This window comes from Thamnophis elegans, chromosome 4, assembly GCF_009769535.1.
Source record: "Thamnophis elegans isolate rThaEle1 chromosome 4, rThaEle1.pri, whole genome shotgun sequence".
Taxonomy (NCBI): domain Eukaryota; kingdom Metazoa; phylum Chordata; class Lepidosauria; order Squamata; family Colubridae; genus Thamnophis; species Thamnophis elegans.
This window is the reverse complement of record NC_045544.1, coordinates 110,630,298-110,702,386: the sequence shown is the minus strand read 5'-3', so window position 1 is coordinate 110,702,386 and position 72,089 is coordinate 110,630,298. Positions and strand designations below refer to the sequence as shown.

Here is a 72,089-nt window from a genome sequence, read left to right as displayed (position 1 = left end):
GTGGTGGCCTTCCAGCTTCAGCGTACCTTGGAGGAAGCTAACTATCTTGACCCCTTCCAGTCCGGCTTCAGGCCCGGTTACAGCACAGAAACTGCTTTGGTCGCATTGACCGATGATCTCTGGAGAGCCAGAGATGGAGGCCATGCGTCCATCCTGGTTCTCCTTGACCTCTCAGTGGCTTTCGATACCATCGACCATGGTATCCTTCTGCGACGACTGCGGGAGGTGGGGGTGGGCGGCACTGTTCTGCAGTGGTTCTCCTCCTACCTCTTGGACAGGTCGCAGTCGGTGTTGGTGGGGGGGCAGAGATCGTCCCCGAGGCCCCTAACTTATGGGGTGCCGCAGGGCTCGGTCTTATCCCCCCTACTATTCAACATATACATGAAACCGCTGGGCGAGATCATTCGGAGGCACGGGATAAAATACCATCAATACGCGGACGATACACAGTTGTATCTGTCCGCCCCGTGCCAACTCAATGAAGCGGTGGACGTGATGAACCGGGGCCTTGAGGCTGTTAAAGACTGGATGAGAGCTAACAAACTGGTACTCAACCCGGAAAAGACCGAGTGGCTGTTGTGTTTTCCTCCCAACAATTTGGCTAATGTCCCATCAATCAGGCTGGGGGGGCAAAATTTATACCCCTCAGACAGGGTCCACAACTTGGGAGTTCTCCTGGACCCACAGCTGAGTTTTGACCATCACTTGTCAGCCGTGACCAGGGGGGCATTTGCCCAGGTTCGCCTGGTGCGCCAGTTGCGGCCCTACCTGAACCGGGAGGCCCTTACAACAGTCACTCGAGCCCTTGTGATCTCTAGGCTGGAATACTGCAATGTGCTCTACATGGGGCTGCCCTTGAAGAGCATCCGGCGACTTCAGCTAGTCCAGAATGCGGCCACGCGAGTGATCGTGGGTGCACCGCGGTTCGCCCACATAACACCGATCCTCCGTGAGCTGCGCTGGCTACCTGTTGATCTCCGGGTGCACTTCAAGGTCCTACTTACCATCCATAAAGCGCTCCATGGTAGTGGATCTGGCTATTTGAGAGACCGCCTTCTGCCAATTACCTCCCTGCGTCCCATCAGATCGCACAGGGTAGGCCTCCTCCGAATTCCATCCGCCAGTCAGTGCCGACTGGCGACTACGCGGAGGAGAGCCTTCTCAGTTGCAGCTCCGACGCTATGGAACAATCTCCCCGTGGAGATCCGCACCCTCACCACCGTCCAGGCCTTCCGCACGGCCCTCAAGATCTGGCTATCCCGTCAGGCCTGGGGATAGGACTTTACTCTCTCCCCGCCCGAATGCTGAGTGAATGTTGTGCTTTTATTGTTAATTATTTTTTACTCACATTTTCTTTTATGTCTTGTCTTGCACTCCCCTCCCTCATTATTGTAAGCCGCCCTGAGTCCCCTCAGGGAAAAGGGCGGCCTATAAGTGTTCAATAAAACTCTAAAAAAACTCTAAAAAACTCTAAACTAGACATACCCAGTTCCTGCAACTATTCTTCATATGTTTTAGTCTCCAGTCCCGTAATCATCTTTGTTGCTCTTCTCTGCACTCTTTCCAGAGTTTCCACATCTTTTCTGCATCGTGGTGACCAAAACTGAATGCAATATTCCAAGTGTGGCCTTACCAAGGCATTATAAAGTGGTATTAACACTTCACCTGATCTTGATTCTATCCCCCTGTTTATGTAGCCTAGAACCGTGACCCGACAAAAGGGCGAACAACAAAACCGCGCCCGACTAAACCGCATCGCTAAAACCGTGACATCATCAACGCGCCGACAACAGCGCATCGACAACAGCACATCGACAGAAGGGCGATTTACAACAGCGCGTCTGCAGAAGGGCGATTTAAGTTAAGGTAAGGATTAGGTTTAGGGTTAGGTTTAGGTTTAGGTTTAGGGTTAGGGTTAGGGTTAGGGTTAGGGTTAGGGTTAGGGTTAGGGTTAGGGTTAGGGTTAGGGTTAGGGTTAGGCCTACAAATATTAATAAAATCTCTAAAAAAATCTCTAAAAATATATATACATACATACATACATACATACATACATATATATTTAGTGTCACGACCTTTAGAGCATGTTGTGAGTGTTTTAGTCTCTCTCTCTCTCTCTCTCTATCTCCCTCCCTCCCTCCCTCCCTCCCTCCCTCCCTCCCTCTATATATATATATATATATATATATATATATATATATATATATATATATATATAATCTTCATGGGTGTAGGTATACTGATCTTTTCCCGTGTAAGATTGGAATTATCTTGGCAACATTTTGGCAAGTGATACCTCGCTGAAACGTTGCCAAGGAGAACCTTGTGGCTTAGTGGTTAACACATTTGCCTAATATGTAATACAGCCCAGGTTCGAATCCCAGTAAGGGTATGGCTAGCTGATGAGAGCTAAATAGCTTGAAATAGATCTATACTAGTCTTCCTTTATTTATTTATCAGCACAAATACAACATATATATATATATATCCTGGAAACACCAAACCTGAAGTAGTCAGCAGCAGCCTGAAGATGAGGAATGTGACTTCGTCGAAACGTCGCCAAGACATCTCCAATTCTACGCAGGAGAAAACCCGAACAACTAGAGACCTACATATATACACACACACACACACACACACACACACACACACACACACACACACATATGAAGATATACTAGAAGATATGTTAAGAAGGAAATGAAGAGACTTACAAGGTTTCACTGTATATTACATTGTATATTACATTATGGAAGAACGTCGCTCAGATATCTGTGCCCAGATGACACACTGCTTAAGGAAAGATGGAATGTGGATACTTTAAAATTGAAAAATAAAAAAACCGTTACAAGAAAATAAAAAGAAATCCAGACAGACAGCAACCAGACTCAGAAAGTTCATCAGTTGCAAGAGGGTTTGCCTTCTTGCATATCAAGCAATCAGCCAAGGAAGGGACAGGCAATATTTTTGAGTATCACCAGATATGAAAAGTGTGAAATTTAGAGCATGTTGTGAGTGTTTCACAAAATGCTAGGTAGGAGATGCCCATTCACAGAATGTTTCCCCTTTGTAAATGTAGTCACGAGAAACTGGTAAAGTTACTCCCTGCTATGGTTTCCAGTTCTCCAAGTGGTGGTTGCTGATGATGATGGTGATTTAAAACAATGCTCCCTAATCTTCCTTTGGGGAGGTAGGTTGACATACTTCTAAAGAAAGACTTGCCATGTTTCTTTTAAAGGAATGTCTTTGGGGCCCAGAGGTATTTCCCTAAATCAGGATACTAGAAGTTTGGATTTGCAGAACGTCTGCTTCTTATTTAGTCATTCATTCGGTAATTAAGGAACCTTTAAAAAATATAATGCCTAGCAGGGTAAGGAATCTTGCAAGCACCAAGAAAAAGATGCTGCGGGCATTACTGGGTAAGCTAATTGGTTGACAGTTTGAGGGCACCTGACATGCTGATTTGTGGAAATTAAACTGCTTTGGCTAAAGCATTTCTTAAAATCGTACTATCATCTATTTGCTTTGCTGTGGCATTTTCAATCTGTATTTGGGAATGTAACAAAATAATTATACGTTATAAATTTACCAGACATTTGGCAAAAGGAGGGCATTCTCTTTTTTTGTCCTCTGTCCAGCAGGCATAGTCTTAAAATCAAACACTGTCAGTCTTTTCAAGTATCTCTTACTATGCAGCTTTTCTCCATGGTGCAGTTCTTTCCTAATGTGCTAACTGAAAGTTAACAAGCTTCATTCTGTGACCTTAATTAGTTGATTAGAGCCCTCCTGACAAAGCCTTACTCAGTTACACAGAGAAAGCTTTTGCCTCCTAACCGGCTCTAGCACATTCCTGCAATTGAAAAACCAGTCTTTCTGATGCTGGGAAAAGTAATTGTACATTTATATAGACGTCAATACATTCTTCTGCAGGTTTTCCCTGGAACTTTTGTTGTAAGACAGTTAAACAATGTCCCCCTTTCCAGCCCCCACCATTTATCTTTCTTTCTAATTGTTGTTTGCCCTTTCTGATGCCTGGTAGCTTTAAGTCCAAGGGCTACTAGCATTCAAAAGGATAAAATGATAGATTCTGAGACTGATCATTTCATTATAAAGTTTTCAATGTTTCTCTCTTTTAAACATTCACTTATAGATGCAGTACAGGCAGCCCTCCTTAATTGGGTCTGGCAATTCCATTCCTAAGTGATGTGCTCATCAAGAAAAACATCACATGACCATGACAGACTTACAACCTCACTTCTGCTGTCGTTGTTAAGCGAGATATCAGATGACCGGAACTTGTAATTGTACTGCTCCTTCTCCATTGACTCTGTTTACCAGAAGTCGACTGTAAACCATGCAAATAGTGACCTGGTAGTCACAAGGTTTAGGACCTGGCTACCTGAGAGACCACCTCCTGCCATTTACCTCCCAGAGACCAATAAGATCACACAGATTAGGCCTCCTCCGGATTCCATCTGCCAGTCAATGTCGGCTGGTGACTTCCCGGGGGAGGGCCTTCTCTGTAGCTGCTCCAGCCCTATGGAACGATCTCCCCGTGGAGATCCGGACCCTTACTACTCTTCCGGCCTTCCGCAAAGCGATTAAGACCTGGCTGTTCCGGCAGGCCTGGGGCTGTTGAGTTTATCCAGCCCCACTCTAAGCTGTATGTATGTTGTGAAATTTTAATGTTTGTTTTTTAATTTTTATATGTCCCCCCCCCACCCAGTTTTTTTATCTGTAAGCCGCCCAGAGTCTCTAGGGAGTGGGCGGCATACAAATCCTAATAAAACCTAAAACCTAAACAAGGACTGCAATGGTTGAATAATGTGAGGACCAGTCATAAAGTTACTTTTTCAGTGCTGTTATTAAACAGGGCAGTCATTAAGCGAGGACAACCTGTTGTGCATGGAGAAAGTTAAAACTACAATACGTTTTGCTGATAGCTTCCTATGTGAAAGGAAGTTTTGTGTCTAAATAAATAATATTTTGACCCTGACTCTATCTGCCTGCCTATAAAAAGGATTTTATCCTTTAACTTTATTGAATGAATACATTTTTAATGTGGTCTGAACCTGAGTATTATATGTCAGTGTTAGTGGAAGAAACTATTTCTACCTTTAATTTTTTTCCCAATAAAGCATAAAAAGAATTTTGTTGGATGACCCTAAAAGCTTTTTTATACTCTGTTTCCAAGAAATGTGCCCTACTAAGGACCTCAAGCCAAGCATAAAAACCATGCTCATGGTCAGAACCTATTCAGAGCCAGGTTGCCCCTGATTTCAAAGATATAGATACAGATTAACAGAGTTGGAAAGGACTTTGTAGGTCATCTAGTCCAACCCCCTGCCCAAGCAGACCCTACACCATTTTTGATAGATGGCAGTTCAGTCTCTTCTTAAAAGCTTCCAGTGATAAAGCTCCCATAAGGTGTTCCATTGGTTGATTGTTCTCATTGTCAGAAAATTTCTCCTTATTTCCAGGTTGAATCTCTCCTTGATCAGTTTCCATCCATTATTCCTTCTCTGGCCTTTGGGTGCCTTGGAAAATAGCTTCACTCCCTCCGCTCTGTGGCAGCCCCTCAAATGTTGGAACACTGCTGTCATGTCTCCCCTGATCCTTCTCTTCACTAGACTAGCTATGCCCAGTTCCTGCAACCGTTCATCGTATGTTTTAGCCTCCAGTACCCTAATCACCTTGGTTGCTCTTCTCTACACTTTTTCTAGAGTCTCAACATCTTTTTTATAGTATGGTGTCCGAAACTGGGTATAGTATTCTAGGTGTGGTCTTACTAAAGCTTTATAGAGTGGTATTATTATCTCATTTGATCTTGATTGTATCCCTCTATTAATTGGCTTTTTTGGCTGCCGCCGCACACTGCTGACTCATATTTTGGCCTCAAAAGCTTTCTTATTTCATTTTCCAGAAAGATGAGTACTAAGGATCTCAAGCCAAGCATAAAAGCCATGTTCATGTTCAGAGCTATTCAGAGTCAGGTTGCCCCTGATTTAAAAAATCAGTCATAATTAAGGTTAGCATTTCTGAAAATGAAATGTAGACTTGTACCATCACAGTGCATGCAAAACATAGGAGATCCTGAAATGTGCACAATTAAAAAAGCACCCTTTGTTATTTTTGAAAAGGGTAAAGGTTTTGGTACTTTTTTATCATGTATTTTGGACTTCAGGTTTCTGTGATGTGGAATATTTGTAATGATCTTTTAATGACAAGTAATTAAAGCCTGGGTCAATTTATTCTTGTGCCTTCTGTTTTTTAGATTTAATGTTCTACACGATTCCCAAGGTTGATTGATTCAGGGTACATAAATGATGTAAATAAATAAACACACGGCTAAACAGGATATAGAAAATGCAATCTACCTTCCACCTTCTCGTACAAAGCAGAATGAAGGGTAATATTATATGTAAATTATGCGGATACAATTCTTAACTGTCTCTCTATAGAAGCCTGAGATCACCTGAGATTTTAATGGCTTTGTTCCATGTAACATTTTCCAGAGCATCTGTTGATTTTGTTTATAAAATTACCCTAGCGAGCTACTTGGGTATGTACTTAAGCAAGAAGCATTCCTTAATGACTTGAAGGATCTCTTCTTACATAATGAGCTATCTACGCAAAGTTAAAAAGGAAAAGTATCTACTCACCAGGAAACATTCAGAGAAATACACTTATAAAGGGCAGACATTTACAAGGTGCGGTTGCCTCAGTTGTTGATGAGAAGTTCATAATGGAATTTCTTGCTGGCAGATCTCAGTCTGGCATTTCTTACAATGTTCTCTGGCTAAAAAAGGACAAAAAATAGTGGCTGGCATAGTCCCAAGCTCCGTGGCAATAATTTCTTTCGCCACCCTAGAGAAATCTTCCCCCTTAAGGGAGTTGATTAGAATTTCTGAAGTATAACCATGCTCTAAGCCAGTGGTTCCCAAACTTGGCAACTTTAAGACTTGTGGACTTCAACTCCCAGAATTCTTCAGCCAGCAGAGCAGAGCTGGCTGGAGAATTCTGGGAGTTGAAGTCCACAAGTCTTAAAGTTGCCAAGCTTGGGAACCACTGCTCTAAGCCTAAGCATTGCCATACGGAATGCGTTTACATTTTTTATAGATCATATGGGTACCAGTAGCTCTCGGCTTATGACCACAATTGAGCCCAAAATTTCTGTTACTAAGAGAGACATGCATTCTCCCCATTTTACGACCTTTCTTGCCACCATTAAGTGAACCACTGCTGTTGTTAAATTAGTAACTCGGTTGTTAAGTGAATCTGGCTTCCTCATTGACTTTGCGTGTCAGAAGGTTGCAAAAGTTGATCTGAAGTACATTGCAACCATCATAAATATGAGTCAGTTGCCAAGCATCTGAATTTTGATCATGTGACCATAGGGATGCTGCAACAGTCGTAAGTGTGAAACATGATCTAAGTCACTTTCCCCACTGCTGTTGTAACTTTGAACGGTCACCAAAGGAAGTGTTCTCAGTTCAGGATTACTTGTTGTTAGTTGCGAAGTCATGTCTGACCCATCGCGACCCCATGGAAAATGTTCCTCCAGACCTTCCTCTCCTCTACCATCCTCTGGAGTCCATTTAAGCTCATGCCTTCTGCTTCGGTGATTCCATCCAGCCACCTCATTCTCTGTCCCCCCTTTCTTCTTTGCCCTCAATCTTCCCCAGCAATAGGCTCTTCTCCAGTGAGTCCTTCCTTCTCATTAGGTGGCCAAAGTGTTTGAGTTTCATCTTCAGGATCTAGCCTTCTAAAGAGCAGTCAGGGTTGATCTCCTCTAGCACTGACCAGTTTGATCGCCTCACAGGAGTCTTCTCCAGCACCATAGTTCAAAGGCCTCCATTCTTTGGCACTTAGCCTTTCTTATGGTCCAACTTTCACAGCCATACATTGCAACTGGAAAAACCATAGCCTTTTGCTTGCATTGGTCTTAGCTTTTTAGTATGCTGTCTAGATTTGCCATAGCTTTTCTCCCCAGGAGCAAACGTCTTTTAATTTCTTGGCTATAGTCCCCATCTGAAGTGATCTTGGAGCCCAGGAAAATAAAATCTGTTACTACCTCCATTTCTTCTCCATCTATTTTCCAGGGATTGAAAGGGCCAGATGCCATGATTTTAGTTTTCTTAATGTTGAGTTTCAAGCCAACTTTTGCACTCTCCTTCTTAACCCACATCAAGAGGCTCTTTAGTTCCTCTTCACTTTCTGCCATTAGAGGATTACTTATACAATGAGATATTATCCAAAAGGAATGACGTGGATTGCTAAATTCTGTAAAATGTAATATTTTATCTGTATGCTTGCACATGTCATGGATGACAAGAATAGATAGGAGGAATGACATCTAGGTAATCAGGTTATTATTTTTATTTGTTTGTTTGTTTAAATGTATTAGCTGCCCAACCTCAAAAGATCACACACCCAACTCCAAAACTACTCTTTTTCGCTTACAATGAAAAACCAATCTAAAGAAAAAAAAATGCCACTAATCAGAGAGAAAAATACTAAAAGAGAGCAAACCAAAACCAAAAAAGGGCTCCATGACCCATCTGTCCCCAAGGCCTTCAACAATTTCCTGAAGAACATTGGGGCAAGAGGAGACAATATTCCAGAAGGCAGGAATTGCAACAGGTTTGCTATTTGCATTTTCAGCATTCTATTTTTATCATTCATATTGCTCTCTTGTTATTATTGTCTGCTTCCTTTTTGTTTGTTTTCTGGGTCTGTCTTATGTTGGGAATTTTTCCACAGGAAAAGAAAAGCAGGATATAATCCAAGGAAATAAGGCAATGCCTCCCCCCACCCCACCCACCCGCTTGCCTGGGAAAGCACTGATTGATAGATTAAGAATAAGAAGATTTGACCTGGGTTGAGAAAGTTGACTGAGACTTAATCTAGTATTGATTTGATTAAATAAGTGCAAACCCATATTTCAGATATATCTTTCATGAAACACTGAACTCTTTCTTACTTTCCTTGTTTGTTTGCTGAGAAAGAATGACTTTAGTCCAATGCTTCTTAATATGGGATTTAGATTCCCAGAATTCCCCAGCCCCAGCATGGTGTTTTGACTATGCTGTTGATAACAAAACTACAGCTGAGAGGCCATCTATTGGGTGACTTTACAGTTATCAATATTGCTTTAGAGATTAGAGGGGAAAGGAGAAGTATTGTGAAATCTCAAGAGCTGGTTATGGGCCAAGAGATTGTTCTCTCTCTCCTTCACTCTGCAATATTCTGTAAACAAAAGGAGATACCCTATAAAACAAGAGTGGGAGATGGTGTTTTTTTAAAACAAGGATTTTTGTAGCATGGAAAATGCATCTGGATCAAATTTCCCTTTTCCAAAATAATTTTCTGTTTCTTAAAAATACTAATAAAGAAACATATATAACAATGAGGCTGCACATCCCAATCTAGTGACCATATACGTTTTGGGCTACAAGTTACATTACATGATAACTGCCAGTGTTATCTGGGAGAAGATTGATTTAGTGTCTATGTTCAATCATCATTTACCAAGACCAACATCACCTTTACATGGGTCCTGCCTGGGATTACTGGCCCCTTTCCAATGCTGCTATGAGTCACTCTTTTTATATATATGTTTTCATTCACATATTTACTGTGCTTGATCAGGGCATATAACATTGAGTAATAAACACGGCCTTCACTTATATAGAAAATGCCCTCTACAATACAAACCCAATATACCACCTTGGCCCACCATACACCCTCTTTCAACCCCCTCCAACTTTCATTCTTCCTTCTCACACACCCCTCTACGCCTACTTCCCCTCCCCTTCTTTCTAACCCTAACCCTGTCACTCCCTCTAATCCATTCCCTCCCTCCCTTCTCCTCCTCCTCTCTCTCACCCTCTCCACCCTCCTTCTTCTTTCACTCGACTCTTTCCTTCGGTATATTTCTATTATCTTCCAGTATATTCGGTTTGTTCTATTTTCGCACTAACATTGAAAAGCCACAGTATACAAATGCAATCATGGAATTTAACACATATTGTATTTCCCCCCTCCCCCCTCCCCCTAAATCCCCACCTCCCTTCCCTCCCCCCGACTTCCCAAAGACCATACGTGGTATAACTTTTGGACAATCACAGTCTAAAATATCTCTACATTGAACTCAGCTCCTTACTGTTATCCAAATTTTAAACAATTTAAATTGTTACTGATACTAAGCATAAGCTATCTGGAGTTTCTTAGTCCCATATTTACTTTTTATGTAATCAATCCATTTTTTCCAGTCTCGTTTATATCTCTCGTTTGAATGTTCTTTGAGATATGCTGAAATTTTGGCCATTTCGGCTAAGTTCATAACTTTCAAAGTCCATTCTTGAATTGTAGGTAAATCTTTCTTCTTCCAATACTGCGCCACCAAGAGTCTTGCTGCCGTTATTAAGTACAGAACCAAATTAGTCTCTGCTGCTGTAAAGTCAATACATATACCCAGTAAGAACAACTGGGGGGTGAATTTTATCCTTCTTTTGAGGATGTTTTGCAGGATCCACCATATTTTTATCCAAAATGCCTTGACATTACGACATGTCCACCATATATGAAAATATGTAGCATCACAGAAACCACATCTCCAACATTTAGGTTGAACATTTGGATACATAGAGGCAAGCTTTTTAGGATCTAGGTGCCATCTATAAAACATCTTATAAAAATTTTCTCTCAAGTTTTGTGCTTGTGTAAATTTCACATTTCTTACCCAGATTCTTTCCCATGTTTCAAGCATTATTGGTTCCTCGATATTCTGAGCCCATTTTATCATACAATCCTTAATCAGTTCCGTTTCAGAATCCATCTGTATTAGTACATTATATATCCTCTTTATATGCATTGAGCTTTGATCTCTTATTTGTTTAAACAAATTATCCTCAACTTTTACAAAGCCAATTTTTTGATCTGTTTTCCACCTAGCCTGTAGTTGACCATACTGAAACCACGTTTGAACTACCTTCTCTTCTTTAAGTACCTCTAAAGATTTTAGTTGCATCACCCCTCTTTCTGAGATAAGAAGTTGTCTATAGGTGGTTCTATCGTGTTTTTGTTCTACATTCATATTTTCAATTGCATGTCTAGGAATTGCCCACATGGGCACTTTATCATTTAGTTTATGTTGATATTTTTTCCAAACCCGCAATAAAGCATTTCTTAAGATATGATTTTTAAATTTCTTATCCATTTTTTTGTTAAATAACAGGTAAGCATGCCAACCATATAACAAGTCATATCCCTCGATATTCAAAATTCTGTCATTAGTTAGATGAATCCAGTCACTAATTGCAGATAATGCCACTGCATCATAGTATAATTTTAAGTTAGGTAATTTCAATCCTCCTCTTTCACGTGCATCTTGCATTATTTTCATCTTTACCCTCGGCTTCTTTCCTGCCCACACAAATTTGTTAATACCCTTCTGCCATTCTGAAAGATTCACATCTCTTTTAAGTATTGGTAACATTTGAAAAAGAAATAAAAATTTTGGTAAAATGTTCATTTTTACTGCCGCTATTCTACCCAACAAGGACAAATGCAGTTTTTCCCACCTTTTCAACTCCAACTGTATACTATGCCAAAGTGATTCATAATTATGCTTATATAATTTCCCATTTGAGATTAAAATATTAACTCCAAGATATTTAACTTTTTTAACTACCTCACATCTTAGCATCGCCCCCAGTTCTTCCTTCTGTTTGATAGTCATATTTATAGCTAATATTTTGGTTTTTCCTAGATTTATTTTAAATCCCGAGACTTGACCATATTGATTGATCGTGTTCAATAATACCCTACTAGATTCCTGCGGTTGTTCCAATATTATGACCAGATCATCCGCAAATGCACGGACTCTATATTCTTGCTGTCTAATTTTAATCCCTTTTAGACCGCCCAAGCCCCGTATCTTATTCAACAGTATTTCCAAAGTTATAATAAACAATAATGGGGACAGAGGACAGCCCTGTCTTGTACCTTTTTCAATTTGAAAGGAGTCTGTCAGACTTCCATTGACAATGATCTGGGCTGTTTGCTGCTGATATATTGCACCAATTGACCGTAAAAAGCCATCTCCTATCTGCATTTTTTGCAATGTCTTCAGCAGGAATTGCCAATTAACTCGATCAAAGGCTTTCTCCGCATCCAAAAATATGAATGCGGCTGGGATTTGATTGTTCTTTCCCAGGTATTCTAAAGCGTTAATAATTAATCTAACGTTGTTCTTCATCTGTCTGCCCTGTATAAAACCAGTTTGATCGGTATGTATCAATTGTTGAATTACCACCATTAGCCTATTTGCTAATATTTTAGTAAAAATTTTATAATCTACATTGAGTAATGAAATAGGTCTATAGTTTTTTGGTTGGGTAAGGTCTTGGTCTTCTTTGGGTATCAACGATATGAACGCAGTCTTCCACGAGGGGGGCACTTTCCCTCCCGATTGAATTTTATTGAATAGTTCTCTGAGGGGTTCTACCATTTCTAACTGTAAATTTTTATAATAAACAGCTGTTAAACCATCTGTGCCTGGTGCTTTCCCTAACTTTAATTGTTTAATTGCCTGCAAAATTTCCCCAGAGGTTATAGGTTGATTCAGCTTATGCCTATGTTCTTCTCTAACTAGGGGAATTTTCTCTTTATCTAAGTATTTGTCTATATCTACGTCCTTAATTTTATCCCCTTTATACAACTCTGTAAAAAATTCCCGAAATACCTTTTGAATCTCTTCCTGTTGAAACACTTCCTTCCCTCTGTAACACAATTTGGATACATTTCGAGCTTTCCTTTTTTTTCTAATCTGATAAGCCAACGGGTTTATTTGCATTGCAGAAAGTATTATGTTTAGCATATAATAAACTGGTGGCTACCTGGTCAGAGATCAGCATATCAAACTGAGATTTTAATATAGCAATTGTTTCCCTAATCTTTGTATCTCCTGGATTCAATGTTAATTCTGACTCTTTCCCTTTAATTTCCTCTTCCAATTCTTTTCGTTTTTGCCCTTGTTTGTGTCTATGTATTTTGTTTATATTCATTAATACTCCTCTCATATACGCTTTGCTTGCATCCCATACATATTCCATAGATGTACCCTTATTCATATTGAGAACAAAATATTCCGATAGCAATTTTTTACAATCATTAACATACTTTTCATATCTAAATAAGTTTTCATTCAACCTCCAGGACCTTCTTGCCTGGGCTACCCTTCCCAATTCCATCCAGACTGGATTATGATCTGAAAGAACTCTCGCCATAATCTTTGTCTTCTTCACCCTGCAAAGTAAATCATTTGTAATTAGTATAAAATCAATCCTTGAAAGAGATTGATGTCTGTTGGAAAAAAAGGTAAAGTCATATTCTTCTGCATGCCTCTCGCGCCAAGCGTCTCGCAATTCAAAGTCGTCCAGCATGTCAAAAAAGGGTTTGGGTAACTTAGCTCGGAATTTGGTGTTCGGGCGAGATGTCTTCTTATCTCTTTTGGTGTCAATCACGCCATTCCAGTCACCCAATAATATACAAGACTCAAAGTCCCACTGTACTAATTTAGCATGGAGATTTCTATAAAATCCATCTTGTTGTTGGTTAGGAGCATAAATTCCCAAAAGTAACGTCTTTTTCCCTTCTAAGATTAAATCTAATGCAATATATCTTCCGAAGGGATCTGCTTCAATTAGCTCAGCTTTAATGTCTTTTCTTAAATATACTACTATGCCGTTTTTCTTTTCCATGGCTGAGGTCGCAAAATGTTGGCCCAGTTTGGGGTTAAACAAATATTTTTGATCGGTTGATTTGATATGAGTTTCTTGCAAACAAATTATGTCATTCTTAAACTGTTTGAGATAATGAAATATTTTCTTTCTTTTCTGTGGAGAGTTCAGTCCGTTGACATTCCATGTCAAAATCTTAGTTGTCATTTTTGGTTGCCTGAAGCTTTTTTAGAGCCTCCCGCAAGGCCTGTCTCACCTTTGGTTTGGCTCCTCCCACAGCTTCTGAGCTTGTTGCAGTAGCTCCTTGATCAGTGGCCAACGATTGTTGAGATTGTTGCATGGTAGTTTGTTTATCCGTTTGTCTGGTGGTCATACGGTTGGATCTTTTTTCCTTGACTCCTTGCCCCTCCGGGAGAGGGAGATGATACATTTTATCTGATGGTTGTGTGGTTTGCTGTTTATCTTGTTCGTCTCGTGGTTTTTCACCATATCCCGAAGATTCAGGGTATCCCATCTTAAGAATCTTATGATAGAAATCACGAGCTTTCCATACAGAACTGAGACGATATCTTTGTTTGTCTATTGTAACTATAATACCGAATGGGGCATCCCATCTGTACTGTATCTGACGCTTTCTGAGCTCTTCCACCAGAAAAGCATAATCTCTTCTGGCTCTTAGCATTTGAGGTGGTATTTCTTTCAAAACAATCAGATCCTGTCCACCAATTTGAAGCTTAGTATTATAAGACTCCTGTAATATCATATTTCTAGATTCTCTTGTAACAAAGTATATTACCACATCTCGGGGAAGTTGCCTTTGTTTTGCCGCCCACGAGTTAACACGAAAAGTCTTGTCAATCTGCCAATCAAAATTGGATCCCGGTTTTCCCACCAGACGGTCAAAAGCTTCAGAAAACATTTGCTTTAAGTTCTCCTGCTTTTCTTCACACAGCCCCCTCACTCTTAATGCAAGTTCCATCTGCTTATACTGTATCATAATAATTTGTTTTTCAGCATTATCAATTTTTTGTTTCACCACTTCAGTTTTGGATATCAGGTTATTTTTAGCTTCATTGAGAATTTCTAAATTATCTTCCATTCCAGAAATATATTCTGTTATCACATTTACAATTCCCATCATATTATCATTCATTTTAGTGACCCTAGTATCGAATTTGTCATATAGAACTTCCGTCTCATTCCTTATTTCATCTTTGAACTCTCTAAGCATTTCTAGATTCTGTTCTCTGGACTCTCTAAACATTTCTAAGTTCTGTTCTCTGGATTCTTTGAACATTTCCAAGAAAAATTCTTTTGTTAGTACGTCTCCACTAGGGGGCATAGATGGTGGGGGCTGCACCTTTGTGCCTGGTGTGGGAGACGTTTTCGGAAGTAATTTCACAGAGGTTGATTTGGATGCCATTATATTTTGCTTTTAATTATTTATTCTAAATTGCTAATCCACTGTGCTGTTTGGAGAAAAAGAAATTCCTCCCCCCACCCTTTTTTTTTTTTTTTTACAAAGGGTTTTACGGAGGGTTTCAAAAGAGAAAGTCCATTTGGAATGTTTGGAATGTCTCTGTATCAACAACAAAGAGTCTTTGAAGGCTTTAAGGGAGTAGATCTAATTAGATTATAAGAAGTTATTCCTTTAATTCTGTACCAGGAAGCCGGAGATAACAAATGCAGAAGCTGTAAACGCCATTTTGAAGACAATTAAACAAAAGAGATTTTTATAACATTGAAGCTGGTATTTCAGATAGGGAAAAATTTTAAAGTTCACAAGTTTGGTCTTTGCTCGTATTGATTTTCAATAGTCTGTTTTCTAAAGATTGTCCTAAGGGGGAGGGGTTCCTGTCTTGTGCTGTAAATAACAGCTGCGAAGTTCAGGTCGGAGTTGAATGACTCAGCTTTGGGTTGATCCTCTCCCTCCGTCCACAGCCCAAAAAGAAACAAACTGTGAACTTCAAAGAAGATTCTTACCAGCTGAGATTCCTCACTGCTTTTTTCTTGTCTGAAAAAAGAGTTATCTTCTTGATATTGAGTAGATAACGAACCAGATAACGAACCAGAACAGGGAGGGACCTGTTGCCGTCGGCAGCTTAACAGAGCTATGAGTCACTCTTTTATTGTAGACAGCTTGGTGTAGTGATTAAAGGGTTGGCTTAGAAATCAGAAGTCAGTGAGTCCTAGACCTCCCTTAGGCATGAAAATAGACTGGGCTTCTTCCTTCTCTCAGTCCAACTCCCTTAACAGAGTTGTGTAGAAAACAGGAGATGGGTATTCAGTATGTTCACCACCTTGAGTTGAAAGAAATGCATGCATGTATGCATGTATATCAGTGGTGAAATTCAGCTGGTTCTATGCAGTTCGGGCAAACCGGTAGCAGTTCGCATCCCGATTTTGATGCTCCGCGTATGCGCAGAAGATCTTGCACATGCACAGAGGTGGCGCGTGCATTCAAATTTGTGAACCAGTAGTGAAGGTAAGTTGATTTCACCCCTAATGTATATGCATATACAGGTAGTCCCTGACCTACAACTATTTATTTAGCAAGTATTCAAAATTATAACTGCACTGGGGGGGGGGCGGAAAGTGCCTGGAGCCCCACTTGAACACCATTGGCATTGACAAAATCACCATCAGTCAATTACAAAAGGCAGCTTTACTTAGGAACATCTTACATCGTGTGACAGCATGTTTAGCCCCATCAAACAACATCTGCCCATCCCACGTCCTTAGAAAGAACTTGGTGGATGGATAAAAATGCCAAATCCATCTTAAATATCTGGTTGACTGGGTGGCCAGTCACATTACAATATGAAATAAAATATATAAGAAATAAGATTAAAAACAAAATCTGTAGCTCCTCCAAACTGTGCCATGACTCTACCATTTAAAATTTCCCATCATGTCTTAACAAGCGCATTGTGAGAAATACCTGAAACTATTTGAAAAAATGCTAACGCTGCGTAATTCTGCTTGAGACACCTACGAGAACAGAGATGGGTTAGCTATTCAGTAGCTAACGGCTGTGCTTAACATTGAGGGCTGCAAGAATGAAAACAGGCCAGGTCACATCGCAGGCATGTGGCACAGATGGCTGATGGGAGGTATTGGGAATCTTTGCTTTTTATGTCTGATGTGCTAGTTACTGCTATGCTAAAATTCTCATGTTTCCTCTACCACAGATGATGGAGGGAAAAGACATATTTCTCTCTGGGGATCATCTTTGTAACCCCTTGGCTGCCATATCTCAGGAACTCCTGATTTCTCTGCTGCTGGAAGAGGACTATTAGATTTAAAAAAAACTATTTTGAGAAAAAGGAAGCTGAGACCCCATGCAGCAAGTCCACAAGCGATGTTAGAAGGAACAGCTTTTTTTTCCCCCTCTACTGCTTGGCTGCCAATTTTAAGTCAATCAAAACACACACATTTTTCCTATATTCATTTTGTATGCATATAGTGTAGAAATGGTTTATAGAGCATCAGTGAAGACAAAGATTCCTCTTCTGAATCTTCAATTCAAAGTTTATCCAAGGCGAAAGTTATAAAGAAAGATAAGGAAGGTGGAGCAAAAGTACACCAAGAGAAAAGAAGAATGCAGTTTATTTGCTCATACCAATGAGTTTCTACAGGGAAAGAGGTCTTAAGGGACTAAGTCAAATACCTCCCAAATACTGGAATTTTGAGATGTTTGAAGTAGCAGGGAGAGGTACATAAGTATCCTGGGAGGAACTCCAATTGCGGCCGAGTGCCACTTTCTCTACCCTACAAAAGGAAGTAAATACACAGATGCAAAGATTGGGAGCAGAGTGGCTTGCAATGCAATGATATCAAATCTCTCTCTCCACAGGTGTGCATGCGCGCGCGCACACACACACACACACACACACACACGTTTATTCAAAAGAACTAATCAGCCATCACTTGCAGCAAAATTGCTAGCTAGTTTACTTGTTAGAAACCTTAAATGCAATATTTCAAAGGAAGCAACCAGTTTTTAATATGAAATTTCATTTTAAAGTTAATATTGCATACTGTTTGAGTTCTGTTAAAACAATTTTGTTTCATATGCTGCCACTTAATATTATCAGATGGGAAACATGTAAACCCTACAGCATGTCACATAGCCTACAATTATGTTTGGCTGATGTCCTAATGCCATAAACCAAATCTCAGAGTCAAATGTTGTGTAAAGGTAAACCCTCCCCAAAACAGTTCCCAGATAGTGAGATGTGTTTGCCTTTTACACTTAAAAATAACAAAATGTTTCAGTACAAATTTTGGATCAGATACCCTGCTGGTAACTTGCACTATTTATATATTTATTTCCCACCTTTATGATTTTTAGAAATAATTCAATATGGCAAACATATCTCATATACTCCTTCCTCCTCCTATTTTCCCCAAAACAGCAACCTTCCGAAGTGGGTTGGGTTGAGAAAGAGTGATTGGGCCAAGGTCACCCATGCAGCTTTCATGCCTCAGGAGGGTCTGGGATTCAGCCAAACTGCATCTATTCGGGAGAACCGGTTGTTAACTTTCTAAGCAGTTTGGAGAACCGGTTGTTGGAAGAATCTTATTTTGTTTTTTCCACTTTACAGGCTAATCCTGTACGGAAGGCAGGAAGGAAACATTCTGGTGTTGTTTCTAGCCTAATCTTTATTGCCCTACTTACAGAAACTGCCTCTCCAGTTAATCCTTATTACATTGTAACAGCTAAGGGAAAGCACACATTGACCTGAGTGATGTTGAGTTGGCCATGGTCACATGGCCACCAAGCCACACCTACCCAGCTGGTCGTTAGGGCAGAGAACCAGTTGTTAAATTATTTGAATCCCACCACTGAACTAGTTCTCACAGTTTCCTGGTTTCTAGACCAACACCTTAACCGTAAGAGATACTGTATGATGAAATATACTACAGGGATAAGCCATCCATCAATCTTTTTTTTTTAGGTTAATACGATATCTAAGAATGTTTCACATCACCGTACAGATTCTAAGCACAGTTGCATAAAAATAAACAGATGTGTTACTACATATGAATTAATAATCTATTGCTAAAAAATCAAACTTGAAATAAAAAAAATGTCCCCAGTATTTGGTGGTGAATAGTCAGACAATTTGTGTTGAATATTTGCAACAAAGCTATCAATGGGAGAAGGAGAAATTCATTTCATTACAATGAAGTCAAGGCCAAATAGTAGAGCTTCTGCATTTTACGGATAATAGCTGAAAAATTGATGATTGGCTTTTTTTTTCTGCCCAAAGCTTTGTACTGAAACATCTATAAACTCCTTCTCACAGAAATGGATATATGGACAAAAGCTCACAAGCTCACTAAGGAGTACATAAATATAGAAACGTATTCCACTAAATAGTAAATGTGTGCACATTTTAACTATGCTTACTGTGGGGAAATCTAACCTGGTTTTTACTTTTTTTTAGCCTGCAGACAGTCATTGATTTTTAAATTTACTCATACATGCATGGTTTATGGTCCAAAATTGCTATTACCCCCCTCCCTTTAAACTCAGAAACTTTGTCTGGTGGAAAAAGCACTGAAGCTGATGAAATTCACATCCAGTTCTTCACTGTCACATAGCTTATTGAGGGACAATGGAGTGACAGAGTCCATCTCTTATCTGTCCGCCCCGTGCCAACTCAGCAAAGCAGTAGAAGTGATGTGCCAGTGCCTGGAAGCTGTTAGGGTCTGGATGGGAGTAAATAAGTTGGCACTCAATCCAGACAAGACTGAGTGGCTACTGATGTTCCCTCCCAAAGATTGGCCAAATATTCCATCTCTCAGGCTGGGGGGGTGAAATTATACGCCCCTCAGAGAGGGTTCGCAATTTGGGAGTCCTCCTGGATCCTCAGCTGACTTTTGAACACCATTTGTCAGCTGTGACCAGGGGGACCTTTGCCCAGGTTCGCCTGGTGCACCAATTGCGACCCTACCTGGATCGGGAGGCCCTTCAGACAGTCACTCAAGCCCTTGTGACCTCAAGACTGGATTATTGTAATGTGCTCTACATGGGGCTGCCCTTGAAGAGTGTTTGAAGACTCCAGCTGGTCCAGAACGCAGCCGCACGAGCGATTGTGGGTGCACCCAGGTACACCCACGTTACACCTATCCTCCGCGAGCTGCACTGGTTACCCATTAGTCTCTGGATCCGCTTCAAGGCGCTGGTCGTTACCTATAAAGCCCTTCATGGCATCGGACCTGGGTACCTGAGAGACTGCCTCCTGCCGATCACCTCCCATAGACCGATTCGATCACACAGGTTAGGTCTCCTCTGGATTCCATCTGCCAGCCAATGTCAGCTGGTGACTCCCCGGGGGAGAGCCTTCTCTGTTGCAGCGCCAGCCCTCTGGAACGATCTCCCCGTGGAGATCCGGACCCTTACTATCCTCCCGGCCTTCCGCAAAGCTGTTAAGTCCTGGTTGCTCCAGCAGGCCAGGGGGCTCTCGAAATATCCAGCCCCCCAGAGATTGTGACTGTTGTATATTTTAATGTTGTTTGTGTATTATTCCCACTCCCTTGTTTTATTGTAAGCCACCCGGAGTCCTTCGGGAGTGGGCGGCATACAAATCAATAAAACTATAAACTATAAACTATAAACTATCTCTCACTTTGGTTCAGGAAGATGTGGTTGTTCTGAGGAAACAGTGGGGGGTGGGGTACAAAGGGAGGGTTAAACACCACAACAGTCTCTGAACTGTGTAAAAGGAAAGATGGGCTACAAATACAAATACAGCTGCTACTACTATTCATAAGTCACAACTATTCATAAGAGTCAGTTTGGTCTACTGGTTAAGGCAGCAGGATAGAAGAAGGAGAATACTGTATGAGTTCTAGTTCCACCTCAGGTGTGAAAACTGGATGGTGACTTTGGGGGCAATCACATTCTCTCAGCCCAACCACCTCTCAAGATTGCTGTTGTGGGAAAAACAGGAGGGAGAAATATTATATCAGACATGTTTGCTGTCTTGAGTTATTTCTGAAAATAATAAATGTGGGAAATAAATATATAAGTAATGCATCATAGGCTACAGTGGGGTATACAGTTAGAAATTTGTTAACTTTAAAAATGCAAAAAGATTGTGTTGTTTTTGGTGTAAAAGGCAAATCTACCTCACCCGGTTTGAGGGAGGGGGATACAGTTACACAACATATTACACTGAGATTTGGTTTTATGGCTTCAGGACATCATCCAAACACAGCCATGGTACATCATGAAGGGCACAGAGCTGTTTCCTTTATTTCATCCAGTCTTCTTCTATCCAGAACATTTAGCTATATTTTCCAAGGAAACATGAAATTCATGGAAAGTTTCTCAGGAACCCCCAATAAAACCTTAACTACTTTGAAAGATCAATTCCACCTTTAGTGATCTTCCCTGATTGCTCCAGAGTAGTATTGGGTCATGAAGAACACATGAAGCTGCCTTATAGTGAGTGAGACCCTTGCACAGTATTCCCTGTTGTATATTGTGACTCAACAGCATCCCAGCCAGAAACCTTTCCAAGAAGTATAATTTTTGATTACAGATACTGAAATTGACAATCTTCTTTGGACAAAGCAATAGCTGTATCATCAATTCATCCAATAAAAGATATTGAAGAGGAGATGGAGAAGGATAATACATATAAAATGCTTCTCACTGTATATACTCATGGATAAGCATATCCACAGGTAACCTGAACCCAAATTGGGGCATTTATTTTGGAACCTAAAATTCTTGGCTTCTCTGTGAATATATATGGTAATTTAAATGAATACTTCTGAAAGTACTTTATGGTGATTCAGATTGTTCGTTCATCTATTTCAGTTAGTAGGGGTTTTTCTGTGGTCTTTCCAATTAGTAATTATTTGATATCATGGATTGATGAGACCTTAGATAGTTTAGTACTCACTCTAGGATTGCCTCCTCTACAGTGGTGCCCTTCAGGTGTGTTAGAATTATAATTTCTAAGTTCCAAGACACTGGTGAGCACAAAAAGGGATCCTTGAAATATTCTTCAAAAGTTTTTGCAAGTATGTATGGCTGAATAATAAACAAATCTAAGAATAAAAGATTATTCACAGGGAGAACAATTAGTATCCTATAAAAGAGATCAGGAACTGCCATGAGACTACAGACTCAGATTTGTTGTTTATCCAACATCTTCTTAAAAACGTCCAGTGTTGGAGCATTCACAACTTCTGGTGGCAAGTTGTTCCATGGATTAATTGCTTCTCTCCTTGCTTCTCCTTGCTTCTCTTCTTTCCACCCATTGCTTCTTGTCCTGCCCACAGGTGCTTTGGAGAATAGCTTCATTCCCTCTTCTTTGTGGCAGCCTTTGAGATATTGGAACACTGATATCATGTCTCCCCATGCCTCCCCTAGTTTTCATTAAGCTAGACATACCCAGTTCCTGCGACTGTTCTTCATATGTTTTAGCCTCCAGTCCCCTAATCATCTTTGTGGCTCTTCTCTGCACTCTTTCCAGAGTCTCCACATCTTTTTTGCATCGTAGCGACCAAAACTAGATGCAGTATTCCAAATGTGGCTTTACCAAGCCATTATAAAGTGGTATTAACACTTCACCTGATCTTGATTCTATCCCTCTGTTTATGCAGCCTAGAACTGTATTGGCTTTTTTGGCAGCTGCTGCACATTGCTGGCTCATACTTAAGTGATTGTCCACTGGAACTCCAAGATCCCTCTCACAGTTACTACTATTGAGCAAGGTATTCCCTATACTGTACCTCTGCATTTTGTTTTTCTATCCTAAATGTAGAACCTTACTTTTTTCACCATTAAATTTTGTTTTGTTAGATAGTGCCCAATGCCCTACTACATCTTGTCATAAAACGTATTCATGATTTCAGCTGACCATTTGGGTACAGGATCAGAGTGATTGAGAATAGGCTACAAGATTCTCTCAGATTCCCAGTGGACACAGACCATATTGTGAAAAACAGAGTACCTCTCCTTTTTCAAAATATCATTTAGCTAGAGAATGTTTACTTTTATGAATGCACACATATTAAAGACAAGATGTTTGCACCATCCTCACAAACAACAACAACAAAGCTTTGATTTAGTACTTCTCTCCAAATACTGCAGTCAACCAATTATTATTTTTTTACAATTAGCTAACTTTGATTAATCATGCAATACATTTTTTAAAAAGTACAATAAGTACATTAGAGACAAAGCAAGCAAAGTCTGATCACATTGCCATTGGGCCAGTTTACGTCATATAGTTGTTACCAGAAAACCTCTGCTCCATTTCATCTCATTTTTCTGCTTTCTTTCTTGTCCATCAGGGGAGGACAAGGGGAGGGAGGTTTAAAACCAGACCAATTTTCTATTATGCTGAGATTACAATCATCTGTTGCTATTGAAGTTCCTTTCCTGAGCTATTCTTGTTATTTTTATAGCAGGAAGTGCATGCAAACAAGTGAAGATGGCTGTGGAGTCTTCCTCCCATGTAATAAAATAGTGCAAATGGATGAGAACTTAAATATTTCAAGAAAAGCCTTTACAAAATGAGATGAAGTCTACTACCTAACAAAATTGTGAGTTTACACCAGGGATGGAACTGTCCTCAAATATTTCTTACTATCCCATTCAACCATTCAATATGCATAATGTATATCAAAACCCTCCCTGTCTTAATAATAATCATCTCTCATACACCTGCAGTTACAGGTTTGTTATTCCAGAGTTGTTCCTGGATTTCATGGCAGGAGCACAGACTCAAGAAGCTTTCAGGAGATGCTTTTATTTGCCATTTCAGAATAAATGTTTCTGTTGGGGATTCCTCTTATGTTTTTCATCATCTCATTTCTATTTTGATTTGCACACCCACACACCAGCAATGTACTTCAGAGAGCAGTTGTAGAAATAAAGTGAAGGAAGAGTTCCCATTCTCACGCCATCTTGGAAATAAAGGTGGGGTATAAATGCAAAGAAAGGGAGAGAGAAAGGCAGAGCGAGAAGAACTGTAGAATGCCTTTTCAATGTGAGTGCTATGAGCCATCCATAGAGATACCTCTGAAATATACTTCAGTAAGTTGAATTATGAGTTCCTCATATAATAACATTTGTGGCTCAAGGGATGAAGAGCCCCCCTCCCCCATAAAATCAGCCTGACACCCATTAAAAGCATCTCTTTTTCCCAAAAGACACTCCTTAATTGAAATATCCTAGAGCTGAATAGTATCTAATCTTATCTCACTGTCCCTTGTCCTTTTAATCATCTTTATAATAGCACTGAGTTTTCAATCAAAAAAAAAATCTTAGTTCACCCCACACTCTTTCAAGCTTTTGGGGGGACTCAAAAGTGCTATAGTGCTTCTCACAAATATCCTTTGCCCCTGCCTTACTCTCTGGGCAATGATGAATGTTTCTATTTACTAGAAGATGTTTTCAGCATTCTCTCCTTTTAATATGGTTTGCATTCCATTTTCAGCAATTTATTATTGTTGGTCATATATTTTTATTTTGGGTTTCATGCTATCCAAATAATGTTATTTATTGGAAAACTAATAATATAACACAAAAATAGATACAGATAGGAGAAAAGAAACCCTGTCTAAGATAGAGATCTCTCCACCCTAATTTGTGGAAATGCAATGTGTGCTATTAAATGGAACTTTCAGAGCTGTCCTTAAAATTGCAGCTTTGCTATAATAAAACATGGTGATTTGCCCACCTCAACATGCTGCAGAAATGCCAAAATCTCCACCTGGGGAAGAAGAAAAGTGTGCATGACTGTGTGTGTGAATGCTCTTGGACTCAATACTAGCAGCTTTCAAAGAAAGCTCTTGATTTGCCACTTTCTTTGTGAATGGGTCAATGGGATAAAAATAAAAGGAACTCACCAGGTTTTCTTGGGCAGGGAGGGTTTTCCCTCCATTAAAATCTGAGAGTTGTGTCTTCATATCTTGGTCTGCATCTTGTTCTTTTTCCAACACGAATCTCTGCCCAGCTGCAGCTGTGGTCCTGTTTTACCTCCTCGTCTTCCTCTCCACCTTCACAATCTGTGTCTGCCTCAGCTTTGAAAAATGTGTGTGGATTTTTTTTTTCAAAGGGACCTCTCTCTCCCCCTTCATGTGTGTATATGTGATTGCGTCAAGCTGGTTGCTTAGATACCACAGTACTATTCCAGTTTCAGGCTTTTCACTCTAGAATTACTGTCTGTCTCTTCTCTCATTCATGCCAGTCAGTTAGCCCTGGATGCTACCTCCCACTAAGACATCACCCTGAAAAGACCTGAAAAAGAAGATGCTTTGAACAAGACTGGGTCCTAAATCCTGCCAGATTTCATTTTGATTCCCACAAATGAAATTTAAGGTGTCAAAAGGCAGAAAAAGTTCTCCCTGGACAGTCTGCATACCTCCAGCGCTATTTGAATAAATACAGTAGACTCTGTCACATTTGAATTTCCATGTCAAAGTTTAGTTCAATTCTGCCCCGACCATACGCGAGAATTATTTGGTTTCTGGATGCTGTATTTACATTCATTTAATCTGCAATGCCATAGCTGTTCTTTTAAGAGTTTTGAAACTGGGATAGTATTTGTGTTTTGGGTTAAAGATATGCCAAAAAAAAATATGTGCAAATGTTTCCAACAAGCTAACATATAAGTTATCAGTCACATTTTGCATGAAAGAATAGGCAGTTCCCTAACTGGCATTTAATGTATGGAGTATTTCAGGTGAGGTAGCACCTCTGGTTTAGGGCCTGCGGTGCCCTTTTAAGGGCTGCTTGTTTACTTTTCATCCTAACTTGGCACCCAGCAATCACCTGTATCTCCAAATAACTGTAACATGTACAGCAGCCACAACACAGTTTGGCAGATGGGCCAAACCAGGTGGGTAGCTGATGGGTCTTTCATCTCTGGTGAGATATCAGTATGTGAAGTCAGGCCCTGGCAGATTGAGTGGAGGAGATTGATCAACAGTCTAACAGACAAGAAGGCAGGCCCAGCAGGCACTGTGGAGGACTAAGAGCATGATAAGACATTTGGCTTCCTGACCATCCACTGCTACATCCATCTCCAGCTGTAATGGTTCTTCATGCCACTGAATTAAGGTCTCTTCTGCCTCACTATCATCACTATCCTGAGATTAACACTATCCTGAGATGTTATGGATGCCTAAGGAAATTCATGAAGTTGATTCAACTATTTCATGATGGGATGACACCACAGGTCCTTTGCAACAGTGATACATCAGCTACATTTTTTATTTACAATGGGTAAAACAGGGTTGTTGTGAACCCATTCCATTGGGGGTTTTTTGCTTGCATATTGTCAAGTCCTGTTCAATGTCTGAAAGAGGGAGTGTACATTAGGTGGCGATTGTAAGGCTCTTTCTGTGACCTTTGCTGCTTGAATGCACAAAGTGTCTCCACACTGCTAAGTCCTCAATTTGCGACCAGTCCTAAAGTCCTCGACTTACAACTGGCTACAAGTCCTCGACTTACGACTGGCAGCCGGCAACAGCTTAGCCACGCCTGATTGGCTAAGGTGCGGCTGGTTGAGCGCGGGCTGCCAGAGGCGCTCCCATTAGTCGCCCTGCTTGACAGCTCCTGTATAAATAGCTGTCAAGCAGGGCGAGGTGCTGAATCCTATCTGTACATAGTTGCCTGTTGATGTTATACATTAAATAGCTGTTCACTCACCACAGCCGCCTCATGTCTCATCTGTTCCTTCGAACTTTCAACACTGGTGACGAAGGTGGGATGCTGATGGTTCCTGCCTGAACAGCCACTAAAAAGATAAAAACAAGAAGCGAATTTTTTTCCCCTGTCTCTTGAAGAGAACTACAATTTATCTCATGCCGCTCAGTCATGGCTTTGCTTCCGCCATTCACTCCATTTGGAACTGCCGGGGAGTCTTGGGCCAGGTTCCTGGAGCGTTTTGAATGCTTTTTGATTGCTAGCAATAATCACAACCTGCCTTTGGACCGCAAGTGCAGCTTCTTTTTGAGCTCGTGCGGTCCCGAAATGTTCAATACAGCCAGGGCTCTTGCTTCGCCTCTGGCCGTATACGAGCTCAGCTGGGACACTCTAATCTCAAAGTTTAAAAACCATTATGCTCCAACATCATGGAGGATCGCCTGCCACTACGCATTCCGTCAGTGCGTCCAGAAAGAATCCAAGACTGTGAGCCAGTTCCTACAGTCTCTCTGGATGGTGGTGATCCAATGCGAGTTCGTCGATCTCAACGACTCTCTCGTGGAGCAATTTGTCTGCGGAGTTTGAGACCTCTGCTTGAAATGGAGACTGTTGGTTAGGGCAGAGATAACGTTGCAGCAGGCGGTGGAGGAAGCTAGAGCCACTGAACTATCAGAGCAGTCCATGGCTGAGATGCACCGCATCCAGCTGCCACCTCCACCGCCCCACAGAACCTGCCTCATTGACGAACTCGTGCCCCTCGACGAGTTAGAAGATGATCAGGTGGACCGCTTGAGAGCTGTGCCCAGATGCCAACCACCACAGCAGGCTAGCCGCCCGGCCATCACCACCTGCTTGGGTTGCGGGGGCAACCACACTCGCACTGCATGCACCAGGTGCTTACCCGCCTCCATGGGGACCACCTGGGCATAGCTCGCATGAAGGCGAGCAGCTATGTCTGGTGGCCCCACATAGATGACAAGATAGCGGCCTGGGTGGCCTAGTGTTCCCTGTGCCAAATGTCCCATCCTGCACCGCCCGCAGTGCCACCCTGGGACTGGGAGGTTCCTAGGGAACCCTGGTCGAGACTCCACCTGGACTTTGCAGGTCCATTCTATGGGCAGATGTTCCTGGTGGTCGTGGACACATACTTCCGCTGGGTAGAACTCATTCTTATGTCTTCCACCACCACGGAAAGCACTTTGCAGGCTTTGCAGTGCCTTTTCGCCACTCACAGGCTGCCGGACATTGTTGTGTCCAACAATGGGCTGCAGTTTGCATCCACGGCTTTCCAGGAGCCATGCAAGGGATCCGCTGTGTGCCTACCGCCCCCTACCATCCTGCTTGCAATGGCCAGGTGAAACGTGCTGTCCGCTCGGCCAAAGAAGCATTGTGCAGGATGGATTGGGGCAACTGGCCAGCAAGGGTGGCCACTTACCTTCTAGGTCAGCACTCCACCCCTTGCCCTATCTCCAACAAGAGCCCTGCCGAGCTGCTGATGGGCCGACGCCTGCGAACCACCCTGGACAGATTTCCCCCACTCTACTCCAGGCAACAGCCTAGCAACCTGGGGCTCCTCCCCACACCTTTGGGGACAGGGACCTTGTCTGGGCTAGGAATTTTACTGGGGATCCGAAGTGGGTGCCTGGCATCATCACTGCAGTAACCGGTCCCTGCTCTTACAGGGTCGCCCTCACAGATGGCACCGAGTGGAGGCGCCATGTGGATCAATTGAGACGCCGCCTTCCACCGAGGCCTGCACTCAATCCAGCCCGTCGAGCCTGGCTGCTGTCGCCCAGCAGCCAGCTCCAGAACTGCCGCGGCCCGCAATTCCTCCATTGAATGTGGCTCCATTTGAGGCCTTCACCCAGTCAGGCCTCCCCTATTTATTGTTTATTTATTTATTGTTAAAATGTATATGCCGCCCAATCCTGAAGGACTCCGGGCAGCTTACAAAAGAAGAAAGAGAAAAAAGAAAAGGAAATAAAAAAAAGATTATACAGGTAGCCCTTGACTTACGACCACAATTGAGCCCAGAATTTATATTGCTAAGTGAGAAATTTGTTAAGTGGATTTTGTCCCATTGTATGACTTTTTTGCACCCCATTTGTTAAGTGATTCACTGCAGTTGTTAAGTTAGCAATACTATAGTTAAGTGAAACTGGTTTTCCCATTGACTTTGCTTGTCAGAAGGTCACAAAAGGTCATCACAGACCCCATGACACTGCAAGCATCATAAATATGAACTAGTTGTAAAGACTATGAATGTAAATCACATGACCATGGGGATCCTGCAATGGCCATAAGTGTGCAAAATGGTCATAAGTCACTTTTTTCAGTCCCATTGTAATTCCAAACAGTCATTAAACAAATTGTTTGTAAGTTGAGGACTACCTGTATATATGTATTAAATTGCTGTCATTTTCAGCCAACCTGGATAATGTTTATGGTAACTGGAAACAGATGGAATTTGTACTATTGTAATCTAATATATCAGCCACACCAACTTTGAACAAGCTGAACTATAGTATCCCCAGTTAATGAGCATTTAGCTTCTGCTTAGAAGGAAAATCCCAGAGCCTACAAAGGCAGCCTATTTCACTGTCAAAGTTTTTGAAGTTTTCCCTCATTGTTTAACAGAAATCTACTTCCTTGAGATTTTTATTTCTTAGTTCTTCTTTCTGGAACAACATAGAACAAGTTCCCTACATTTTGTAATGTTCTTGTTAATCTTCTCTTGTCTGGGTTTAAACCTAATAACTACAAAAGTGGCTAATAAAGCAATGCTTTATCAAAAGGACAAAATGGAGGAAATTAGAGAGTGTAATTTACCAAGACAGGGGCAAGGAGGGAGGTAATTATTATTCCAGGAATGTACAGTGTCTATAACTGAAAGTAACTCTCACAACTAGTGGCACCATCAGTTCCTACAAGCATTAAACCACATGGTCTCTGTCAATAGAACCTACATGCCCAGAGGTGGGCTGCTACGGGATTTGCCTGGGTTCAGGAGAACCCGTAACTAACATTATGACCAATTCAGAGAACCTCCAAATCCCACCCCTGCCTGGTCCAGCCCACCACGCCCCTTCCAGAAGTTTCCACGTCGTCTGTTTCGGATGCAAGGTAAGTGCAGGGCCAGCATGGAGGCTCAAGGAGGGGGAAAATGGGCCTCCCAGAGCTCAGAGGAGGCAGTTTTCGCCCTTCCAGAGGCTCGAGGAAAGCCTCCTGAGGCTAGGGAAGGAGAAAATGCCCTGCCATGGTGCAGAAGGCTGACTAGGCCATGCCCACCATGGCCACACCCAGCAACCGAGCAGAGAACCCATTGCTGAAATTTTTGAAGCCTACCCCTGCATATGCTATCCCTTAGCATCTCCAGGTAGCAGATACTGATAAAGTCTCAAACCTCCGAGAGCTGTCTAAGTTTTTATAGAGTTACCTCGTATGAAAACAGAGACTCTCTGGATAAATCCATTTTTTGAATCAGGCTGAGTTGAGACAGACTGACTAATTTTGTAAATCTTCTACATTACGAGTCAGTTCATGGTCTTTTGGATATGTTGACAATAAATCTTTGGCATGTCAAACAGTCTAAACAAATCACAGGAAATAAGCTGAATCTATTTAATTTGCATACTTCGCTGATATAGGGCAGGGATTTCTTCTATTTTGATGCTGTGTTTATGTGAGAGCATAACATTCATGAAACTCTTCAGCAATTTATTTAGGAGTGACCTGACACGATTGGATGACATTTAACATGGGAATTGAATGGGAAAAAAGCATTTCAATCTGTCAGGATGTCCCATTTCTGACCTTTAGGTTGCTGTGGTTAGACAAATTTTAAAAGGCAAGTAAAGTAGGAGGTTGAAGGATTGGAGTTTAAGAACGCCAACTGAGTTTCTCACGCTCTTTGAAAAGGGGGAGGGCAAGGATGTTCTCTGCTGGAGAGCATGACTGCCTTCCACTGGACAAGTGTAGATGTTTACTGCTTCATCTGTGGCTTTGGGGCTTGGAGGACAATATCAGGAGCTGCCTGTTCTTCTACTGATACAATATACACTCAGAATGTATGAAACTCTCAAAATAACCTTCTGCTGTGTGCTACAAAGCAGAATAGCCTCCTCACAGACTCAGTTGGCAAAGAACCATGTAAAAGTATGTGAGCTAGGAACAATTAGCAATCCACTAGTACCCAGTGCTGTGTACTGAAGCCAGCCAGGTCCTGCATTAGGATGGAGCGTACATAAGACCCAGCTGTAGGTGCTCTGAGTGAATTGACTTCATCATCAGTGGGAGTTCCTTTGCCAGAAATATAGAAGGAAGAGAACGGTGACACCCTACTTAAGAACATTCTCAGCTGGTGCTAATGTTACTATAGCTCAATGTTTTCTAACTTTGGGAACTTGAAGATATGTGGACTTCAGCTCTTAGAATTTCCAACCATCATACTGGCTGGATAATTCTGGGAATTCACAAATCTAAAACTGCTGAGATTGAGAATTACAGTTTAGACCATGACACTGATCTCTGATTTCACTTTTATGGCTCACTAGCTGATAACACGGCATTGCCCAGTTATTTATTTATAGGGTGACAATGTCTGCACCAAGGGTGGGTTCTGGCTGTTGCTACTACCAGTTTGCTCTTGCTGCCACCGAGAGAACTGGTTCGGGGGTATGGCAGGCCTGGGTCACTGCCCGTTCCAGCGACCTAGGCCACCAAGTTACTACCTGTTCGGCTGAACCAATCCGAACTGGTAGGAACCCACCTCTGTTCCAGACCAGTGACGTGCGGTGAGGATTACGGTTGGTGAGGCAAGAGCGCGGCAATGGCGAGAAGCAATGTCTCCACCGCTGTGTCCGACAGGCGTCTCATGTTTATGGTGGACATAAATGCAAGATGCCTGTCGGACACAGCGGCGGAGACGTTGCTTCTCGCCGCTGCCGCGATCCACTGCCTTGTCCCCCCTGCCTCCTCCATCCCCACCACTGTGTCTGACATGCATCTCGTGTTTATGGCAGACATAAATGTGAGACGCCTGTCAGACACAGCAGCGAGAACGTCCCCACTGCTGCCGTGTTCCGCCACCTCGCCCCCGCCTCCTCCGTCTCCACCGCTGTGTCCGACAGGCATCTCGTGGTTACGGCGGACATAAACACGAGATGCCTGTTGGACACAGCGGTGGGGACGTTGCTTCTCACCGCTGCCACGCTCCGCCACCTCACCCCCCGCCTCCTCCATCCCTGCTGCTGTGTCCGACAGTCATCTCGCATTTATGGCGGACATAAACGTGAGATGCCTGTCAGGCACAGGGGCGGGGACATTGCTTCTCGCCACTGCCGTGCTCTGCCACCTCACCCCCCCACCTCCTCCATCCCCGCTGCTGTGTCCAACAGTCATCTCACGTTTATGGTGGACACAAACACGAGACACCTGTCGGACACAGCGGCAGGGATGGAGGAGGCGGGGGGGGGGCGAGGCAGCAGCCGGAGAAGAAAGGGGAGAGGAGGAGGAGGAAAGGGAGATGGAGCAGGACAGGGCTCCCGATGGGGGGAAGAGGAGAAAGGGAAGGGGGGCACAGCAGGCAAAAGAAAGAAACCGCCAGACCGCCAGCAGAGGAGGGTAAAAGACCCGCTTCTGCTGGCGGGTTGTCCCTCTCTTCTCAAACAAGGCTGCCCTCCCTGCCTCTGCCCCTTCCCTCTCTTCTCAAAAAAGTCTCTCTCAAATTGAGAGTTTGTTTGAGTGAAGTGAAGAAAGAAATACACACACACACAAGTTACTCACAATAAAAAATTACTTACAAATTAAATTACAATAATTTTGAATTCCTTCCCCCTCCCTCCGTCTGACCCACATACCTTTTCCGGCTGAGTCACAGAGGATTTCAACTCTCCTCTTGTCCGCCATGATGAAAATGTAAAAAATGTAAAAAGAAAAAGGCAAGAGTTTTGCTGCCAGAGCAGGAGGCGAGAGAACCACGTGCCTCCTTTACATAAGGAATTTTTTGCCTTTTAACCCTTGCTTAACTCTGTTCAAGTGGTCATAATGATAGTCTAAAGGAGGCACGTGGTTCTCTCGCCTCCCCCTGCAGTTAATCACTAAGCAGAGTCATCCACTGTGACTCTGGCAGCAACTACCTCTGCCTTTTTCCTTTTATTTTTTTTTCTTTTCATCATGACAGTGGTGAGGCCCTACCTCCCCCGCCACCCCTGACTGCACGTCCCTAGTCCAGACCAAACATAATTTCTAATGTTGGACCAGAGGGAGCCCTCTTGTGGAGTACTGTGAAGCTGTTACCATGGCAACTCCACTGTGATGTACAGTAGAATCCAGTATGACAGTACGACACAACAGGCTGTATCTTAATAGAACACACACCCCAAGGGATGTTAGGAGTGTCTTACCTCCACAGTATTTTTTTCCAGCAAGTAAGTCATCTGTGTACCAATTGCTTGAGTCATTCCAGAGTTATACTGGAACATACACATACAGAGCCATTTATATATATAGACCAGTGGTGGGTTCCGGATCCCATTGCAACTGGTACGCTACAGGGCCCGGAGTCCACCATGTGCACACATGCAGCATACACACAGCATGACTGTGACACTCCAGCTGTTTGGCAGAGTGTTGCGCTGTATGCTCTGTGTGCATGTGCGAAAGCCCCGATCGGGTCAAATACAGGTAAGGATGGCCCGTGGGTCCTCTGAAGCACCATACTGGAATGGTATCTGGTGCTCCCAGCAGGCACCTGTACACCCATACCAGGACGTACCAGTCATATCCCACCACTGATATAGATTGTTGTTCTTGTTAACAACTTTTTTGGGCTTTTTGTTTGCTTTTGTTATGATTCAGATTTTTCAATAGGAAAAGAAAGGCAGGATATAATCCAAAGAAATAAACACCCACCCACCCCCTGTCATGGAAAAGAAGTGAGTAAGAAAAATTGACATGGCTTAGGAAGGTTGAGTTAAGACTTCAGTCTGTATTGCTTTGATTAAGAAGGTACAAACCCATATTCCAGATAAGTCTTTCATGGATTACTAAATTTCTCCTTTCTTTATTGGTTTGCTAAGAAAGTATGACATTAAGTCGGGGGCTTCTTACTATGTGGATCCCAGCATACTGGTTATGAAACTCTGGGATATATTGGCTGGAGAATTCTGAGAGCTGAAGTGCACACATTTCATGCTGCCAAGATTGAGAAACATTCCTGTAGTGTGATCTACTGTTTTTACTACACTGAGATGTTGTTTATGTTTTTACTACACTGAGATATTGTTTATGTTTTTATGCCTTGCACTTGTAACATACCTTACGATGTTTCTCCCTTTGCATGACATCCTGTTTTCTGTTAACATAGTGGTTTAAAAAATACTTGAATGGGTAATTAATTTAACTCTTGGGTCTTAGATGAGGAAGGGGAAGAAAAGAACAATGATCAGCATCTCATTCCACTGACCAATAGCAGCCACGAACAATGTAGCCAACCTGACCAGGGACAGCCTGATAGACCCAACAGAAAAAAAAAGGACAGAACCAGTTCAGCAGTGCTAATCCCCACCCACCCAATCTGCCCATCCAACCCCAACCTGGCCAAAGAGACCAGAGCAGTACAATCATCTCAATTCAGCAGTAGCCAACGGTACCAACCAAGCCTTACAGTTTCTGCAGCATCATTCTCAAGCCAGCTGTGACAGTGACAGAAAGGAGCTCTGTAGAAACAGAAAGGCTCAGAGCAGCCCAGCAGGAAGGAAAAAAGAAAGGTTGGTTTGGAAGCACCTGGGATGAAGGCAGAGAAGGAAAGAATTGCTTTCCTCCCTGGTTCCAAAGGTTAGAGTGTGCTGGTTGGTGTCTCTTCATTGCCAGTGTTTCTGGACTTTTCTGACTTCTGACATTGCTGGGTTTCCACAGCTGGGGATCATGAGTTGTTGGGCTGTTACAATTATCCTTTTTCCTCCTTCAATTCTTTTCTGTGCATCCCTTCTTTCATCCATGCTCCTTTCCTGCAGCCTTTCCTCACAGTCCTTCCTGTGTGCTCCCTTTTCTCACACAACATCCTTCTCTCCAGCACTTTCTCAGGTTACCTGAACTCTTCTCCATTGATGTTCCATGTCATCATCAATCCTCCGGGGATTCATGGATAGGATAGCAGAACCAAGAATGAAGACAAAAGGAAGTGGTGCCCTAGAAGACAATAAAATAAAATGTTCTTTGAAATGGAGAAGTAGTATGAGCATTTTTCCAATTGTATTCCCTTCCTTCTGCAGGCACACCTAGTCTGATTCCTTTTATACGGAGCTGCTTTTGAAAACTATTTGCAAGGAACAGCTGCTGCTTCAAAAAGCTATTGTCATGCTGTTGACAGATGGATTTATTTAGAGCACATGACTCCCTTGTTATTCAGTCTATATCCATTCCCATTCTATAAGTCCGCCCTACTTCCCTAATTGTGGTAAACTTCAAATGTCTTTGACTACATCCCCTAACATTTCCTGGGAGTGTCCAAGAAAAAAAAAGAGTTGTAGTCTAGCATATCAGGATGAGACCAATGGGGCAAGGTACACATAAAAACATTGGGGCATGATACTTCAGTTGGAATATCCAACTGTTAAGACTTCGTTAGAAATTTTATTACAAAATGGAATTTACTTCTTTCATTTTTTGAGACCTAAGTATACTTCACCTTATGGGTGAAACTTCTTTTGTTTGTCTATTTATTATATTTTACCACAATGTAATTTCTTTCATAAATGCAGGAACTCAAACAAAAATGATTTCTTGCATGCTATCCGTGAAGAAAAAAATAATAGCTGTTAGGGGAACTGACGAAAAAGGTAAATAAACACATTTTAAAAAATAGAATTTGGCTTGTAAACAAAAAAACACCAACTCATTCTAGTCCTCTCGGGTTTCTTCCTGGGGACGTTTTATTTTCCATTGAAGTAGCCACAAGTCTAAGATTAGCTCAAAATATGCTATTTAGTTGGTTTGCTGGTCTTAAGGCTTTAGACAGCAGCAACCCTGTCCCACTTTGTTATTCTGATGTTGTTGGCAGGAAACCACTAACAGAAGTCAACTGACAAAGCGGAGTTACTTTATTAGAGCATTTCTCTAGTTGCATGCATTCTTATCAAGCAGACCATTAAAAAAAGACCTGGTTTGTTTTTTGTTTTTGGAGGATTTCTGGAATTTCATGAGAAATGTTTTGAGCCACACACAAGGAACTCTAAGGTGAGAAACTGAATTAAATATTAACCAATTGGGACTGTATTTGAGGGCATTGAATGTGATCCATAGGACTGAACATTGGACAGAAGAGTCATTTCAGCTCTTGATTTAGTGTTCAGAGACCAGCCCAGGGGCTAAGCATAAGCCGTTCGCTTAAATTTAATTTTCCACCTGTAAAGTGGGAATAGTTTTAATAGGTGTTAACCATAATGAGAAAATATAATTTTGAGCAACCACATGTGTCCAATGCTCCTCTTGTTCAACATGATTCAGCATTCTCAATTTTCATCCATTTTCGCTTTCTTTTGGTATTTTGTAAGTATGCAGTCATGTGAAAGGTTGTCCTAAGTATATTAGAGACTGCTAATGTTATGAAGATATTCAGGATAAATATATAGATAATATTGAATAATATACAGTCTCCATGTAATAACAGATGAATGATTATTCCTCAAAATTGTTGGCAGTCACAGGCAAATTTGGCGATTATCACAAACCCCAGTTACTTATTTTCAATTTGCTGCTTTGCAGAGTGAGAAAGGTGGCATATAATTTTAATAAATAAATAAGTAAATAAATACATTTTAAAATGGTCACACAAATATGATTGCCAGCAACTGCTTAATGCATTTTATATACAAAGGTGCACCCACGCAAGTTTTTCTTTAAGTGTAAAATTTCTCTGGCATTTTGGTCTGAATCCAAAAATTCATCAAATTTTGGATATTTTGCTTGATCTTTATTGAATGCAATATTGCATTATTTACAGGGGGGGAAAAGAAATGAAAAGATGGTTCATTACCATGGTGGATGGTTCTGAAGAACTTAAAATTGCCTAACAAAAATGAAATCAATGACATATTTAAATTTTCATTGGTGATTTAAACGTTGAAGTTTAAAATATACTTATTTGAATTTTATTTGTGGGTGATTTGTGATATTTTAATGTCCTGGGGTTAAATTTGTCAATATTAAACTTTATGGGATGCTTGTCATGATGATATGATATGACAGACAATATACTGAATAACATTTACCATTTTTATTGTTCTTGTATTGAAAACTTCATTAATTTGCTTGTCATTTTTTTTTTACTGAAGTTGCAGAAGTTTTGCACTGAATGCTGAAGAAATGATACTCTTTTGTTCCTTGGATGTCTTAAAAACACAGGGAGAGAAGGGCTACAGAATTAAGAGCAGAATTTAATCCAATTTTGTAGGCGTAGTTGTGGCTGGTTACTTTTGATTCTTGGATGACTAGAGAAATGTTGAGACATTCACCCTTCTAAATTCACCTGAGTGTTAGACCACATCATTCCCCTTTTTCCAGATCCTTGAAAATTGCTAATATAAATATCAATGCCAAAATTGTAGTCAAAGCTAAGTATTTATCCATAATTAAGTCCCTATGAATTGATTGGGCTTGATTACATTTGTGAGGCACTTATTGTTGATCTTTTAGATTTGTTGAGTTTGCACAAGATGCTTTTTTGTCTTTGCTTGAAGGAAAAATAATAGATGCATCCATTTTCCTTTATAAATTTTCTAAATAGGGATGGGTTGATCCAAAGTGGACATAAACAATTGAGCAGAATATCAACAGCTGTTGATAGTCAGCAATGGCTGTGATGGGTAATGCTAGACCATGTAAGGGGAGGAATCATACTGAATGCTCTTGGACTCAGTCCTGAGGTAATGCTGCTTGTTAGGAAAAACACAAATTTGCTAAATTCATATTTCCACAAAAACTACTTTCACAGACTCAAATCAGTTTATGAATCAAATCTTGGCATCTTTTTTTGAAAATTGGTCTTCTGCTCTGAGATGGTTCCAAATAATGGTTCTTAGACAAAATGTATACACAATATTATGGATTACTAGGAAAGTAGCACAAAACAGTGCATTTATCTGAGAAGAAATTATGGCAGAAATGTGCACACTGTTCAAAATTGCATATCCAATTTAGTGGACTAGGAGAAATATACATAAAATAATATAAACTTCTAATTGATTTTTGTTTAAGGTTATAAGCAGTGAAAGGACTCTGTTGATCAATATTACTCAGATAATTTATGGTGGTTAAAATGAGACCATAGAGATATCATAAAGGATATAGTTTTGCAGGCCCAGAAAAAACAAAGTAATGTGGAAATAATATTGATCTTTTTTGTAATTTTTTGTTTTGCTTTATCAAAACATTAAAAGATTATAAAGTGTTGGTAATATTTTCAATTATTTATAAAATGATAAAAATGTGAAAGAAATGGAAGTTTGTAACTATTACCATATAAACTAGCATGGAAGAAACATAAAGCCATTTGTCTCAAAATAGAAAAGAATTCAATGTTTATATTCATGATAAAGATCAAGTGATGAAAATTAAGAAATAATAATCTTAAAATCTCTTAATATTTCAGATATAAGAATATTCTCTCATGAGATTCATTCATGGGAGAATCTCATTTCCTGGGGCAAAAGATACAGTGTAAATTGTCCTTTCCATCAATTTTTTTTCCTTTAAAATTATTTCTCTTTGTATCAGTCCAAATTAATTGGTATTTCTGTATTTCTGTTCCATGCTTAGTTATTAAACACAATATAAATGTAGTGAATTGTTTTAGTTAGTTTTATTCATATAAATCATTAAATTAATAATTTATGTTATTAAATTGAATTAATCATTTAAAATTTGTATAATGAACTTGAACAGTATCTGGATGTTAGTAGGTAATATGTAATGAGCTCGATCCCATTTCTCTACATTTCATAATTAGCAGTATAAGAAAAGTATAAGAAAGAGCAAGATCGGAACATTCACTGTGTTTAAATCTAAAGCACTGACATTTTAGAATCTTCTCCGTCAGCTGAAAAAGAACACATTTGAATACAAACAAATGTGCATGTGTTCAGTAACTAAAACAAAGTTTTAAAAGAAGGTAAAGATTTCCCTGTCAGTTGTGTCCAGTTCTAGGGCATGTTGCTCATCTCTATTTCTTGACTGAGGAAGCCAGCATTGTCTGAAGACAATTTCCGTGGTCATGTGGCCAGCATGGCCATATGCCAAAGATGCATGGAATGCCATTACCTTCCCACCGAAGTGGTACCTATTCATCTACTTGCATTTTCATGTTTTCGAACTGCTAGGTGGGCAGGAGCTAGGGCAAGTAATGGGAGCTCATTCCTTTGCATGAAGTTCTAGTTCTCCAACGCAGGCTGCCAGCTCTTCAGCTGACAAACACAGCACCTTTAAAATAATTATCCTTTTTATTTCATCAAATTTGTGATATGAATTAGTCTGGCAATATTTTTATTAAAAAGCAGGTTATGAATGGCCGTTGTCATATTGTTGCTGTCATTATACCACAGCTCACCTAGGTTCATAACCTTTAACTAGACTGTCCAAAGAAAACTGATACATGAACATCTTCCAATCATTCCTCAAACTTAACTAAAGAGCTGCAAACTCAACAGGGATTATTTTGTGCCGCTTTTATGCAGGACTAAAATAGTATTACTAAATTAATAGTGTCTTATCATCTAACCCATGTTTAAAATATTGGGGGACAATCCAGTCCTGAAGAATACTCACACTATAAGCATAACCAAAGGCATCCATGAAATGATCCCATTTGAGTTGACATGAAACCACATGTCCTACTTGCATTTTTTTCAGAGACAGGATGGGACTATGTGAAAGCAGGAAAATCAGGAAAGAAAGGAATAATTCTCTATATAGACAGAAACCTCAGAAATCCATGAAAAGGAAAGTTCCACCACCTGCACCACCGGTAAGTTTTAATCGTCAAGAAAGAGTAATTTACGAACTAAAATTCTGCACCCAGGCAAGGTATTCTAGCAATCAGATGCATATGTTTGAGAGGCTGAGTCCAGTTTAAAATAAAAGAATTCTCCGTCTGACTATCAACCTTAATCTCCACCCATCAGCTCCGTCCATTTCACCTCGTTTCCTGTAGAAAGATTTCTCATTATACTTCTCAATTATTCAGCTAACATTTAACCTTCATTTCAGGCATAGTACCTGCTGGGCTGGCTCAAAGTTCCATCTAATCCAGCAGCTCGATCGTATTAATCAAGCAGGTGGCTCCAGGATGCCCTAGAGGCAGGAAAGAAATTAGCCTCTGTCCAATAGTAATCAGCAGCAGCCAAATTTTTAATTTTATCTATTTTTTTATTACTGTTCCTTCAGTTTTAGTTGGTATCCAAAATACAGTAACTGGACTCACAGTTTCAACACAGTATGCAAAAATCAGGATATCAGTGTCACACTATGATGGTAAAAATGTGTGTCCACAAAGTTGATTAAAATGTTATTTCTGAACCACCCTGGAATTAAAAGAAATAGTAGCCAGGAAGATCTGAAATGCAGAGATAATATGTCCAGATATACCTGTCTTCCCTCACCACTGACTAGATGGCTAAGGCTAATGCATTAATTTTAATAATACTGGTAGTCCTCAACTTCTAACACTTTATTTAGTGGCCATTCTAAGTTACAACAGGACAGGACAGAACAGAACAGAACAGAACAGAATAGAATTCATTATTGGCCAAGTGTGATTGAACACACAAGGAACTTGTCTTTGGTGCATATGCTCTCAGTGTACATAGACATAAAAAGATATGAAAAGATACATTCGTCAAGAAACATAAGTTACAACAATATGTTAAATGTTAAAAATATGACTTAGGACTATGTGTTACATTTGTAACTGTTGCAGCATCCCTATGATCACTTGATCAAAATCCAGATGCTTGGAAGCTGACTCCTATTTATGACAGTTACAGTATCCTGGGATCATGTGATCACTTTTCTGACCAGCAAAGTCAGTGGGGAAGCCAGATTCACTTAAGAGCCATGTTGCTAATTCAGCAACTGCCGTGATTCATTTAACAAGTGCGGCAAGAAAGGTCACAAACTGGGGCAAAATTTACTTAACAAATGTCTTGCTTAGAAATTTGAGCCCCAATTTTGGTTGTAAGTTGAGGTCTACTTGGATCTTCCCATCCTTCATTACTGGTAAGTAACGTAAAAGTTTCTGTTCGATATGGTTGTTTGCTGATCCTGGCTAAATTTCAGTATACATGTAATATTTCAAGAGGGAATAAATTGTAGTCTTCCAGTAGTTGTTAAACATCAACTTCCATCAGCTCCTCTTAACCTGGTCAGAAATGTGGGATGCTGGAAACTGTAATTCAGCCAACTCCAAAGGGGTCCAGTTTGATCTCTCCAGATAAACAGATGGCTTCTCCTATTAACTGAAATGAGCAAATTCTCAGCAGCCTGAATTTTGCTCCTAGGACAACATTTGGTAATAGAATTATATACAAATGTATCCTTGACATCCAATTTCAATGCAATTAAGTAATGCTTGGCTTCTCCTTTTAATTACTTTCAAAGGGCAAGAATTTATCCATCACTTCTGCTGACCAACTTGGTAACGGTAAAAAGGATTTATGTCTTTGTTTCTGAATATTTATTGGGGAGTCTTACCAGATGATGCTTAATGATGTCAGCAACAATTGCATGAATAAAATAACGCATCATTTCAATAAAAGAGAGAAATAAGAACAGTTTTATTTTTAATATATCAATACCCTTCTACATTGCCTATCTCAATTAAATGACTCTGGGTGGTTTACAATAAAATATAAAAAATAAATAAATGAAAAAGATAAATCAGAATTAGAAACAAAGTTAAGAACGATGCATTTGAGTTATGGATATTTGCTCCAAGATGAAAAAAATTCCAGAATTTGGCTTCTTAAGAAATATGCTTTTGAAAGATGCAAAAGTTTAATAAATGGTTTTCTAGAGAAACTGAATATACAACCAACAGACAACAAGTTTAAAACATATTAGCAACATGTACTATAGATTAAGGTGAGAAAGAGTGTAATCATGAACTTCTCATAGGGAAATATGTGAATACTTCTACTTTTGTTTGCTAAATACTGGTGAGCCTAACATCAAAGTTTCCTCCTTCTCCTACTCAATATTTTGGCTTGTAAAATGACTTGAGTCCGTCCCTAAATCCAAAATAAGAAATAGCCAGTGCTGTTCTCACAGAGCTATATATTGTTCCAGACATGTGACCTTGCATTGAAAAGGAGAAGCTTGCAAATGTTTTTTTTATTTGAAAAGGTCAGACAGTGAGATTTAGTATCTGTCTCATGAGTGCCTATATTTAGAAAAAAATATCTTGTTCACCATCCATTAATTAACCAGCAAGCGCTCAAATTATAAAAAACTTTTTTTCTCTTTTATTACAGAGCAGGGATGGGAGGGAAATCAAGTTTAATGGGATCAAATTTGTATTGAACAGATACAACTAAAAAGACAGAGGTTATGCTTATGGTGATGTGGCTGTCAGTTTCTCAACTCATGTCAGAATATGACATGAATATAAGAATATAACTCACTCATTCAAGAGGAGGAGGGATTAGAAGACTGCAGTTATTTGTTGAAGAGAAGAGAACATCAAAATTCATTATATTTCATACATTTAGTTTCTGTTTCTTTCTTTCCTTCTTTCTTTCTTCCTTCTTTATAATTTGTCTCTTACTTTATGTAAAATTCTTAATAAATATAAAGACAAAGAATACGACAATAGAAAGTGGAACATAAATGAGATGATCTTAATAATCCCCAACACAGAGAAGGCAAAAGCATAGGGAAAAACTATTTTAGCAAGCATTACACTGATTACATTGTACCTTTTATAACTTGGTATACTGTATCTCAGGTTATGATCATTTGCCCAGAATCCTTCAGGCCTTTCTTTGTAGCTGCCCCATACGATTGGAATCTCTCACACATCTTAATTGTTTCTCAGTGTTTTTGTATTTTACTACAGAGGTTGGTAGCCAGTAGGCCTCCAACACCCAGCAGTCCCAGCAAATAAAGTCAATTATGGCAAAAGTTGAAGTTTCTGTTGAGAAATATTTGGAAGGTCATAGGATACCCATTCCTGTCCTGATCTAACTAAACCCAAATATTCTGAAAGGACTGACTAAGGCTTCCCCTCCTTGCCTCCATTTCCTCCCCTTCCTCTGTGCTCTTCTTGTTCCTAAATTTAGATAATATTCTTAAATATCCATTCTGTCTTTGACAGTCTTTTATACAATGATGTTATGATAGTGATTATGATTACTACCATTCAACTTCTCATCATAATTATTGAAAAAGATGCAGAATCTTAACATAGAATATTCTCAGAAATGATTAGAGGAAGGAAGGAAGGAAAAATAATCAGAGAGAAGGGGGAACTGGGCTGAACACATCAAATTGTTCTTTTCAGACTACAGTCTGGGGCCAGTAGACATATAACTAATCACTTTCTCTGTGATAATTTGTAGTGTGATGCAAAATCTTCAGAGAAGATACTGTACATACATGCCAAATATGTTTTTTCCCCTAAAAAGGTAACAGGACTTTCTTGTTTTTTCCTTTGAAAACATTTCACTTCTTATCTAAGAAGCTTCTTCAGTTCTGATGTTCTTGGATGAGAAGTGAAACATTTTCATAAGAAAAAAAACAACCAAGAAAATCCAGATGCCTTTTGAGAAAAAAAGAACCTTTGAGACAACTATGTCCTGGGTGATTGAGAATCTCCACAGATATACACCACACATGCTCTGTGATCTCTAGGATCACATTGGAATATGCATACACCTACATACAGAGGAGAGTTCCTCCCTTTATGGTCTGGTACACCAGAAGAAGTAGTGAAAATCTGGCGTACCAGGTAGGACCTGTAGTAAAAATGATGGCTTGACCACGCCCCTGAACCTGCTCTCCTCTCAGAAGATTCATCAGAAGCTTTTTTTAAAAGTTGAAGTCCACAAGTCTTAAAACTGCAAACTTTGGAGTCCTGCTTTAAATTGAAAAGCTGCTCAGGTTTGCAAAGCAATTATTGGGGGGTGGGGTTGCTTCCCACAGAGGGAAGGGAGAAAGAAAGAAATAGAAAAGAAGGAAGGAAGGAAGGAAGGAAGGAAGGAAGGAAGGAAGGAAGGAAAACAGCACAGCAATTTAGGGCTAGAAGTCTACTTAGAGGTCATCTAGTCCAACCCCCTGCTGCAGCAGGAAACCTTACATAGTGTGGATTATTTTGATGCCTCTAACAGAGAGGAAAATTGCCAGAAAGGAAAAGGAGTTTACTAGGACAAGACTGCCATGGAGAGAAAGGCAGAGATAGTCCTTGACTTATGACTACAATTGCACCCAAAATTTTGGTTTCTAAGCAAGAGCATTATTAAGTGAGCTTCACCACATTTTACCCAATCCATGACAACACCTAGTGAGTGAAGTCGAATTGGCCATACCCACCCAGTCATATGACCACTGAGCCACACCCACAAAATGGGCCACACCCACCAAATAGGTAGTAAAAAGTTTTGAAACCCACCCCTGCTTACATATATTATATGACACGGACAAACAACAGTTTAGTTCAGATGTATAAATGTACATGGCGAGACACACATGGCAAGAAAAATGAATCTTGTAAGTTTACCAGACAGATGGCATAGGGAACAAAGCTGTTACAGAATCTGGTAGTCCTGCTAGAAATAGTTTGAAATCTTCTCCCAAAGGGGAGCAACAGAAACAGAGCGTGAAGTGTGTGTGGGGGGGTCTCTAACAATGCTTTGAGCTCTAAGCATATAGTGCTTATAAGCAGTATCCTAAATAACAGGAAGTGAGCTTCCTATCATCTTCTCAGTTGTCCTTACCACTCTCTGTATGGACTTTCTATAAGCTAGCAGTTTGTTAAAAAGATCTCAAGTATGCCTCCTTATAAGATTGCTGACTGGTAATATCTTATTAGCTTGTCCAGAATTAATATTTCTTAGCTATTGCTGGTCCCAGCAAAGAAACATTGTAGGGTAATTACTCATTTTATTATTATTATTGTTGTAAATAATTTTGATTGCTTCTTAAAAATATGATAGTAAATTGCTCTGGAAGCAAACAGGAATTAAACCACTAATGGATTTCCTTGAAACTAGCTATATAAGGACTGGTTTCAGCTAAGTGACAACTATTATTAAAAGACTATATCCCTGGGTCATTCAGGCCCCACACTGACTTTGTCTAATAAGGAATACGATCTGAAAACCTTCTTGATTTAATTTAAGTTTTGAGCCATTCACCCAGTTATTATTTATATTTTACTCTAGACTGAATCAATGTTTCTGTTTGTCGCATGCTATAGGCAAGAAATATGTAATAGCACAATATGCTTTCGTGTCTATGAGTGATCGAGATCTGCCTTTGACTGTAGGAGAGAAATTTGAAGTCTTATGCAGGTGGGTACACTTTTCAGCTTTTGACTGATTTCATCATGCCCCAATATTTCTTTTGTCCTCCGTTGCAGAAAAATATTTCTCAAATACTTCTTTGTTCATCTGCATTTGACCTGGAATATACTGTGGTTTCTCATCAGATTGTATAAATCTTTCACCTTTCACTAAAGATTTCCTTGGAGAGGAACATTTACGAGTCTTTTACTAATTTTTTGAGGCCAGAGCCATAGTGGTGCAGTGGTTAAAAAGCAGTATTGTAGGTTAATTCTGCTGACTGCCAGCATTTTGATTCTCACTGGCTCAAGGTTCACTCAGCCTTCCATCCTTCTGAGGTCAATAAAATGAGAGCCCAGATTGTTGGGGACAATATACTGATTCCGTAAACCACTTAAAGACGGTTGTAAAGCACTGTGAAGCAGTATATAAGTCTAAGTGCTATTTCTATTGCCGCTCAGGAAATGTTCAGAAGAGATTTCAGGAAACTGTCCATTCCTCCCAGTGCTAGTCAGCCATAATAATCATAATGCCACTTGCAGGCCTCTGTCCTATAATAAGGCCTCTGTCCCATATGTAATGTATCCTGTTTAAAGTGGATTAAAAGGAGCTTAATTCTTTATTCAGTCTAATTTATTATTCATTCATTCATTCATGTATTTTGTTCACAGTGAAGGGGAGTGGTGGTTAGCAAAATCCCTTACTACTGGAAAGCAGGGCTACATTCCTAGCAATTTCGTAGTCACCATCAATAGCCTGGAAGAAGAAGAGTAAGTATGAGAAAGTCGGAGAGCTCTTGATATTTTTGTGATGCATGCAAAGGACTTATCTCTGATATCTTGTGGAAATTCTAGGTGATATCTAAGCCTGTTTCTTGCCATCATGATATTTACACAAGCAATTATGAGGTCCATGTGTACATGTCTATATGCATATATGTTTGTGTGTATGCATCTTCTGTTCACTCTCTTTCCCATTCCTTGGCCAGCAGAGGGGTCCTTCTGATGAGGTGACCCAGTCCTTATCATGAGTCCCATCCTCCTTCTCTTCTTCAGGCAGTCCCAACCCCTCAGAAGATATTGACTTTTTGCTGTTCCCATGACTCTAGTCTAGGGTATGTCAGAAGCAGTGCCCACCTTGGAGAACAGGAATGATGGATAGAAGTGATAAGAAAGAAGCATTGATCAAGGCAAGAAGCCATATTGTTGGCAGGAGACCCACCAGGTTAGACTGAGGTCAACTGGTAGGCCTCCACTGTCAGGATGCTCCATTTCCTGGACAGTTTCCCATGGAGTTAGTTAAATTGTTGTGCAAATAAATGAAATAATTATTATTCAAGTCTTCTTTTATAAGGCCCCATATTTATTTTTTAATTACTGAATGTAATCTAATATTTCTTATTTTAGTCCCCTTAATCAATAGTTTTGTACTGGTTTGTTTCCTTGCAATGATGATAATGAATATTGTTATGCTCATTAGCTTCATTTGAGGTTCTTCCCAAAGTTGACATCGCAAAAAACTAACAGAAGAAAGTGATAAGATGAACTGGTCTGTTGGCAAGGAAGAAAATAAAGTTTCACCCACAAGCTCTGTGTTTTAATGGCTGATTCAGGAATGTAGTTGACCCTATAAGGGACAGGGACCAGTTAACAAAAGCAATCGTATGCATATTTACTGTATGCATCTTCACTTAGCTTAATACAGCTTATCCCAGAAACATGTGTGTGGACTGTACAACTACAAATTTAAAGGACAAACACAGGGAAGCAAAAGTGAAATAAAAAATGAAAGCAAGGAGGAAGCTGTTAATTAAAAAAATAGAGCATTTTCAGAAGACATTTCATACAGTGGTGGGATTCAAAAAAATTTACTACCAGTTCTGTGGGCATGGCTTGTTGGGTGTGGAATGGCTTGATGAATGTTGCTTGGTGGGCGTGGCAGGGGAAGGATACTATAAAATCTCCATTCCCTCCCCACTCCAATGGAAGGTTACTGCAAAATTCCCATTTCCTGCCGATCAGATGAGACTCAGGAGGCAGAGAATATATGGGGGTGGGGCCAGTAAGAGGTGGTATTTTCCGCTTTTCCAAACTATTCAAAATTTCCACTACCGGTTCTCCAGAATAGGTCAGAACCTGCTGAATACCACCTCTGATTTAATAGATTCCTCTAAACAAACCAGTGCAATTGTCTATTAAGTTTAAACATTTCAACACAAAACATATTTACAAATAAATTGTTAAGATTACATACCATTAAATAACATTTTTGAACTTCTGAATTCACTACAAAACTTAGTGAAAAGTAAGAGGAAAACAATTATAATTTGCAATTTTCTGGATTTCCAAGATTTTTGGGGAAAAAAACCATTGATTAAACTCAATGTTTTTCACACTTGACACTCTTAAGATGTGTGAATGTCAATTCTCAATATTCCCCAGCCAAGTTTGAAATTGCCAAGACTGGGGAAAACCTGCTGTAGTTGGAATCATTGTATAAAAAGCTTGCTCTTTGTTTTTCAGATGGTTTTTTAAAAGACTTAACAGAAAAGATGCTGAACGTTTATTAATGATGCCTGACAACAATATAGGCTCATTTTTGATAAGGGAAAGCGAAAGTGTTCCAGGTAAGAAGTTGTAGAATTGTTTTAAAGGTAAAACTTGCATGAGTTGCTCAGATTAGGGATTTTGTCATGGTAATAAAAACAACAAAAATATGTTTGTTTGTTTTTTCATTTGGAATTTCTCCACGGATAGCAGTCTAGCATTTGTTTAAAGATGACTGGGGAAGGATAGGTGGCAAGATCATCTGCAGAGCTTTTATGAGAATTATTCTAAAGCCACTCGGATTTAACCAGAATTAGAGATTGTGACTTGTCAAGTCCTGTTGAGATAACTGGACCAAGACCTTGTGTGATTAGCTGGGTTGAGTTTGAATCTTGAAGATTTCTTGAAGATTTGGACACAGAAACCCAAGCAACTGTTTATTCAATTTTGCTTCTCCCACCAGCCAGCAGATGACATTTGATTGGGTATATACAGTAATAGGCCAGAGTCAGTGGTCCCACCTTTTTTTAAGGTGATGATACATTCATCCTCAAGATGTTGTCACTGAACCCAAGAGTTCTAAATAATTTTCACCCAATTTCAATCTTTTCTTTCTAAGGAAGGTTGTTGAAAAGAAGGTTTGGCAGTGGGTCCAGATGGCTATGGAAAAAATTATCTAAATCCTTTTTAGTTCAGGAAAATAATACAGAAACAGCATTGAACAGGCTTGATGGTGACTTGTGGTAGACCAGATCATGCATGATGCAACTGTCTTAGCTTTCTCCGATTTCTTAGTGGTTTTGATGCATTCCATCATAGTGTCATTCAGGACCATCTATAAAGATTAGGAATGATGGACATTCTGTTATGTTTCTCCTCCTTTCTTCCATACAGTATTGGTGGGATGGCAGGAGGAGGGAGAGAGATCTGCCCCCAAACTCTTGATGTGGGCACTATAGAAATTATATACAGTAATGGGCTGCGAAAATAACCTTGAGGAAGAAGGGGAAAGTCCAGGCACCAGTCAGATAAAAGAAATCTCAGCCCAAAGCAGGAATGGAATTTGAGAAGCATCTCAGACTTGATTATACCTAGTTCTCTTTAGGATAAATGTAGGGAGGGGGAATGCACATTCAAATTGGCCTCTTTATCAACTTATACATTTTATTAAGTGGCATAAGCTTTTGTAAGCCTCAGCTTACCTCACGATCTGCCTGATTTTGGCTTACCATGGTTAATCTCTTCCCACAACTTCAAGGCTCACTTCAAAACTCACTTGCAGGATTTGGGTTTAGTAGTCTAAAGAAAAGAAGGACTAGGGAGGACATAATACCAGTATTCCAATATTTGAGGGGCTGCCACATAAAAGAGATGGTCAACTTATTTTCCAAAGTACCAGCACGCAGGACAAGAAACAATGGATAGAAACTAATCAAAAGAGAAGCAACCTTGAACTAAGAAGAAACTTCCTAACAATGAGAACAATTAACCAGCTTCATCACTGAATAATTTTAAGAAGAGATTGGATAGTCACTTGTCTGAAATGGTATAAAGTCTCCTGTTTGAGCAGGGGTTTGGACTAGAAGACCTCCAAGGTCCCTTCCAGCTCTATTCTGATTGATTGTTTGATTGACCATAGAATATGTTGCTTTGCAAAGAGAGACAAAATGGAAATAGTCAGGAGTAGAGGATTCTTTGCCTCTATCCATCCCAGACAAGTAGTGACACAAAAGAGGAGGTACACACATATTTGGGTGTGTTGTACAGAGGAATCAGGCTTCAGAAGAAGTTAGCAGATATCTGGTCTCTTTTTCATTGTTCAGTGCTTTGTCCCTAGTCACATGAAATCAGATCCTATATTGGGATGTTGCTAAAAATTCAAAAGTACTTTTCTCCAGTCTGGCACCCTTCAGACAAGTTGACACTTCACTTCCCAGAATGCTGCAAGTACTGTGAATTCTGAGATTTGCTCCCCTAGGAGGTGCATGTTGGATGGAATGGCTCCATCTACAATAGACTGTTCCTTCTGATGGCACAATTTAAGTACTAATAAATAATCCTCCCTTTTTTTCTTGTTCCAGGTGCATTTTCACTTTCTGTTAGAGACATCTTCTCTCAAGGGGATATTGTTAAGCATTACAAAATCTCCACTATGGACCAAGGTGGATACTACATCTGCCCCAGGACTATATTTTCTTCTTTGCAGGAGCTTGTCAAGCATTATTCCAGTAAGAATACTTCTGAAACCTTTCAGATTCATAATTAATAAGACGTAAAACAGAGTATGTCCCATAGAAACAGAACAATTTAGCTTAAGTTCTCTGGGTTCTTAAGCAACACAAGTGTTTGCAACACATCAGTTCAGATTGTCTAAAGTCAGGAAAGGGATCTGAAATTTCTCTTCTTCCTTAATTTGGGGACAGAAATGATTTTTTCCAATCTGAAAACTATAGGGAACTGTCCAACTGATTTTTGTTATCTCATTCTCTGAAAAATTACCTTTGGTTTGTCCTACTTCCTCTTTGTGTCATCCTGCACAGCTAAAGATAATGGTTTGTGTCAGAGGCTAAGATATCCATGCAAGTCTCTGACTCCACAAGTACCCTGGGCTGCTGATGAATGGGAAATCCCACGAGACACTATAAAACTCATCAAGAAACTGGGAGCAGGCCAGTTTGGTGATGTGTGGATGGGTAAGTTAAGACTGATACTCTAACCTCCATGACTTTATGAAATCCTTTATTTACTCATAGGTGTTTTGTTCCTACTCCTTTTACTTCTACTCTTTCTCAAAAATATCTAATTAAAAGAGAAAGAAAAATGTTTGGTTACTGTCCACTCCATATATGAGCTCTTGCTTTCAGTTGAAGGCTATGGCAATGTGAAGAGGAAGTAATGTACTGTATGGAAATCTTAGATTTCCATTTGGTTTCAATTTTATATGCTTACAAAAACAGCAAAATTATGATATTATTGAATTTCTTGATATAAATCTAACAAGCAAATAAAATAAGGGTCTTGTTTCAATTCTTGGTATTTTTAGTTAAAGAAAAAAGAATCAGACAGCAGTTGGCGGGAAAAATCCTGATCAGCCACAGCCAGTCATAATAGATATGTTAAAATAATATATCTAAAATATAATATAATAAACAGTCTGGCCTGATAAATGGTCACAACCTCGGTTCCAAAATCTTGCTATAACAGTACTTTTTTAAAAAAAAAAGTTCTTAATGAGGAAAATTTGGTCAACAGGGTCTCCCCTTGTTTGGGGGAGTTTATGATTCCATGGTTTAAAAAGACCTCTCTCTTCTCCAGTTTTTCTTTCATTTCCTATGAAAGCTTGATGGAAACTTTGACATTCTTATTCAGTAGTTTGCTCCCAAGAGGTGGCTTGGACAGACTTGGAATGTTCTGGGGGTTGCTGATTTTAGGTTTGAGAGCCAACATTTGCCCATAAACCTAGTTATGTTTTACCTGATAGTCATTAATTTCCGCACACCCCTTTCGCAGGCTACTACAAGAACAATGTGAAGGTTGCAGTCAAGACATTAAAAGAAGGCAGCATGGCCCCGGATGCCTTTTTGGCTGAGGCCAACTTGATGAAGAGACTTCAGCATAACAAGTTGGTTCGATTGCATGCTGTGGTGACCCAGCAGCCAATTTATATTGTAACAGAATACATGGCCAATGGTAAGTAAATCTTGTTAATCATTCTAATGGACCTCTATCAGTGCTATAGATATGAACTAAGCAGGCCAAATCTGATTATAGTGGCAGTTTTTCCCCACAAGCATTTGTGACTTGCTTAATGAGCCTCAAATATTTGGAGCAGTCTATTTTCCCTGTCAGCACAGGTTCAAGCAACTATCGAAGTAAGTCTGTATGCTATTGTTGCAAAGTGGAAGGGCACCTATAAAGCCCTTCATGGTAGTGGATCTGGGTACTTGAGAGACCGCCTACTGCCAATCACCTCCACACGACCCATTAGATCTCATCGTTTAGGCCTCCTGCGAATTCCATCCGCTGGCCAATGCCAACTGGCCACCATGCGGAGGAGAGCCTTCTCGGTGGTTGCCCCGACCCAATGGAACGATCTCCCTGTGGAGCTTCGTACCCTCACCACCCTCCAGACCTTCCGCACAGCCCTTAGAACCTGGCTATCCCGTCAGGCCTGGGGCTAAAGACTGTAACCCGCCCGAATGGTATGAATGTTGCGTTTTAATCATGTACTGTCTTATATGTAAAAGTCTGTCCCCCCCCCTTCCTTTTGATTTTGAGCCGCCCTGAGTCCCCCCAGGGAAAAGGGCGGCATACAAATAAACAATTCAAATTCAAATTCAAATTGCCCCAAAGACAACATGGCTGTAATCCTTCCATCCTTACCCTTTGTTCATATTTTGGGTACAGAAACTCTATTGTTTAATAGAGCCCCATTTTGGGGGAAGTCTTTTTCTTTTGTCTTTTTTTTTCTCCTCCAGCCATTTCTCAAGGAGGGACAGAGTAATGGTGACAATATAATTGCTGTAGCTAATCCAAGGGTCTGCCACAGGCCGGCTACACTGATAGTAAATCTATTTGCATATATACATAAGTTTTTATTGAAGATTCCTAATCTAGTAATATAATAATGCAACCATTACAAAATCACTTAAAATCTGATTATTATTTTTTTAAAAAAATTGCTAATTAAGTGGTATGATTCTCATCCGTTGGCAAGAATCACAGTCTAAAACTGAACCCAAATAACAAATGAAAACTGATTTAACCAATACAGTATTATCACATCCAGCTTTATGAATATTTATTTCAACCAAAAATATCCTTATATTTTTATTGCTGTTCTTTATTTTTGGACAGGAAGCCTGCTTGATTTCTTCAACACCAATGAAGGGAGGAATCTGTCTCTTGCAAAACTAATAGATTTCTCTGCTCAGGTAAACTATTTAATATTCTAAGGGTACAAGGTCTTGATATTTTCTCAGGTTATGGAGCAGGAAAAGAGAAGCAGAGGAGAGGAAAGTATTTAGGAATGGATGGGAAGGAAGCAGGTGAGCAAAGATCTGAAATGGTACAAGGCACTAGATTGATCCCCTATACCCCTGATGGCGAACCTATAGCACAGGTGGCATGCAGAGCCTCTCTGTGGGCACACCAGCCAGCACACCAGCACAGCTCCACCGCACGTACACATGCGCCTCATGCCAGTCAGCTGGTCATTGGGTCTCTGCTGCACATGCATGAGGGTGGAGTGCATGCGGGAGACGCATGCAGGCATGCATGGGGCGTAGGGGACATGCACAGGGGGGCACTTGCATTGCATTTTTGGGCTTAGCATAGTACCCCCACACCCCATTTTGGCTTCCAGGTTGGTGCAGGAGGTCTTCCAGCACCACCACCCCATGCATGCGCATGCACATCCCTCGCATGCCATCACGGCCCTAGACTGTCAACATGATGGACAGCAAAGCATGTCAGATTTGACATAACTTGAAACCACCACAAGTTGCTCTTGGCTTAAGGAGAAAACACTGAGACAATTAGAAAGAATTTAAGGGCATCTCATGGAAGAGCTGAAGACAAGTTGATTGCAACACCTTGAGGACATGAAAAAGTAAAGATGATGCGATGGGATGTTTCTGATATAATTAGATGCAAGTGGGGGAAAATCCAAAGCAGAAGTGATTGACATATAGATTAGGTGGTAAAAAAAAGAAATGGAAGGAGTTGCCAAGAGAGTTAAAATGAGAGAATGTGAAGGAGTAGTGGAGGAGGACAAAGGAAAAAACAATGTGTTGAAGGGGACACATAAGAGACAAAAGAAAAATTTGACCCTTTGGAACGATCTCCCCGTGGAGATTCGTACCCTCACCACCGTCCAGACCTTCCGCACAGCCCTTAAGACCTGGCTAGCCCGTCAGGCCTGGGGATAAAGATAATCTGTCCCCACCCGAATGATGAATGAATGTTGTTTACTATTTTACCTTTATGTACTATTTTGTGTCTATTGTCTGTACCCTCCCTTCCCCATTTTATGTAAGCCGCCCTGAGTCCCCTCAGGGAAAAGGGAGGCCTATAAATATTAATAAAATCACTAAAAAAAAATCACTAAAAAAACAAAAGGAACAGCAGAAATAATAAAAAGAGACACAGAGAAGCTATTTTCCTGATCCTGAGAGGTAAATTCCAGTGGATAATCTCTTAAGGAACATGTCTGTGAGCCCAAAATAGAGGTTTCTTGGCTATTGCATCATATTTGAAGATTCAGACTCAATTTTATGTATTAAATTTACATGCCACCCATCTCCTCGATAAGGGTACAGTATAGGTGGTACAGCACAGGTACAGTTTGGGTGGTACCTTCCTCAATAGTAGTAACTTGGAGTCCTAGTGGACAGCCATTTAAATATGAGCCAGCAATATGCAGCAGCTGCCAAAAAAGCCAACACAGTTCTAGGCTACATAAACAGAGGGACAGAATCCAGATCACGTGAAGTGTTAATACCATTTTATAATGCTTTGGTAAGGCCACACTTGGAATCCTGCATTCAGTTTTGGTCACGACGATGTAAAAAAGATGTGGCGACTCTAAAAAGAGAGCAGAGAAGAGCAACAAAGATGATTAGCGGACTGGAGACTAAAGCCTATGAAGAACGGTTGCAGGAACTGGGTATGTCTAGTTTAATGAAAAGAAGGACTAGGGGAGACATGATAGCAGTGTTCCAATATCTCAGGGGTTGCCACAAAGAAGAGGGAGTCAAACTATTCTCCAAAGCACCTGAGGGTAGAACAAGAAGCAATGGGTGGAAACTAATCAAGGAGAGAAGCAACTTAGAACTGAGGAGAAATTTCCTGACAGTTAGAACAATTAATCAGTGGAACAGCTTGCCTCCAGAAGTTGTGAAAGCCCCAACACTGGAAATTTTTAAGAAGATGTTGGATAGCCATTTGTCTTAAACGATATAGGGTTTCCTGCCTAGGTAGGGGGTTGGACAAGAAGACCTCCAAGGTCCCTTCCAACTCTACTATTGTATTATTTGTATTGCATTAAGGTGACTCTGCCTACCCTACCATGACACTCACCAAATGGTCATTGAGAGATCACCTGACAATGTTGAAGTAAAGACTGAATGTAGAAGGAGCCCATAAAATATTTTTGAGTTCTTTCTATGAAATATAAAGCACATATGCATTGAAATGTCAGTTTATCTCAAATTGTTTACCTGCATCATGAATGCCGCACATACGAGCAGCAACTGACCGCCAAATGTACATCTAATAGCAAATGTCATCACAACAGTGTTATTTGTGTAAATGGGCCCCAGGCACACCCAGCGATTACCCCTTATTTCCAAGCAAAAGTTAAAATTAGGCGGCTATCAATGTGCACTTGGTCCTGTGGTCAGCCTCACTAGTACACTGAGAGGAAACCAGACTGCAGCCTTTATCTCACTGAGATCAGGACAGGAAATAACACACTTCTGGGCGCCCCATTTTCCACTGAGGTGAGCAGCATTTGAACGAAAAGCAAATCAACTTAAGCATTTGACAAAATTGTGGAAAATATGTTTTCATATCCTTTTTGAAACTGTGTGAAAAAGAAACCCCTAACATTGAATAAAAAATGTAGTGTCCCTTTAGTTTAATGTATGTATGTATGTATGTATGTATGTATGTATGTATGTATGTATGTATGTATGTATGTATGTATGTATGTAAAGCCACAAGGGTGAGTAGAACATCAGAGCTATACAGCTCTGTTTGCTGGCAGAAGAGCTGGGATTGCATCTTAGTTGCTAAAACGGTAGGAAAATCACTTCAGTCCTTTTCAATAAGATGCCTGGTTTAGCAAGAGCAAAAAATGATCAGGATTTTCATTTCCAGAAGCAGCAAGCAAAGCCAAAAAGTTTTTCTGTTTTAGAATTTACTCTTACTCAATTTTCCAATTTTTAAAGTGTTTTTCCCAAATGGCTCTGTTAAGGACAATGGCAATCAAAAATGCATGTTAGTGAGAAATAGAAACATGTGGCTTTCTTTATCCCTCACCAAACCCAAAAACTCTTCTCTTGCTCATTGAGCAAGTCAACCTTTGGATCATTTCAACACCAAATATGTTCACTGTGGACTTTATTTCTCCTAGATTGCTGAAGGGATGGCGTACCTTGAGAGAATGAACTTCATCCACAGAGATCTCAGGGCAGCCAACATTCTGGTTTCAGAGTCCCTTTGTTGCAAAGTTGCTGATTTTGGCCTGGCTAGACTCGTCGAGAATGAATACCTTGCAAAGGAAGGTTAGTGAAACTTTATGGTAAAAGAGATAGAATTGCGGGTCATATTCCACCGAACAAGAAAATTCTGGAGGTAAAAGATGTGCTTTTTTTGTGCACAAGTATTATTGCCTGAGTGGTATTTCCATAATCCAGGCTCTGTGCCCTTAGCAGTATAACTGAAGTTATACATAATAATGATGTCTGTTGCAATCATAAACAAACAAACACACGCACACACACGCACACACACATACAGGGGTGGGTTCCGGCAGAGACTACTGACGGTTTTCTCAGGGATGGGATACGCGCACATGCGCAGTGCAATAAAAATTGCTCTGCGCATGCGCAGAAACAAAAAACAAGATGGTGACACTTATGGCACCATCGGGAAAACCTGTTCAGGGGCGTGGCTGGCCTGGGTCGCTGCCGGTTCCAGTGACCCAAGCTGCCAAGCTACTACTGGTTTGGCTGAGCTGGTCCGAACCAGTAGGAACCCATCACTGCATATATACATACATACATACATACATACATACATACATACATACATACATACATACGCATAAATAAAGGACTATTTTATTCTATTCCCCAAATTCATTCATTCATTTCATTCATTCATTCATTCATTCATTCATTCATCCATTCATGAACCTTCTAATATACAAACTCAGGCACAGGTGCTTCTCATTATCTCCCATATGTCCTTCAGTTCTCTCCCTTTATCTTAAGGTGAGCCCCAAGGCTGGTTTTGTATTAAGACTGTACTCCACCTTGGATCACATTTATATCCAATTCTCTCTAATGTATCTTTTTAAAAAATATGGCTCTGCCTCTAATACATAGTTTGAGAAGCTGCTAAAAAGAAAGAGTGGAAGGTAGAGATATTTTTTAAAGCTTGTTAGGTTTGTCATTGAGGGGAAGAGAATTGATTTATAAACAGTCTCATTACACAGCTCTGGGTGGTGTACAAATAAAATCACAATATAATTCAAATAATAATTCGATAAAATACTGTATAAATCACAAAATAATATCATTAATGACACAGATTTTACTTTGGCTACTAATCTCTAAGGTCCTACCACAACACCCAGGTGTTAACCATTCTCCAGAAGGTTGTAAGAGTGGGGGGGATTCTTGCCTTAATGGGTGGGCTGTTGCAAACAAGAGGAAAACCAATGAGAAGTCTTGTCTGCAGGTTCCTTCCCATCATATCTCTGAACAAGCAGGTTGCAACTGGGAGTCCTCCTGCTGGGAACAGCAGATGGGCAGAGGCCTCAGTCAAGAGGACTTTGTCTATTTGCTCTTTTCCATATCACTTAGAACATGGCACAACTGAAGATGATCACCTACACCCTGTTACTTTGCTATTGGATTATTACAATTTCTTCTAAATGGGACTGTCCCTGAAAACCATCTGGATATTTCAGCTGGTATAGAATGGAGCTGCCCATGTACTTACTGGACAATCATGGTGTCCCACGTAATGTTGTTACTATAAAAGCTACACTGGCTCTTAATGTATCTCTGAGTGTAAGTCAAAATGCTGGCTGTTACCTCTAAAGCAATAAATGGCTTAGAAGGTAGACATCTGAAATATAGTTTGCCCCTTCCCTCCCCCCAGAGAATTACTATCCCATTTTTGTCCTACTAATAGGCATGCAGGTGTATTACTTTTAATGTCAGAAAGATTGTGGGAAAATTATTGGGATATCCGTGAATGCTTAGAAATAGCCTGAGTGTTTCTTATAGTCCTATATATTAAAACAGCTTAGATATGGGGACAGAAAGACAAACTATTTTTATTTATCCATTCCTCCACATTTATAGCCAACCTAGCCTAGCCATCATTATTATATACTGCTTAGATATCTAGTATATGAGAAGTAATATTCAAATACACTATATAAAATAATAAAGTCAGATATTGCCTAGCCTAACTATTCTCCTATGCATAGGATTTAAAATAGCTGACCTTGAAAAAAGAACATATCCTCCCTTATCTGACATACTGTACCTACCTTCCTTCCTGCAGTCCTAAATATGATTTTTGCATAGAATTGAGATATGTCAAATCTAGTGCATGTAAGCTCAAAACATAGCCTTAACTCCTAAATTTTATGCTAATAACCCAGCGTTGCCCAGGTATTTATTTATAGGGGGAAATGTCCAGACCAAATGTAATTTTTATATATATATATATATATATATATATATATATATATATATATATATATATATATATATATATATATATTTTATTATGTTTTCATTCTATACAATCACATATTTACTGTGCTTGATCAGGGCATATAACATTGAGTAATAAACACGGCCTTCACTTATATAGAAAATGCCCTCTACAATACAAACCCAATATACCACCTTGGCCCACCATACACCCTCTTTCAACCCCCTCCAACTTTCATTCTTCCTTCTCACACACCCCTCTACGCCTACTTCCCCTCCCCTTCTTTCTAACCCTAACCCTGTCACTCCCTCTAATCCATTCCCTCCCTCCCTTCTCCTCCTCCTCTCTCTCACCCTCTCCACCCTCCTTCTTCTTTCACTCGACTCTTTCCTTCGGTATATTTCTATTATCTTCCAGTATATTCGGTTTGTTCTATTTTCGCACTAACATTGAAAAGCCACAGTATACAAATGCAATCATGGAATTTAACACATATTGTATTTCCCCCCTCCCCCCTCCCCCTAAATCCCCACCTCCCTTCCCTCCCCCCGACTTCCCAAAGACCATACGTGGTATAACTTTTGGACAATCACAGTCTAAAATATCTCTACATTGAACTCAGCTCCTTACTGTTATCCAAATTTTAAACAATTTAAATTGTTACTGATACTAAGCATAAGCTATCTGGAGTTTCTTAGTCCCATATTTACTTTTTATGTAATCAATCCATTTTTTCCAGTCTCGTTTATATCTCTTGTTTGAATGTTCTTTGAGATATGCTGAAATTTTGGCCATTTCGGCTAAGTTCATAACTTTCAAAGTCCATTCTTGAATTGTAGGTAAATCTTTCTTCTTCCAATACTGCGCCACCAAGAGTCTTGCTGCCGTTATTAAGTACAGAACCAAATTAGTCTCTGCTGCTGTAAAGTCAATACATATACCCAGTAAGAACAACTGGGGGGTGAATTTTATCCTTCTTTTGAGGATGTTTTGCAGGATCCACCATATTTTTATCCAAAATGCCTTGACATTACGACATGTCCACCATATATGAAAATATGTAGCATCACAGAAACCACATCTCCAACATTTAGGTTGAACATTTGGATACATAGAGGCAAGCTTTTTAGGATCTAGGTGCCATCTATAAAACATCTTATAAAAATTTTCTCTCAAGTTTTGTGCTTGTGTAAATTTCACATTTCTTACCCAGATTCTTTCCCATGTTTCAAGCATTATTGGTTCCTCGATATTCTGAGCCCATTTTATCATACAATCCTTAATCAGTTCCGTTTCAGAATCCATCTGTATTAGTACATTATATATCCTCTTTATATGCATTGAGCTTTGATCTCTTATTTGTTTAAACAAATTATCCTCAACTTTTACAAAGCCAATTTTTTGATCTGTTTTCCACCTAGCCTGTAGTTGACCATACTGAAACCACGTTTGAACTACCTTCTCTTCTTTAAGTACCTCTAAAGATTTTAGTTGCATCACCCCTCTTTCTGAGATAAGAAGTTGTCTATAGGTGGTTCTATCGTGTTTTTGTTCTACATTCATATTTTCAATTGCATGTCTAGGAATTGCCCACATGGGCACTTTATCATTTAGTTTATGTTGATATTTTTTCCAAACCCGCAATAAAGCATTTCTTAAGATATGATTTTTAAATTTCTTATCCATTTTTTTGTTAAATAACAGGTAAGCATGCCAACCATATAACAAGTCATATCCCTCGATATTCAAAATTCTGTCATTAGTTAGATGAATCCAGTCACTAATTGCAGATAATGCCACTGCATCATAGTATAATTTTAAGTTAGGTAATTTCAATCCTCCTCTTTCACGTGCATCTTGCATTATTTTCATCTTTACCCTCGGCTTCTTTCCTGCCCACACAAATTTGTTAATACCCTTCTGCCATTCTGAAAGATTCACATCTCTTTTAAGTATTGGTAACATTTGAAAAAGAAATAAAAATTTTGGTAAAATGTTCATTTTTACTGCCGCTATTCTACCCAACAAGGACAAATGCAGTTTTTCCCACCTTTTCAACTCCAACTGTATACTATGCCAAAGTGATTCATAATTATGCTTATATAATTTCCCATTTGAGATTAAAATATTAACTCCAAGATATTTAACTTTTTTAACTACCTCACATCTTAGCATCGCCCCCAGTTCTTCCTTCTGTTTGATAGTCATATTTATAGCTAATATTTTGGTTTTTCCTAGATTTATTTTAAATCCCGAGACTTGACCATATTGATTGATCGTGTTCAATAATACCCTACTAGATTCCTGCGGTTGTTCCAATATTATGACCAGATCATCCGCAAATGCACGGACTCTATATTCTTGCTGTCTAATTTTAATCCCTTTTAGACTGCCCAAGCCCCATATCTTATTCAACAGTATTTCCAAAGTTATAATAAACAATAATGGGGACAGAGGACAGCCCTGTCTTGTACCTTTTTCAATTTGAAAGGAGTCTGTCAGACTTCCATTGACAATGATCTGGGCTGTTTGCTGCTGATATATTGCACCAATTGACCGTAAAAAGCCATCTCCTATCTGCATTTTTTGCAATGTCTTCAGCAGGAATTGCCAATTAACTCGATCAAAGGCTTTCTCCGCATCCAAAAATATGAATGCGGCTGGGATTTGATTGTTCTTTCCCAGGTATTCTAAAGCGTTAATAATTAATCTAACGTTGTTCTTCATCTGTCTGCCCTGTATAAAACCAGTTTGATCGGTATGTATCAATTGTTGAATTACCACCATTAGCCTATTTGCTAATATTTTAGTAAAAATTTTATAATCTACATTGAGTAATGAAATAGGTCTATAGTTTTTTGGTTGGGTAAGGTCTTGGTCTTCTTTGGGTATCAACGATATGAACGCAGTCTTCCACGAGGGGGGCACTTTCCCTCCCGATTGAATTTTATTGAATAGTTCTCTGAGGGGTTCTACCATTTCTAACTGTAAATTTTTATAATAAACAGCTGTTAAACCATCTGTGCCTGGTGCTTTCCCCAACTTTAATTGTTTAATTGCCTGCAAAATTTCCCCAGAGGTTATAGGTTGATTCAGCTTATGCCTATGTTCTTCTCTAACTAGGGGAATTTTCTCTTTATCTAAGTATTTGTCTATATCTACGTCCTTAATTTTATCCCCTTTATACAACTCTGTAAAAAATTCCCGAAATACCTTTTGAATCTCTTCCTGTTGAAACACTTCCTTCCCTCTGTAACACAATTTGGATACATTTCGAGCTTTCCTTTTTTTTCTAATCTGATAAGCCAACCACCTACCGGGTTTATTTGCATTGCAGAAAGTATTATGTTTAGCATATAATAAACTGGTGGCTACCTGGTCAGAGATCAGCATATCAAACTGAGATTTTAATATAGCAATTGTTTCCCTAATCTTTGTATCTCCTGGATTCAATGTTAATTCTGACTCTTTCCCTTTAATTTCCTCTTCCAATTCTTTTCGTTTTTGCCCTTGTTTGTGTCTATGTATTTTGTTTATATTCATTAATACTCCTCTCATATACGCTTTGCTTGCATCCCATACATATTCCATAGATGTACCCTTATTCATATTGAGAACAAAATATTCCGATAGCAATTTTTTACAATCATTAACATACTTTTCATATCTAAATAAGTTTTCATTCAACCTCCAGGACCTTCTTGCCTGGGCTACCCTTCCCAATTCCATCCAGACTGGATTATGATCTGAAAGAACTCTCGCCATAATCTTTGTCTTCTTCACCCTGCAAAGTAAATCATTTGTAATTAGTATAAAATCAATCCTTGAAAGAGATTGATGTCTGTTGGAAAAAAAGGTAAAGTCATATTCTTCTGCATGCCTCTCGCGCCAAGCGTCTCGCAATTCAAAGTCGTCCAGCATGTCAAAAAAGGGTTTGGGTAACTTAGCTCGGAATTTGGTGTTCGGGCGAGATGTCTTCTTATCTCTTTTGGTGTCAATCACGCCATTCCAGTCACCCAATAATATACAAGACTCAAAGTCCCACTGTACTAATTTAGCATGGAGATTTCTATAAAATCCATCTTGTTGTTGGTTAGGAGCATAAATTCCCAAAAGTAACGTCTTTTTCCCTTCTAAGATTAAATCTAATGCAATATATCTTCCGAAGGGATCTGCTTCAATTAGCTCAGCTTTAATGTCTTTTCTTAAATATACTACTATGCCGTTTTTCTTTTCCATGGCTGAGGTCGCAAAATGTTGGCCCAGTTTGGGGTTAAACAAATATTTTTGATCGGTTGATTTGATATGAGTTTCTTGCAAACAAATTATGTCATTCTTAAACTGTTTGAGATAATGAAATATTTTCTTTCTTTTCTGTGGAGAGTTCAGTCCGTTGACATTCCATGTCAAAATCTTAGTTGTCATTTTTGGTTGCCTGAAGCTTTTTTAGAGCCTCCCGCAAGGCCTGTCTCACCTTTGGTTTGGCTCCTCCCACAGCTTCTGAGCTTGTTGCAGTAGCTCCTTGATCAGTGGCCAACGATTGTTGAGATTGTTGCATGGTAGTTTGTTTATCCGTTTGTCTGGTGGTCATACGGTTGGATCTTTTTTCCTTGACTCCTTGCCCCTCCGGGAGAGGGAGATGATACATTTTATCTGATGGTTGTGTGGTTTGCTGTTTATCTTGTTCGTCTCGTGGTTTTTCACCATATCCCGAAGATTCAGGGTATCCCATCTTCAGAATCTTATGATAGAAATCACGAGCTTTCCATACAGAACTGAGATGATATCTTTGTTTGTCCATTGTAACTATAATACCGAATGGGGCATCCCATCTGTACTGTATCTGACGCTTTCTGAGCTCTTCCACCAGAAAAGCATAATCTCTTCTGGCTCTTAGCATCTGAGGTGGTATTTCTTTCAAAACAATCAGATCCTGTCCACCAATTTGAAGCTTAGTATTATAAGACTCCTGTAATATCATATTTCTAGATTCTCTTGTAACAAAGTATATTACCACATCTCGGGGAAGTTGCCTTTGTTTTGCCGCCCACGAGTTAACACGAAAAGTCTTGTCAATCTGCCAATCAAAATTGGATCCCGGTTTTCCCACCAGACGGTCAAAAGCTTCAGAAAACATTTGCTTTAAGTTCTCCTGCTTTTTCTTCACGCAGCCCCCTCACTCTTAATGCAAGTTCCATCTGCTTATACTGTATCATAATAATTTGTTTTTCAGCATTATCAATTTTTTGTTCCACCACTTCAGTTTTGGATATCAGGTTATTTTTAGCTTCATTGAGAATTTCTAAATTATCTTCCATTCCAGAAATATATTCTGTTATCACATTTACAATTCCCATCATATTATCATTCATTTTAGTGACCCTAGTATCGAATTTGTCATATAGAACTTCCATCTCAATCCTTATTTCATCTTTGAACTCTCTAAGCATTTCTAGATTCTGTTCTCTGGACTCTCTAAACATTTCTAAGTTCTGTTCTCTGGATTCTTTGAACATTTCCAAGAAAAATTCTTTTGTTAGTACGTCTCCACTAGGGGGCATAGATGGTGGGGGCTGCACCTTTGTGCCTGGTATGGGAGACGTTTTCGGAAGTAATTTCACAGAGGTTGATTTGGATGCCATTATATTTTGCTTTTAATTATTTATTCTAAATTGCTAATCCACTGTGCTGTTTGGAGAAAAAGAAATTCCTCCCCCCACCCTTTTTTTTTTTTTTTTACAAAGGGTTTTACGGAGGGTTTCAAAAGAGAAAGTCCGTTTGGAATGTTTGGAATGTCTCTGTATCAACAACAAAGAGTCTTTGAAGGCTTTAAGGGAGTAGATCTAATTAGATTATAAGAAGTTATTCCTTTAATTCTGTACCAGGAAGCCGGAGATAACAAATGCAGAAGCTGTAAACGCCATTTTGAAGACAATTAAACAAAAGAGATTTTTATAACATTGAAGCTGGTATTTCAGATAGGGAAAAATTTTAAAGTTCACAAGTTTGGTCTTTGCTCATATTGATTTTCAATAGTCTGTTTTCTAAAGATTGTCCTAAGGGGGAGGGGTTCCTGTCTTGTGCTGTAAATAACAGCTGCGAAGTTCAGGTCGGAGTTGAATGACTCAGCTTTGGGTTGATCCTCCCCCTCCGTCCACAGCCCAAAAAGAAACAAACTGTGAACTTCAAAGAAGATTCTTACCAGCTGAGATTCCTCACTGCTTTTTTCTTGTCTGAAAAAAGAGTTATCTTCTTGATATTGAGTAGATAACGAACCAGAACTCTGGGGGCAGCTCTGTTAAGCTGCCGACGGCAACAGGTCCCTCCCCGGAAGTCACCAAATGTAATTTCTAATGTTGAATTTTCCCCCTTACCAGAGGGAGCAACCTTGTGAAGTACTGTGATCTCCACAAGGACTCCACAGTACTGTTATCATGGCATAGTAGAAGCCATAAGCCATTTTAAGACACAATAGGCTGTATCTTAACAGAACACACACCCCAAGAGGTTTTAGGGATGTCTTACTCACACAATATTTGTTTCCAAAGAGTAAGTTATCTGTGTACCAAGTTTGGTTGAAATTGCTCGAGGCATCCCAGAGTTATGCTGGAACACACAGTCTCTCTCTCACACACACACACAAACACACAGACAGACACACACACACACACACACAGCCATTTTTATATAGAGAGATGGTGATTATGTGTAAAGGCAAGACTAGAACTCACGCTCTCCTGGTTTCTAGCCTGATGCCTTAACCAATGCACTGAATTGGCTCTGATATATTGGCTGCATTAAATTGCCCAATGCATAAATAAATTGACCAACTAGGCTCACTTTCAGTGCTGAACTTCTTCACATCTGCAAATAGTAATCAGTATCAGTGAACTGGTCAAGTGTTCCTGATCTTTCATATTTATATTCTTGTTCATACTCCCACACCTTGGAATATCTTAACCAGTTTAAGCAAAGAAACGCAAAATAGATATTGAGAACCAAATTATGCTATGAGGTTTTCATTTTAAATGACTTCTTTAATGGCAGGTGCCAAATTTCCTATCAAATGGACAGCACCAGAAGCAATTAACTATGGAGTTTTCACAATCAAATCTGATGTCTGGTCCTTTGGAATTCTTCTCACTGAAATTGTTACCTATGGACAGACACCCTATCCAGGTAAGGCAGGCTGCAATCTAAGACCCTTCATTGCCTTGAGCCAATGCTTCTCTCTGATTGCTCCACTATGGGTAAAAGTTCAAAAGGGTTGTTGTTAGGTTAATTGTTCAGCCCAATACTAGACAGCTTTTCATCATTGGGCATTTATTTATTTATTTATTTATTTATTTATTCATCATTCATTCATTCATTCATTCATTCGTATTCCTGTAAGTTGAGTTGGACTGAAAAAGAGTAACTAGCCCAAAGTCTCCAGCTGGCTTTCATGGCTAAGGTACATCTAGAATTCATAGTCTTCAGCTTTCTAGCCTGATGCCTTAACCACTGGCTTCAAATATACTTCAATTGCCTTCAGATGCACTTCAAATGGCATGTTTACTAATTCAGACACAGATGTGTTTGAGTTTGATTTCATCAGGTTCTTAGTCTTTATTTTTAAGGGGTTGGTCGGCACTTTTTTTCATGAAATAGGTGGGATATGCCTGCATTTGCAAAGCTGAATGGAAAATGGGAATATGTCAACTTAATAAATAACTGTAACTATCACCACCAACACACAATCACACTTAAATGTTAATGTTTCCTGCTTGGAAAATCTTACTTTTGAACATATTTGGAAAACACATTGTGCAAGATATAAAGACTTGCGCCACCAGGAACTCAAAAGAGTTGGGCTGTTTCAGAATTCCAAATGCATGCATGAATAATATATAATTTTGGTCCCATTGTAAATCAAGAACTACCTGTGCATTACATGGTTTATGTATAGCTTAATCCTTCCTTTTCTTCCCAATAGCTATGATGAATCATGATGTTATCAGGCATATAGAACAGGGCTACCGGATACCTTGTCCAGAATCATGTCCCTTTAATCTCTATGCAATTATGTCAAAATGTTGGAAGGAGAACCCAGAAGAACGACCGACATTTGAATACCTCCAGACTACCCTTGAAGACTTTTATACAACCACAGAAAAACAGTATGAATCGGAACTCAAAATGTCTTGACAAAGAGGATTTTTTAAAATCATAGCATGGAATAGTTTGGGAGAATTTCATCTTAGCTGCACTTTGCAAAGTTGTTCCCAATCATAGAAGTTAAGTCATATGCATCTCTGAAGCTCTATATACTGCATGTCCTTGCCTGGCTTTGGTTTCCCCACCCAGTGAGAAATAATGTAAACCATCAAGACTGGATTTGGAGAAGAAAGAACATGTGACAAGAGTAAGGTCTCACTCTTTCACTCATGCTTCCCGAATGCATGTCCATATCAATTGTTCTGAAATGGTACCTTCCACACTATGAGAAAGGATCCAAAGTATGATGTAAGTTCAGTCTAGGTAAAATAAATGTTTCCATTCAGATTGCCTCTGGAATCAGATGTGACCATTAAAATCACTCTGCTGAATCAAACTTACTTACTCACTTCTGTGTTGTGGCTCACTTCATCGAATGCATGAAGTGGCTAAACAGAATTCTCTCTGATGAGATGGGTAGCGCATAAATGAGAGAGTGGGGGAGAGGGTGAGAGGGAGACAGAGATGCAGAATTTAAACTGGGATGGCATCTAGGACAACTCACCACAGCCAATTCACCATAGCCAACTCACCACAGCCAACTTGCCATGGGATAACTCAACGTGGGATTAGCTCCTTTTATTATTCATCAAAGCATTACAAAAACTGGTAATCATAGAAATGATTTTCTTTGATATAAGAGATAAAATAATTTTGATGAAAACTTTGTCAATAAAAGGAACTAAGTGAATCCTATCGCAACAAAGGTGGTATTCAGCAGGTTCTGACCAGTTCTGGAGAATCGGTAGCAGAAATTTTGAGTAGTTCAGAGAACCGGTAAATACCACATCTGACTGGCTCTGCCCCCATCTATTCTCTGCCTCCTGAGTCTTAGCTGATCGGGAGTGAATGGGGATTTTGCAGTATCCTTCCCCTGCCACGCCCACCAAGCCATGTCCACCAAGCCACACCCACCAAGCCATGCATGCCCACCAAAAATTGGATCCCACCACTGTGGCAAGTTATCCCGCTGCAGATTGGCCATGGCAAATTGGTTGCTGTGAGCTAGCAGTGGTGAGTTGTCTCATTTCATAAGTGGGTCTAAGCAACTATGTACAGTGAGATTTATTCTTCTTTTATTTATTCAGTTGGATTTTAGTCAAATTGTTATTTTACTATGTGATTCTCATAGTTATATGACATTGAAAGTTCAAGTGTTTATGGAATATAAGTGTAACATGGTTTGGCAACCCACTTAGCAGTGACTGTGATGCCTTGAAAAATAAATGAAAAACTCTTTTTTCTTCTTCTTGTCCTCCATCTATGGATGCCAACTATTTCAGGGAAGAGAATTCAGGAATAAAGGATAGATAATTGTTTCTTATTAAGTCAGAACTTTGATTCATCTAATCTACACTACATGATGCCCAATTTTCCTTCGTGGTGGAGTGTCAGAGAGAAATGGACATTGGTTGCTAGGATCTGGAAATATTAAATGTGATAGCATCTGGAAATGTTAAAAATCCTGACTTCTGGTGAGAATATGGTGAACTGAAGACGTGCCTGAAAAAACAGGGATGACATAATGGCTGAAATCTATGGCCAGATGCAGGATCTGGACAGACAAAATCTCTCTGGAGAATGGAGAGATTATGAGATAGCTCACATGAACCCCAGACAGGTGTTCCTTCTAAGTAAACTGCAGGAGCTGACATTTTTGCAGTCAGCTTGTGAATCACGTGGCTAAGAGTTGAGGGATTACATCAAAGCTCATAGTCATAATGTAACCTTTAAGGATGCAAAATTTACCTCTTTCTCATTTCTTAATCACTTTGAAATTAATTTTTATTGCTTTTTAAAATTAAAAATAGAAGGGCGTTTATGGACTTTATTGGCTGAGTTTTCTTCAATCCAGTATGAAAGAACTTATAACAATGTATTCAAGGATGTATTTATTTTTAGAATTAACAGCAAAGAATTGGTTAGAGTGTTGATTTTCAACAGTTATAATAGACCAAGAGTTCAGATAAATTTAATAAAATTTGGGAAAATTATTGTAAGCATTCTTCCTGGGGAAACTATTCCTGTTTTTGCATTTGGAAGGGGAAAAAACATGATGAGGTTTTGAAGACTGGACACTCTAGGCACCAGGAGAAAGTAAAAGAAAGGACATAATGAAAAATATTGTGAACAATTAAGAAACTAGTTTTAAGGATCACTGACATTATTGATAGACTAGATCCATGATGCGAACCTATGGCACACATGTCAGCTGGCCAGCGTGCATGCCTTCTTTTGAGGCCATTTTTCACCCTCCGGAGGCTTCCTTGAAGCCTCCAGAGCATGAAAAACCAGTCCTACGGGAAAACCGGAAGTTCAGGAAAGTACTTCCGGTTTGCTCATAGGGCCGGTTTTAGCCCTCCAGAGCCTTCAAGGAAGCCTCCTGAAGGCTCCAGAGGACAAAAAACAGCCCTACAGACAAACCGGAAATGACTTCTGGTTTGCTCATGAGGTCGGTTTTAGCCCTTCAGAACCTTCAGGGATGCCAGAGGACAAAAAATGGCCTTACAGACAAACCAGAAGTGACTTCTGGTTTGCTCATAGGGTGGTTTTTTGCTCTCCAGAGCCTTCAGGGAAGTCTGCTGAAGGCTCCGGAGGGCTAAAACCAGCCTACGAGCAAACTAGAAGTTGGTTCACGAACTTCCAGTTTGCCCGTAGGGCTGGTTTTTCGTGCTCTAGATCCTTCAGGGAAGCTCCTGAAGCCTCCAGACGGCCTCCGGGGAGGAGGCTGTTTTCGCCCTCTCCATGCGCCTATAAAGCCTCTGGAGCCTGGGGAGGGTGAAAAAAGCATACCAAAAATAGGAGGGGAGCGCTGGTCATGCGCACATGCATGCTGGAATTGTACGCATAGAATTATGGGTGTGGCACACCTGCGCATGACTCCCCTGCGCTCCCCCTGCTTTTGGCACACAAGCCAAAAAAGGTTTGCCATCACTGGACTAGATCATGCTGTGGAAGAAAAAGAAGTTTTACTGAACAAAACTGAAATGAATATGTACTTTAAAATGATAAACTAAAAAATGGATATGGAAAAATGACAAAATACAAGTAGTTCTCAACTTGTGACCACAATTGAGCTCAACATTTAAGTTGCTGAGTGAGACAGTTAAGTAAATTTTGCCCCATTTTACAATTTTTTTATCACAGTTGTTAAGTGAATCATTGCAGTTATTTGCAACACAATAAAATGGTTAAGTTAGTCTGGCTTCCCCATTTATTTTGATTGTCAGAAGGTCGCAAAGGAGGAGCACATGACCCTGGGCCAATGCAACCATCATAAATATGAACCAGTTGCCAAGCATCTGAATTTTGGTCATGTGACCACGAGGATACTGCAAAGATCATAAGTGTGAAAAACAATCATGTGTCACTTTTTTCAACTTCAGACAGTCATTAAATGAACTGCTGTAATCAAGGACTGCTGTATGGAATATATAAATGAAACTAACTAAAGTTCTAAAACCAAAAAAGACATACAAATAATAGGCCAGAAAAATTATTTGGATAACCTTTCTATAAGGGATTTTCAACAGGGACTTGTTAAAGATCAGAAGAGTGTTATGGATAACCTTTTTCTATTTGATTTACAAAATGGATTTGTTAAGGTTGTCACTGATTTTGTGAGAAAGACAAAGAGGAAATGAAAAGAAACCAAGTGTTTGGACTCTGAAGAACTAAAGATTATTGGCAGCAAGTAGAAGAAGTTCAAATGGATTTATTAGATCAAGTTTATTTCTGGTAAGCCTTCGTGAACCTTTACTGATTAGGATGGAATGTGAAGCTTTAAAGATATGTTTATAAAGAATTGGGTGAGACTTAGAAAAGACTATTTGTTTTATTTTAAGAGATGTTAATAAGTTGTTAAAATTGCTTATAATCGCTGAGAAGAAAGGAAAAGTTAGTTTTTTCTTCCTCTTTTTAAACATTTTGCTTTTCGTTTTTCTTTTTTCTTGTACTTTTTTATATAGTTTGCATTATTTTAATCCCTATATGTAATCTCTTCAATTTATCTTCAATAAAATTATTTTTTTAAGAAAATAGAAATATTAAAGGTGGAACCTGAGATGTGCATATAATTCATTGATCTTTTGTTGAGCCACACCCTCTTTTTTTCCTCCACAGCTGGGAAATCCTTATCAAGGAATCAAACCAGTAGTTCCATGAATTAAGAAAGTTCTCTCCGAGGGTACTTTCCATCTGTCAGCTTCCAGGACAGATTTGCTGTTCCTGCACCTACTGGCAGCTGGTTAACATGCAAATTCAAAGAGATGTGTTTGCAAGTGGGTGGATGAACAGCTGCCAATGCCCAATTCACTACAATCTGTGTGGGATGTAGCTAAGGAGGAAGTACACTCGTGTAGTCACTCAAGCATCATGGCGTGAAATTGTGACCAGGGAAAGGACATGTTTAATGGGGTGTCTTGCTCATAGGCTAGCAAGCGTCTTCCAAACCTGCAAATGCAAATTGTGACATTTACAATCACATGTAGCTCACAGCATATCACACAGTCACAAAATGGCTGGGGTGGGCAGTTACAGAAATTGAGTAATACAATAATACAATACAATACAATAGCAGAGTGGGAAGGGACCTTGGAGGTCTTCTAGTCCAACCCCCTGCCTAGGCAGGAAACCCTATACTGTTTCAGACAAATGGCTATCCAACATCTTCTTAAAGACTTCCAGTGTTGGAGCATTCACAACTTCTGGAGGCAAGCTGTTCCACTGATTAATTGTTCTAACTGTCAGGAAATTTCTCCTCAGTTCTAAGTTGCTTCTCTCCTTCATTAGTTTCCACCCATTGCTTCTTGTTCTACCCTCAGGTGCCTTAGAAAATAGTTTGACTCCCTCTTCTTTGTGGCAATCCCTGAGATATTGGAACACTACTATCATGTTTCCCCTAGTCCTTCTTTCTATTAGACATCCCCAGTTCCTGCAACCATTCTTCATGTGTTTTAGTCTCCAGTCCCCTAATCATCTTTGTTGCTCTTCTCTGCACTCTTTCTAGAGTCTCCACATCTTTTCTACACTGTGGTGACCAAAACTGAATGCAGTATTCCAAGTGTGGCCTTACCAAGTCATTATAAAGTGGTATTAACCCTTCACGTGATCAATAAGTAGCAGTATGTGCCACACAGTTGTCATCTCCGCGGCTAAGCTGTCTCACAGTTTATTGGGCACAAAATATTGGCTTAAGATACAATTGCAATAACTAGTGAATGCATTTATCTTAAGCATTTAAATTATTTCTTTAAATAATAATAATTATTATACTAATTGTAATTATACATACTGCAGGCATCAAATATGCACAAAAGCATGCATCAATATTATGTTGTTGATGAAAGGTTAGATGTAGCACTGGTTTTATTTATTTTGTATTGGGTAGCAGAATAGAAACATCAATGCATAAAATTCACAAAAACAGCATATAAAATGTTTATTGAAATGTAAAACACCAGAATAGTGAATTATTACAATATGAATGATGAGTAAAATTATGAATAAGATTAAATTATGTATGGGCAGTTACATATCATCAAGATAATTAAATGTAGAATTAGATGGGTCTTGGATAAGGCTATAGGTAGTCCTCAACCTATGATCACAATTGAGTCCAGAGTTTAAGTGAGAATTGCTAAGTGAGAAATTTGTTAAGCGGGTTTTGTGCCATTTTATGTCTTTTCTTGCCACATTTGTTAAGTGAATCACTGCAGTTGTTAAATTAATGTCACAGTAACACTTGTTAAGTGAATCTGCTTCCCCGTTTGCTTGTCAGAAGGTAGCAAAATGGAATCGCATGACCCTGCGACACAACAACCCTCATAATTATGAACCAGTTGCTAAG

At 39.8% G+C, this 72,089-nt stretch overlaps 1 protein-coding gene and 1 non-coding gene across 2 annotated transcripts; both read left to right on the top strand.

The window, feature by feature from the left end:
• Nucleotides 1-35,513: 35,513 nt before the first annotated feature.
• BLK (BLK proto-oncogene, Src family tyrosine kinase) lies at nt 35,514-66,546 on the top strand. The gene is made up of 12 exons (XM_032216091.1): nt 35,514-35,664; nt 39,334-39,448; nt 44,836-44,987; nt 45,650-45,748; nt 47,501-47,604; nt 49,606-49,752; nt 50,065-50,217; nt 51,035-51,214; nt 52,382-52,458; nt 55,662-55,812; nt 65,033-65,164; nt 65,961-66,546. The coding sequence occupies exons 1-12, from the start codon at nt 35,627-35,629 to the stop codon at nt 66,170-66,172; spliced, it is 1,560 nt and encodes a 519-aa protein (XP_032071982.1). The 5' UTR covers nt 35,514-35,626; the 3' UTR covers nt 66,173-66,546.
• On the top strand, nt 45,105-45,223 carry LOC116508544. The gene has a single exon (XR_004255361.1). It is a non-coding gene; the product is annotated as a U5 spliceosomal RNA (small nuclear RNA).
• Nucleotides 66,547-72,089: the final 5,543 nt, after the last annotated feature.

What these genes read in the sequence shown, in the direction of transcription:
- BLK (XM_032216091.1), top strand. Translation starts at nt 35,627, where the DNA reads ATGAGAAATGTTTTGAGCCACACACAAGGAACTCTAAG. An exon ending in AATAGCCTGGAAGAAGAAGA is followed by an intron (nt 45,749 to 47,500) that starts GTAAGTATGAGA and finishes TTTGTTTTTCAG; the next exon opens with ATGGTTTTTTAAAAGACTTA. An exon ending in TAATAGATTTCTCTGCTCAG is followed by an intron (nt 52,459 to 55,661) that starts GTAAACTATTTA and finishes TATTTCTCCTAG; the next exon opens with ATTGCTGAAGGGATGGCGTA.